Raw genomic sequence first — 72,089 nt, forward strand, 5'->3', positions numbered from 1 at the left:
AATATAAGAATTAGAGAACTCAGTGACTCATTAAAAAGGGATGACATCCAAATTATGGAAGTCCCAGAAGATGAAGAGACAGAAAATGGGTAGAAGTTTTAAGTGAGCAAATCATAGTGGAAAACTTCCTAACGTGGGTAAAGACACAGACATCAAAATCCAGGAAGCACAGAGAACTCCCATTAGATTCAACAAAAACAACCACCAACAAGGCATATCATAGTCAAATTCACAAAATACCCAGACAAGAAAAGAATTATGAAAGCAGCAAGAGAAAAAAAAGTCCTTAACCTACAGGAGAATACAGATTAGGCTCACAGCAGACCTATCCACAGAAACTTGGCAGGCCAGAAAGAAATGGCAGGATATATTCAACGTGCTGAATTTGAAAAATATGCAGCCAAGAATTCTTTATCCAGCAAGGCTGTTATTCAAAATAGAAGGAGAGATAAAGAGTTTCCCAGAAAAACAAAAACTAGAAGAGTTTGTGACCACTAAACCAGCCCTGCAAGAAATTTTAAGGGGGACTCTCAGGGCAGAAAAGATGAAACAAAACAAAAAAAAAGACCAAAAACAAATACTAGAAAGGACCAGAGAGCACCACCAGAAACTCCAACTGTACAGGCAACACAATAGCACTAAACTCAGATCTTTCAGAACTCACTCTAAATCTCAGTGGACTCAATGCTCCAATCAAAATACAGAGGATAACAGAATGGTTAAGAAAACAAGATCCATCTATGTGCTATTTACAAGAAACTCATTTCAGACTAAAGTCACCTTCAGAATGAAAGTAAGGGGATGGAGAGCCATCTGTCATGCTAAAGGTTGCCAAAGTAAGCCAGAGTAGCCATACTTATATCAGACAATCTAGATTTTAAAATAAATATAACAAGAGATGAAGAAGGGCATGATATTATAATTAAGGGGTCTATCCACCAAGATCCAATAATTGTAAACATTTATGCCCCCAACATGTATACATCCAAATATATTAATCTGTTAATCACACACATAAAGACACTCATTGATAATAATACCATAATAGTAGGGGACTTCAACACCCCACTTAAAGCAATGGACAGATCATCTAAGCAGAAAATCAACAAGGAAACAATGACTTTGAATGACACACTGGACTGGATGGACTTAACAGATCTATTCAGAACATTTCATTCTAAAGCAGCAGAATACACATTCTTCTCAAATGCACATGGAACATTCTCCAGAATAGATCATATACTGGGACACAAATCAGCCCTCAACAAGCACAAAAAGACTGAGATCATACGTGCATATTTTTAGAACACAATGCTATGAAAATCAAAATCAACCACAAGAAAAAATTTAGAAAGACAATGAATACTTGGAGATTAATGAACATCTTACCAAAGAATGAATTGGTTAACCAAAAGTTAAAGAGGAAATTAAAAAGTACATGGAAGCCAATGGAAATGATAACACCATAGCCCAAAACTTCTGGGATGCAGCAAAGGCGGCCATAAGAGAGAAGTAGATAGCAAAGTAGGCCTTCCTAAAGAAGGAAGAAAGGTCTCAGATATACCAGCTAACATTACACCTCAAAGAGCTAGGAAAAGAAGAGCAAATAAAACCAAAACTAGCAGAAGATAGGAAATAAAAAAGACTAGTGCAGTAATCAATGCTGTCGAAATAAAAAACAAAACAACACAGTAGAACAGACCAATGAAACCAGGAGCTGGTTCTTTGAAAGAATTAACAAAATTGATAAACCCCTAGCCAATCTGAGCAAAAAGGAAAAGGAAAGGACCCAAATAAATAAAATCACGAATGAGAAAGAATGAAATCTTGCCATTTGCAACAACGTGGATGGAACTGGAGGGTATTATGCTAAGTGAAATAAGTCAGTCAGAGAAAGACAGATAACATACGTTTTCACTCATATGTGGAATTTGAGAAACTTAACAGAAGATCATAGGGGAAGGGAAGGGGAAAAAATAGTTTCAAACAGGGAGGCAAACCATAAGAGACTCTTAAATACAGAAAACAAACTAAGTGTTGATGGGGGTGTGGGGAGGGGAAAATAGGCATTGGGCATTGAGATGGGCACTTGTTGGGATGAGCACTGGGTATTGTATATAAGTGATGAATGATGGGAAACTACTCAAGAAGCCAAGAGCATACTTTATACACTGTATTTTAGCTAACTTGACAATAAATTATATTAAAAGAAGAAAAGAAAAGAAAAAGGAAAGGATCCAAATAAATAAAATCAAGAATGAAAGAAGAGAGATCACAACCAACACTGCAGGAATACAAACAGTAATCAGAGAATATTATGAGCAATTATATGCCAATAAATTGGGCAATCTGGAAGAAATAAATAAATTCCCAGAAATATATAAACTACCAAAATTGAAACAGAATGAAATAGAAAATTTTAACAGACCCATAACCAGTAAAGAAATTGAATTAGTAATCAAAAATCTCCCAAAAAACAAGAGTCCAGGGCCTGATGGCTTTCTGGGGGAATTCTACCAAACATTTAAAGAAGAGTTAACACCTATTCTTTTGAAACTGTTCCAGAGAACAGAAATGGAAGGAAAGCTTCCAAACTCATTCATGAGACCAGCATTATCTTCATTCCAAAACCAGACAAAGACCCCACTAAAAAGGAGAACTACAGACCAATTTCCCTAATGTACATGGATGCAAAAATCAGCCAAACAGATCCAACAATACATTAAAGGAATTATTCACCACGATCAAGTGAGACTTATTCCTGGGATGCAGGGCAGGTTCAATATTCACAAATCAATCAATGTGATACAACACATTAATAAAAGAAAGAATAGGAACCACACGATCCTCTCAATAGATACAGAGATAGAAATTGACAAAATACAGCATCCATTCTTGATAAAAACCCTCAATAAAATAGGGATAGAAGGATCATACCTCAAGATCATAAAAGCCATATACAAAAGACCCACCACTAATATCATCCTCAGTGGGGAAAAACTAAGAACTTTCCCCCTAAGGTCAGGAACACGACAAGGATGTCCACTCTCACCACTGTTATTCAACATAATGTTGGAAGTGCTAGCCTCAGCAATCAGACAACACAAAGAAATAAAATGTAACCAAACTGGCAAGGAGGAAGTCAAACTTTGACTCTTTGCAGATGACATGATACTCTATGTGGAAAATCCAAAAGATTCCACCAAAAAACTGATAGAACTGATTCATGAGTTAAGCACAGTCACAGGATATAAAATCAATGCACAGAAATTTGTTGCATTTCTATACACCAATGATGAAGCAGCAGAAAGAGAATTCAAGGAATCAATGCCATTTACACTTGTACCAAACCCATAAAATACCTAGGAATAAGTCTAACCAAAGAGGTGAAAAATCTATACACTGAAAATTATAGAAAGCTTATGAAAGAAATTGAAGAAGATGCAAAAAAATGGAAAAATGTTCCATGCTCATGGATTGGAGAAACAAATATTGTTAAAATGTCTATACTACCCAAATCTACATATTCAATGCAATCCTTATCAAAATAGCACCAGCATTCTTCACAGAGCTAGAACAAACAATCCTAAAATTTGTATGGAACCACAAAAGACCCCAAATAGCCAAAGCAATCCTGAAAAAGAAAACCAAAGCTGGAGGCATCACAATTCCAGACTCCAAGATGTATTACAAAGCTGTAATCATCAAGACAGTATGGTACTTTTTCAGCAAATGGTATTGGGAAAATTGGACAGCGACGTGCAGAAGAATGAATCGGACCACTTTCCTCCACCATACACAAAAATAAACTCAAAATGGATGAAAGGCCTAAATGTAAGACAGGAGGCTATCAAAATCCTAGAAGACAAAGCAGGCAAAAACCTCTTTGACCTCAGCCACAGCAACTTCTTACTCAACATGTATCTGGAGAGAACTATTAGGAACTCATCAAAACTAAAAGGCAACTGATGGAATGGGAGAAGATATTTTCAAGTGACATATCAGATAAAGGGTTCGTATCTAAAATCTATAAAGAACTTATCAAATTCAACACCCAGAAAACAATTAATCCAGTGAAGAAATGGGTGAAAGACATGAATGGACAGTTTTCCAAAGAAGACATTCAGATGGCCAACAGACTCATGAAAAAATGCTCTACATCACTCATCCTCGGGGAACAAATCAAAACGACAATGAGATACCACCTCACACCTGACAGAATGGCTAAAATGAACAACTCAGGCAACAACAGACGTTGGCGAGGATGTGGGGAAAGAGGAACCCTTTTGCACTGCTAGTGGGAATGCACACTGGTGCAGCCACTCTGGAAAACAATATGGAGGTTCCTCAAAAATAAAAATAGAACTACCCTACTACCCAGCAATTGCACTAGTAGGTATTTATCCAAGGGTTACAAGAGCAACGTTTCAAAGGGGCACATGCACTACTGACAATAGCAGTGCTGCTGACAATAGCCAAAGTATGGAAAGAGCCCAAATGTCCATTGACAGATGAATGGATAAGGACATTACACACACACACACACACACACACACACACACACACACACACAATGGAGTATTACTCAGCAATCAAAAAGAATGAAATCTTGCCACTTACAACTATGTGGATGGAACTAGAGGGTATCACACTAAACGAAATTAGTCAGAGAGAGAGAAATATCATATGACTTCACTCATATGTGGAATTTAAGATATAAAACAGATGAACATAAGGGAAGGGAAGCAAAAAATAATATAAAAACAGGTAGGGTCACAAAACATAAGAGACTCTTAAAAATAGAGAACAAAATGATGGTTGGTAGAGGGGTTGTGGGTGGGGGCATGGACCACATGGGCAAGGTGCATTAAGGAAAACACTTGGGATGAGTTGAGCAGTGGGTGTTATATGTAGGGGATAAATCACTGAATTCTATTCCTGAAATCATTATTGCACTATATGCTAAGTAACTTGGGTATAAATAGAAAAACAAAACAAAACAAAACAAAAAACCCACAACTGATTATTTCGACTTTTAAAATCCCTTCAAGTTTCTCTAGTTTTTTATATGGTCATTTTGGATCTTTTATAAAATGCAATTCCATCCAAAGGGAAAGACAAAAAGATTAGATGAAGAGTTTTTAATAACTACTTTAAAAATAACTAATTATCAATGATTTCTGAAAAATGACAAAACAGCCAGCAAATAATGGTATCAGTGTATAATAGGCAATATGAAATTTATTATATGCACAAAAAACACCATGTATAAGGAACTTTATATTTCCCAAAGAATCATAATAGGTTTCATCAAAAAATATAACTATGTTGAATTGCCCCATACTTGTCTTATGATATAGTATTGATTTTAATCACCAGAATACAAACATAATAAGAACAAGTAATATTATTTTACTATTTGTCTCCAGCACCTAGAACAATCCCTGAGCAGATGTTCAAAATCAGTTTTGAATGAATAAATGAATTGTATCTGGAGATGATGCACTATAATCTTTTTAATGTTTGGGATACCTAAATGGTTGTAAGTCAGCTCCAGTTACCAAAATACACCATGCTATATTTCAAATATCAATAAAAAAGAATTTGAAAAGTTTCTCCTTTTCATTCACAAAATTAATGGCGTTATGTAGGCGAAAAATAATTCTGTTTTCCATGGCCACTGTTCAATAATATTTCCATCTTTGTTCTTTTTAAAATTAAGTATTAGCCCATATAGAAGCAGAAGCCAGAAAGACATAAATTTCATATGTTCATTCTTGTTATGGATCAGAGCATGAGTGCCTTTGAGGAAAAGAAATTAAGTTACAAGGTGGTGTAGTAGTGGATTGTGGGAAGAGTGGAGAAGGACAAAGAAGCAGATTTTTAATCACAGGCTTTAATTTAAATCAGAAATTTCTGCTGAGAATTCCTTTGATAATTGCTTCTAATTTCTCTATCATTTGTCTTCTATGTTTTTAGCTATGTTCATTATGGGGAAGATTTTAAATTTAAAATAATTGTGCATACTGAATTCTCTATTGCCTCAATTTCCATTTCATTACATTCCTTTAATATTATAACGAACAATGTATTCTCATGCATCCAGTTATTAAGGAACATTTGACTAGTCAAATACAACTTTAGAAACCTTACATTCTATTATTTTGGTATTCTATTTTAATGCATTCTTATAGCTTTTATTGTTTTTATTATACCAGTTTTCAGATCTAATTAATTCTGCCAGCACAATACCTTGTTAAAATGCTTTGAGACAGTAAACAGTGGAGATGTATGCTGTGTGTGTGTGTGTGTGTGTGTGTGTGTATACACAAACAGTTCGATTATTTTAAGTGAAGTGATTGGATGTTGATACCTTAAAATGAGTAAATTCATTCAAAACAGTTAAATCTGCTGTGTGCATTAAAAAAACTACAAGATCAAAATAAAAATATTGGGAGCTCCATGCAACACTACTTTTTCCTAATAATATTCAAAAACAAGAAGTACATTTTATTTTGTACTCAGGAAGATTGTAATCCAGCTTCTAGTTACAAGGAATCACCCCTTATGTCTAGATAGTATGTTAATATTGGCAATCTATTGTATTAATATGTAAGTTCAGCCTAGATTAAAACTAGCTTACAAGGCAGACGTAAGTATCTAGGCTGATACATTAGATCTTCTCTTTAAAGTGACCAGCTGTCTAGGTTCCTTCTTTCTTGTGTTTACCACCCATCAAATATTATACTTTCCCTTTAAAGTGTAAACTGGAAGTTGCACACATGACTTCCACTCACATCCAAGTCAAAGACCTTTATCAATGACTATATCTAGCTGCAAAGGAGTCTGTTAAGCAGTGTTTATTCTAAGCAACTCTGGCCCATTGAAAACTTGAGAGAAGAAGCAGCAATCTCTGCCATAAAAGCTCACAAATTCATAAAATTAGTTTACATTTAAAACTTCTGGGGGGGGGGGTGTGCCTGGGTGGCTCAGTTAGTAAAGTGTAAAACTCTTGATATCCACTCAGGTGGTGATCTCATGGTTGTGAGATCAAGCCCCATGTCAGACTTTGAGCTGAGCACAGAGCCTGCTTGGGATTCTCTCTCTCCCTCTGTCACTGTCCTTACCCTGATGTCTCTCTCTCTCTCTCTCTCTCTCTCTCTCTCTCTCTCTCTCTCTCCCTCTCTCTCTCTCTCTCTCTCTCTCTCTCTCTCTCTCTCTCTCATTCTCTAAATAAATAAATAAATAAATAAATAAATAAATAAATAAATATTTTAAAAAAGAATTCTAGGGGTGCCTAGGTGGCTCAGTTAAGCATCGGACTCTTGATTTCAGCTCAGGTCATGATTGATCCCAGGGTCATGGGATCAAGACCCACAATGGCTTTATGCTGAGCGTGGAGCCTATTTAAGATTCTCTGTCCCTCTCTCTGCCTCTTCCCCACTTTCACACATGCTTATGTACTAAATAAATAAATAAATAAATAAATAAATATTCCAGTTTGCAGCTGTATAATTCAGAATCTAGAGTCTCCATGTTAAGTGATCATAACTGAATTTCGAAAAGGAAGTAAGAATTAGGAAACGGGAATTTTTTTCAACACGGTTTTAAATCTTGCTCGAAGTAATATTAATCTAGTGGAGTCAGACTTTATTAAAATGTGCTATCCAAAAATATTTATCATTATGTTACATTGCTTTCCTGTGTTGGACATGGATGATCACCCAGCATCCTCTCTTCCTTTCTCCTCTTTCCTCATTTATCCCAGTTTAATTCATGTATTCACAGAGAAATCCTCTGTGTGTGTGTGTCACATACACACACACATGACAAGAACAAAACACATAGCAGTTACCTCACAATCATAAAGAAAATCAACCAGTGTGTAAAGCTGATGTTGTAGGCAGCAGAGTGGAGAAGCTCAAAGAACTTGGATCCTTGATGAGAAGACTGAGCTGTTGAAGCAGTCCACCTCGATGCCATCCCTGACAAAAAATAAATTTTCTTATTTTAAACGAGCTTAAGCCAATTTTTCAATCACTTGCTCCACAAAGCATCCTAACTGATTTATATTCCTAAACAATGCTCTTCACTACTTACAAAAGCAATGAGCAATATGATTTCTAGAATAAACACAATTCAGAAAGACAAAATTTTAACCAAAAATTGTCAAACTTCCATGGAACAGTTTCATCTATATTCTGAGTGAATTTGGATAAGACTAAAATGATACAACTTAAGTTTTAGATGATCAAATCAAAATATTGCAATTTTTCAAAGCATTTGATTTTAATAAGAATACACTAGAATCTGTATAATTTTTCATCTAACCATGTATCAATATGACCCCGTGAAATTCAGTTGAGTACAGAAACACAGCCGTTAAATCAAACACACATGCCTATTTGTCCAGCACCAAAAAATTGTTTTCCTGCTAAGATATGTCTACCAATGTACTTTTTTAAGGCGTTTTTTTGGTTTTGGTTTTGTTTTTTCATGTGGCTTATATTTCCACAAAAAGAATCCTGGAAGCTTATCTATTTTCACAGGCTGGAAGTGCTGCATTATTTAAACGCAACTACAAATGTTCTCACTTTGCAACAGGAATTGTTCTTAAAGGGTCTTATAATAGTTAGATTCTATTGCAAACAAGCATTTATTTCCCTGACTAAAGGAAGGAACTATTGCACACTATCTGACTGGGGTTTTTTCTCAGCCTTCTTTCTTTTCTGTGTCTACTATTCGTGACTTATTTACAATTTATGCTTTGTATCACAAGATACATCATTATAATTGTCAGTCCCATTTAAGGTTTTGAAAGAGAGTGAAAGAGATAGATGTTTGAGACTTCTGAATAAGAAGTGAAGTAATATTAACATGTGATTGATTGAATGTCGGCTGCTTAACTAAAACAGATGATCTATGATTTCTAGAGGGAACACACTCTGGGCTGAGATGATGTTAACATAACTAAATAAGGCCTCCTAAAGAATAAAAAGAGACATATATGGGCTACTTATAACTTCACAGAGAACATAGTTCTCGGTTCAGCAATTCATCAGAAATTGGTTCCCTACCTATTAAAAGCAAGAGATAAAAAAAAAGCATTGATATATCCTAGCATCCTATATATGCTAGCAAATCATATAACCGAATGATGGTCTCATATTAAAACAAAAGAAAAAGTTGATAGTACAGCTTCTTAGTTTTACAAAGGATAAAAAAACAGAAATTGTAAATGTGGATAAAGGAGAAAACGATGCACTTTTTTGAACACATGGAAAGGTCAATTTTATCGTTAGTAAACTTGTAAATAAATGATGTAATGCATTTCACATGATTTAGTAATTCTTTCAGAAATTGTCATGACAAAAAACCAATATTACAGTTGGTTAAGAGCATAAAACCAGAATACTGGGGTTTAAATCTTGGCCCTACCACTTATGATTGTGTGCCTTTAGACAAATTAATGAACATCTCTGATCCTCAATTTCCTCACCTGCAAGATGGGGATAATGATAATAATTGTAAAGACCTTACAGGGTTGTTAAAAGGATTAAAGAGCAAATATAGGTAATTATTTAGAGCAGTACATGTATTAAAAATGTAAACTATTATCAGTAATTCATACACATGAAAGTTGTCAATTCATTCTATACATGTAAGACACGTTAACTAAAAGCATACTTTTCTGTTTTTCTATTTCAAATTTTAATGGTCATACAAATACATGACACGTGATTCTATTAGATAGTCTTATTGACAAATTTAAACCTGCAGTCTGTTTTCTTATGTAAATATTGATTTCGTCCAGTATATATTTTTAAATAATGAATATACTGGTTGTATTCACAAAGTATAAACACCTCAGATATCTTAAACATTTTCTTTTAAATATATTCATTACATTTAACATATTCCAACCACTTATTTGGCACCTTATCAAAGATAAAAATAAATAATGTTATTTAACATATTTACATTTAACATATTCCAACCACTAGTTGAAAAATATTTTAAACTAGCATACTGAGTATTTTATTTTCCCTTAGTTTACATTATTTTTAAAAAACAACTATTTCTCTTTGACCTAAGTAAACAAAGTATTCATACATTTTAATCACATTGCTCCCAAATTAATCTGCTCCCAAAATAATATGTATTGAAGACACCATGGTATTTCCATATAGCATGTGTTTCTCCACATACATAAGTCAAACAATGTTCATAAACATCAAATATTTATTACATACCAGCCAGATTGAGGGCATCACTTGGACTCCAGGTAATTAGCCAAAGAACTTTAGAACTGAAAGGACCTCAGAATATGTTGGACAGCACCCTCTTTTCACTGATGAAGAAACTGATTCCCATAAAATGACACAAGAACAGAGAGAAGCCAAAGGCCACTGGCTTTGGCCAGGCAGAAATTTCAGATTCCTGTTCACTACATTCCACTGTTTAATATTTGCAGGGTCCCTGTCCTCAGGTTATGGCCAAGTTACTAAAAAACTTGCTTTTCTATAGAACAGCAAATGGATTTGATTTGAAAGGCATTGTTATGGCCTTTTATAAAGTTGTATTGAGACCTACAGAAGGTCCTGTCTTCAATTCTACTAAAGATACAATGCTATTAATAGACCAGAAAAAAAAATTGGTGATATCCATAGTCCTATCTAAAGTTTGTGATAGAATCATTATGTTATCCTGATTAAAGAAATTGCTCTCCTTTGGTCAATCTGCCCCAGCTATTATCTGAGAACATGTAATCAAAAAGTGCTGGATAACATGTTCTAACAAGAAAAGATGTAGTTGTGCGTTATTAGAAGATGGTGGCTGAAAAAAAAAACAGTCAGAAAAAAATAAACTGCAATAAGATATTCTTGAATCCTCACATATTTCTTGGAAGGCTCACAGTTTTAATCTTTTGGTCAATCAGAATATTTGCATTATCTATCTTCATTTTACTTCACATACAGTGACAATTAGGGAACAATCTTTTCTGAAGAGTAAAGAAAAGGGTTCAGCATCTACCTAATCAATCTTTTCTGTATAAAGACCAAACTGTAGAATTTGGTAGGAAATTTCACTTATTTTTCAACTGCTATTTTTAAGCTGAGCATTCTGATTAATTGCCTTAATATCCAATTATCTTTGTTAATATAAATTCAACCACAGAAAGGCCAATAATTAAAGAACACTTAAAATGGGGAGAATTTCCATACTTCCTTGACTCCAACTTGACAAAATGGTTTTTTGCTATTTTTAAGACCCATTTATATCTCTGTAATTATTGAAAGTAATATGCACACTTATATACAAATTTGGCAGAATATGAACGTTTAAATAATTTTAATATGCACAACTCTTTTGTTACTCTCCTCCTTCTTTGCCATACTAGACATACTGCGCCTTTCTTCATGGAATGTTTTAAACATTATGCTTTCAGTTCAAGGAAAAATAGGTAATATAGTTGTTGGTAATGATTCAGATTCTAGTTTTAATGGTAATCAATGTCAAATATGAAAATATATAGGGAAAGTAGAGCTTACACGAGGAAGTGGATTGGAGATTCCTCTAAATGTGAAATAGGAGAAGTCTGGGGATCCAGAGCAGGGAGGAGACTCACCTGTTAACCCTGGAAAAAGTCTTCAGAGGGAGAGTATGAGACCCAAGAGAGGAATGGCTATGTGGTCCATCTAAGAAGTTTGTACCAAAGGCACAAATCAGTCAACTGAACTGATGCTAGATTGACCAATGTTCTGTGACCTAAGCAAAACATAGAAGTAGCAAATATCTGATAAACCAGCTATTTGCCAGACTATCCATTCTTAATGGTAATCAGTACTAATGGATGCATAATAATTGTAATTCCCTTCCTACCTCCAAACCATAGCACAATCCTTATTGAAGCTTGAGATGGAAAACCTTTGTTTCACCATCCACTGGGTGGTCAGGCTGTGCTTGATAGAGTATAACACGAGTGCAGCCAAGCTTGAAAGGCAAATAAATGACACCCAGGGAAGACACTAGTGCAATATTAAAGGTTGCTGAGAACAGATAATACACACACCAGTCCAAGTGGTACCGTATTTATTTGTAGCAAGAAAAGGAAGAACGTGTACACAAAATCCAATCCTTTGCAATGCACTAGTTCCCCTCGGCCAACAAATCTATTCCATAGCTATCACAGGCAGCGTGACTGCACGCATCCCAATTTTTGCTGCAGTATAAGGACCCCAATCTTTCCCCTAGAGGATATGAAATACAGAAAATTCAAGGTGTGCCTGAGGGTCATTGAAGCGTGTCTTTCAGCAGGAAGACAAACAAAGCAGGAAGACAACAAAGGAGTGCATTGAGTTTGACACAGGGAAAGATATTCCCACACAAAGTAATAAGCCCAGCAAGGTAGTGTGGGTTCCCTATCTCTTGGTAAGGGATGTACTCCAGGCCAGAGGCCCATTCTTCTGGGCCAAGCTGGGACTGAAAGACTGCATGCAAGAGACTGTCTTTCTTAACAAGTTTCAACAAGTATAGCTAGATCATGACATCATCAATTTAAGTGCTTTTTAAACAAATACACATGACATCTCCTGCTGAAATTAAAACCTTCTGAACACACATTCAGAGACAGCTAACAACACCAACAACAAAATGGTTCCCTCCTCCATCTTCTGTATTTGCTCTTACTCCTTTTTCTCTATCACCACGGTTTCCCCAGTTACAATTTAAAAAGCCATCCTAGTCTCCTATGCTTCATCAACCTTCTATCCAGTGTTTGTTCAACGTACATGGCTAAACTCTATTACAACGTGATGACCACTGAGCTCAAGCCCTTCATTGGGTGTGCTTGAGCCCCCACTTCAGGTAGGCCCCACTCTCCCTCTCTTTCCCTCTCTCTCTCTCTGCCCCTCATGGGATTCTCTCTCTCTCCCTCTCTCTCTGCCCCTCGCTCACTTGAGCTCCCTATCTCTCAAAATAAGTAATAATGATAAAAAATAAATAAAACACTGATTAGCTTTAAAAAAATAAATATAAATATACTGTGATGACCATCTACCTGTATCTTACTTTCCTCATCATCCTTAACATCCTCACTTCTTCTCATTACTTCCACTTCTCACTACTTCTAGTCACTTCCTCTCACTAAATTCTCATTACTTCTTGACATCTTACAGTCTGCTTCAGTGGATAAGTGGATAGTGAAAAACAATAACTAAAAACTACAAGTTTCCCCCACTCTCTGAAAGTAGAGTCCTCCTATGAAATCTGTCATAAGCTGAAATGGCATAAAACGAAGAAGCAATCACCATTGCGTAAAAGTGAAAATTCTCTCTGGCTTTCTTTTGGGTTAGTGAAAGCAGATATTAATGTAGGTCTTTCACAGACACGAACTCTAGGAAAGCAAGGGAAACCTGTACTTGCGTTTGTGCAAAAATTCCATTGATTATGTATGTCCCCATATTCTAATAATGTTTTACTTAATATCAGTGACTCTTTTGGATCGTCTCTTTTTCTTATTCTTTCTTCTTCATCCTGTTCTAATTTTCTAACTTTCCAAACGTACCCATGCACACAGAGCTGTGTAGCTACACAAACATACGTGCACACAAACACATACATACACAAACACACAGAACTGGTTCATCCACTCTTAGTGATTTACAACGACTATTTTTATGCACAAAGAAATAAGACTATTATAAATAATAATAGTGTCTTTAAATACATAATATAGGTTCACCATTTTGCATAATTATATAGCCAGACAGGACAGATCGCTTACTTGACTAAATTCAGAAAATAAATGGTTAAAATGCTGGTAGTTTAAAAATAGTTGTTTGCTATTTTATTGTAGGCTATTATAATTATTTGGAGAAACTACTCAAGCTGGTGGCAGTTACTAGTTATCAATAATTAATCCCCTGTGGGCTCTAAGGGATTAACCACTTCTTAACTTCCTCTTAACGGTTTATCTTGAGCTCTTTCGTTCTACATTTCCTTCACACACATGAGTCCTCTTTCTATCAAAGAGCAATATTAATCATACAAGAATAGAAAATATTCTCATTAAAGCCCTGAAGCTCATTAGGGAAGTTTAAGTTATTCTAACACTTCCCTGATATTGTTGGATCCATGTAGTGAAGAGTGCGGACTCTCCTGCCAGTTAATTTTCTTACATGAGCTGACCTAAAGACTGAAATGCATTTTCTGTGCTGAGTAGAAGATGGAGAGTTGTAGCTATTTTTACTAAAACAACTAATTAAAATTTTCTCTGCCAAAACACTATTTTTCCTTTAGTGCTATTACATTAGCACATGCTTGTAAGCATATTATAGATATGCTTCATTTTATACAACTGATGCATTTCTGAAAAGTCAACGATATTTGGTACCTGTCTGAGGTGCAGAGAAGATTTCAGGCTAAAGGAAGCCTATGCAAAATAATTTGTTAAATAAAATATTCTGAGCTATACAGCTATCCTCAATGGATAAATTTTCTTCTAAAGTCATTGTGGGACACAAAAATAATATTCTGTAAAGCTGAAAGAGCCTTGGCAAGACAAAGACTGCATTGTAAAAAAAAGGTAAGGAAAAAGGCAAAGAGTCAAAAGAAATACGACAGATTTGGCAACGTATGAATGCGGGCAGTGAAAGGAGAAGGTCTCACCTTCAGAATCAACTCACCTAACACTGATTGTCAAGGAATTTCAGAAGTCATCTGAAGTAATAGTGAACAATTAGGGAAGCTGTTTAAGAAAGAGAAAAAAGACGCTTATGTAGTCTACCCAAGTGGAAAGTATACCCATAAAAGATTCCCTCTCTCACTGAGTCAATGCAGTAGAAAAGGCATTCATGAAATTAACTAAAGTGAATACCAATTTTAAAGTTCTAAGTCTTTCAAACTAAAGAATAAATAGCATGATAAATGTGAACTTTTTTTAAGTTGCAGGGCAACCACTGGGTTAAACAAGCTAAACAAGTATAAATTCCCTGCAAGCCTTTACTCCTCAGAATATAAGTATTTTAGAATATATGGTAAATCTTCAACAGAAAGGGTTTTTTCCAAATTTAAGTCACAGAAATTTTTGCTGAAAGTTTTTCTGGGATTAAAGATTAGAGCACCATAAATTATCATAAAGTTGTACTAAGATACAAATAAAAATTATATTAAAAATGACATTAGCAAAGTTCTGGTTGGTGTGCCAACCAAAAAAAAAAAAAACAGCAACAACAACAATTAGCTTTACTAATGCTAAAGCATTAAAAATTTAAAGCATTAAAAAATGTATGGATAGTGTCTTCTTCCTGACTGGCCTTGGTGCATTCTGTCTCAGCTGCTGATGACAAGATATCTTCAGGAAAGGCCAAAATTGGGCATCCTGCCTCCAACTTCAAAGCCATGGCTGTTATGCCAGATGGCCAGTTTAAAGACATCAGGGGAGGCACCTCAGTGGCTCAGTGGGTTAAGCATCCGGTTCCTGATTTCGGCTCAGGTCATGATCTCACCGTTCCAGGTTCCAGAGATCGAGTACCGCTGACAGCACAGAGGCTGCTTGGGATTTTCTCTGTGTCTCTCTCCCAGCTCCTTCCCTGCTCGCACTCTTTCTCTCTCAAAATAAATAAACTTAGAAAAAGACATCAGCCTATCTGACCACAAAGGAAAATACGTTGTGTTCTTTTACACTCTTGGCTTCACCTTTGTGTGTCCTGCAGAGATCATTGCTTTCAGTTACAGGGCAGGAGAATTTAAGAAACTCAGCTGCTAAATGATTGGTGCATCTGTGGCTCTCATTTCTATTGCCTGGCGTGGATCATCACACCCAAGAAACAAAGAGAACTGGGACCCAGGAACATTCCCTTGGTATCAGAAGCCAAGCATGCCAGTGTCCAGTGTCCAGGACAATGGAATCTTTTTTTTTTTTTGCTTTTCTTTTCATGTTTTTATTTAGATTCTAGTTTGTTAGCATACAAGGTAAGATTGGTTTAAGGTGAAGAATCTAGTTTAATTTAGTAAAATTGGTTTCAGGTGAAGAATTTACTGGATCATTACTTACATACAACACCCAGTGCTCATCACAAGTGCCTTCCATTTAGCCCATCCCCTGCCAGTACTTGTTCTCTATAGTTAAGAGTCTCTATGGTTTGCTTCCCTCTCTTTTTTTTCCATTCCCTTATGTTCATCTGTTTTGTTTGTTAAATTCCACATATGAGTGAAATCATATGGTATTTGTCTTTCTCTGACTCTTGTTTCACTTAGCATAATACATTCTAGCTCCATCCACATCGTTGCAAATGCCAAAGTTTCATTTTTTTAATGACTGAGTAATATTCCATTGTGTGTATGTGTATATATACATATATACATATACATATATATACATGTACGTATACATATACATATACATATACATATACATATACATATACATATACATATACATATACATATACATACATATATATCCCCTCTTCTTTATCCATTCATTGGTCAATGGACATTTGGGATCTTTCTGTAGTTTGGCTATTCTTGATAATGCCGCTATAAACCCTGGGGTGCATATGCCCCTTCAAATCTGTAATTTGTATCCCTTAGGTAAATACCTAGTAATGCAATTGCTGATTTGTAGGGCGGCTCTATTTTTAATGTTTTGAGGAACCTCCATACTGTTTTTCAGAATGGCTGCACAGTTTGCATTCCCACCAAATCATAAGAGGGTTCCTCTTTTCCCACATCCTTGTCAACATCTCATTTTGTGTGTTGTTAATTTTAGCCATTCTGACAGGTGTGAGGTGGAATCTCATTGCATTTTTGATTTGTTTTTCCCGGATGATGAGTAATATTGAGCATCTTTTCCTGTGTCTGTTGGCCATCTGAATGTCTTCTTTGGAAAAACGTCTATTCATGTCTTCTGCCCATTTCTTAACTGGATTGTTTGGCTGTTGCCTGTTGGGTTTGATAAGACCTTTATAGACTTGAATACTAACCCTTTTTCAGATATGTCATTTGCAAATACCTTCTCCATTCTGTAGGCTGCTTTTTGGTTTTGTTGTTTCCTTAGCTGTGCTACATTTTCTTTATCCATTTATCCATCAGTGGATATTTAGGTTGATTCTATGTCTTGGCACTCGTAAATAATGCTGCAAAGAACAGAGGGGTGCATATATCTTTTTGAATTAGTGTTTCATTTTCTTTGGACACATACCAGAAGGGGAATTGCTGGATGGTATGGAATTTCTATTTTCAATTTTTCGAGAAACTTCCATACTGTTGTCATAGTAGCTACATGAATTTACATTCCTATCAACAGTACACAAGGGTTCTCTTTTTTTCCACATCCTTGCCAAAACCTGCCATTATCTTTTTAGTAATAGCCATTCTGACAAGTATGAGGTGATATCTCATTTTGCTTTTGTTTTGCATTTCTCTGATATTCATCAGATATCGATATCAGATGATGCTTAGTTCCTTTGCATCTGTCTGTTGGCCATTTGTATGTCTTCTTTGGAAAAATGTCTGTTCATGTCTTCCGTCCATTTCTTCTGCGCAGAAGCTTTTTATCTTGATGAAGTCCCAACAGTTCATTTTGCTTCTGTTTCCCTTGCCTCTGGAAATGTGTCTAGTCAGAAGTTACTGCAGTTAAGGTCAAAGAGGTTGCTTCCTGTGTTCTTTCCTAGGATTTTGATGCTTTCCTGTCTCATAATTAGGTCTCTCATTCATTTTGAATTTATTTTTGTGTATGGTGTAAGAAAGTGGTCGAGTTTCATTCTTCTGTATGTTGTCACCCAGTTTTCCCAACACCATTTGTTGAAGAGACTATCTTTTTTTTTCTACTGGATATTCTTTCCTGCTTTGTTGAAGATTAGTTGACCATATAGTTATGAGTCCATTTCTGGATTTTCTATTCTGTTCCATTGATCTATGTGTCTATTTTCGTGCCAGTACCATACTGTCTTGATGACTATAACTTTGTAATATAATTGAAGTCCAGAATCATGATGCCTCCAGCTTTGCTTTGCTTTTTCAGGATTGCTTTGGCTATTCAGGGTCATTTGTGGCTCCATACAAATTTTAGGATGTGTAGCTCTGTCAAAACTGCTGGTGGTATTTTTATAGGGAATGCATTAAATGTGTAGGCTGCTTTGGGTAGCATAGACATTTTAACAATATTTTTTCCATCCAATCCATGAGCATGGAATGTTTTTCCATTTCTTTGTGTTCTCTTCAGTTTCTTTCATAAGTGTTCTATAGTTTTCAGAGTACACATCTTTTACCTCTTTGGTAAGGTTTATTTTTAGGTATCTTATTATTTGTGATCCAATTGTAAATGGGATTGATTCCTTGACTTCTTTTTCTGTTGCTTCATTATTGGTGTATAGAAATGCAACAGATTTCTTTACATTGATTTTATATCCTGTGACTTTGCTGAATTCATGTATTAGTTCTAGCAATTTTGTGGTAGAGACATCATGTGGTAGAGTATCATGTCATCTGCAGATAGTGAAAGTTTGACTTCTTCCTTGCTGACTTGGATGTCTTTTATTTCTTTTTTGTTGTCTGATTGCTGAGGCTAGGACTTCCAGTACTATGTTATATAACAATGTGAGAATGGACATTCCTATCTTGTTCCTGACCCTACAGGCAAAGTTCTGTTTTTCCCCACTGAGGGTGATACTGGCTGTGGGTCTTTTGTATATGGCCTTTAGGACTATGGAATGTTAAAGCTGATGAATGTAACTTGTTCAGGGCCTCTCTATCATTGATGATAAAGGCATCCTTTGGCAGATTACTGTGAATGACTTCCTTCTGGAACACTCTATCGATAAGATTCTGAGACTAATTCAGGCCTTCAAGTTTACTGACACGCATGGGGAATTGTGCCCAAGGCTGCAAGACTGGCAGTGATATCATCAAGCCTGATGTCCAGAAGAGCAAAGAATATTTCTCCAAGCAGAAGTGAGTGCTGGACCATTTTAGGGCCAGGCTGCAGTGGGTAACCATGAAGACAAGATTTCATTTGTACAATTGTCATGCTTAAAACATAAGACTTTAGGTTCAGTGTGGATGTGGTGTGGAACAGAACAGGCCTTTCCTGCAGGGGTTGGGAAGGCTGCCCTTTCTTCCTCTAGAGAGAGTGGCCTGAGCTGTGCTATGGGGCAGGACAACTGATGTGTATAGTAGTGGGGCATCACTTTAGATTATTTGTTGTTTCTATTAAACTTGAACTGAGGGGAAAAAAAGAAATATATAGACAAATGAATTCTATACGGCTATTTGACATCCTTCAGATTAAAATTTGGATGAATGTATATAGTCACAAGCTTCTGTAGGCTTGAGCATGAAAAAGAAACAATAGAAAAGGTCTACATCCCAAGTATCTTTGTAGCTTCCTTAGCATATTCAAAATATCAGATACTTTGGACAGTGTTCTTTACTATTTATATACATTGCTGCTTCATACAACATAGAAATTCCTATATCATAGTACGTGAACTACAGTATAAAAGCTTCAAACTTTGCAATTACCACCTACAGACAGGATCCTATTTTAATAAACATATATAACCAATATGAATTGTGGTCTTAGGCCAGATTTTTTCCTTAAAACTCAGATTTTGACGTAAACACCTGAGTGGGTGATGAACAATGGAAATTTGAGGAGAAAGGATGAGGAGCTGATGAGTTCAGTTTTGCCACATGGTACATTTAGGTGAAGATTTTCAGTAAGCAACTGAACTTTCACGTCTGACATTCAAAAATAAGTTGAACTAAAGGTAAAGATTTGGGATTAACAAATGATAGAAACTGAAGCCAACAAAGTAGTGAAGATCATTCAGATGGACAATATGTAGTAATATGAGAAAACATCTAAGGGGAAAAAAACACCTTAAAGAAAAAAAACTCACGGGGCGCCTGAATGGCTTAGTTGGTTGAGTGTCCAACTTCAGCTCAGGTCATGATCTCATGGCTTGTGAGTTCCAGCCCTGTGGCAGGCTCTGTACTGAGCTGGGAGCCTGGAACCTGCTTTGGATTCTGAGTCTCCCTCTCTCTCTCTCTCTCTCTCTCTCTCTCTCTCTCTTGTGCTCTCTACTTGTGCTCTTTCTTTCTCTCTCTCTCAAAAATAAATAAACTTTAAAATAATTTTTTTAAAAATTCATTATTTAATGCTTAGGCAGACAAAAACAAGAATTCCTTATAGAAGGACAATTTAACAAAGACTATTTTATATGAAAGTGCATCACATTATTGCCTTTCATCTTGAGTTTATTTTCTCAATATTTGCAAATCACACACACACACACACACACACACACACACATGCAGATTTCATAATTGTGGTTATGGTGCAGTAATACCATAATAGAAAAAAATGTTTATGAAATATTTACTCTGTGCCAGACACTGTGCTAAGTGTTTTATATACATTAAATCACTTAATCTTCATAATAGCCTGTTCTAGTTATTTGTTGCCATTAATAAACTAACCAAAACTTGGTGTTTTAAAACAGCCATTTATTATATTTCATGATGAATGAAATCCGTTTTAAAAATCACATATGGTTAGAATTGGTGATACTGTTACTCCACAATGAGTCAGCTGATGTCACTATATGTTATTCAGCTGGTGGATGGGCTGTTCAGAAGAGTCCCAGAGGTTTAACACACATGTCAGGTGCCTTGGCTGGAATGGCTGGAAAGCTGAGTTCAGCTAGTATTGGTAACCCAAGCACCTACACGTGGTGTCTCCAGCATGGTTGTCTAAGGGTAGTCAAATTTCTTATATGATTGGCTAAGGACTCTGAGAGACAGTTTTTCAAGAGCAAGAATTCAAAAAGGGATGAGCAAACACTGCAGAGCTTCAGATCTCACTCCAAAAGTCCCAGAATCCCACTCCCATTGCAATCGATTCATTAAGGGCATCACAAAGGCCAACTTAGACTCAAAGAGATGAAAATTGAACATCACCCTCAAAGAGAAGGGTAGCAAAGTATTTATAGACATCTTTAATCTATCACAGAGCTCTATACGATAAATATGATTATCATTCCCTTTCATAGATGACAAAACTGAGTCCTCTGTGGTTGATAAATTGCCAGGATACCATTGTTGGTAAGTAGTTAAACCAGTAATTAAAACATGGCAGTCCTAACTCCAGTGCCTTAGCCCTTAGCTGCTGTTCTAGAAATGGTTGATTATGTATCACATTTGAGGAGCTATTTTGGCTGTCAATCAGTAGATCTAACATAAATAATAACACTGTAAAATCTTTGGTAATTTGAAAGGTGCCAAGTAAATTTTTAAAATATTTTTACATACAGAGCGTTCATAGATGTAGCAGAGGATACAAAATGTACCAACCTATAACCCATAAAAAGTTTACGTTTTAGTGGAGAGAATGAGGATAACAACCTTGGTACAAAGTTGTTACTACATATTGTGAAGTGATCCCTGTAGAATAGTTATAGCCATTCAGAGGTAGCAAATAGGCTGATTTGCACTGATTCTTTATATAGAATATGCTCTCTGCCATGACTGTCCTTCCAATCCACTGTGCAGGTGCATGACCACCTTTAAGTTCAAACTTGAATGTCACATCCTCCTGAAGACAATCCTCAATCTTCAAACTCTGTGCAAGCTGTCTGCCCTTTGAACCTCTATTATACATTGTTTACATTTATCTCAGGATACTCAGGTCACCCTACTTTATATTAGTTATGTTTGCACTTGTCTAGGCTCTCCTCTGTTAACCAGACCATTTGTTCTACTCATGTTTGTCCCTTCTTTAGTACACTGAATTTTAAAAATGAATCAATAATTACTTGTAAATTATGTTAAATGTAAATCTAGTAAGGATGTATTGAATAGCCATTTAATATTTACAGATGTTTAGTATATGCCAGAAACTAGGTACAGAAAGGTTAATAAAACATGGCCAATGCCGAGGATGCAGAGAAAGGGGAACTCTTTTGCACTATTGGTGGGAATGCAAACTGGTACGGTCACTCTGGAAAACAGTATGGAGGTTCTTCAAAAAGTTAAAAATAGAATTACCCAATTACCCAACAATTGCACTACTGGGCATTGACTGAAGGATACAAACATACAGATTGAAAGGGGTACATGGAACCCAATATTTATGGCAGCATTATCAATAATAGCCTAATTGTGGAAAGAGCCCAAATGTCCATCAACTGATGAATGGATAAAGAAGTGGTACACACACACACACACACACACACACACACACACACACACACACATATAACGGAATATTACTCAACCATCTAAAAATGAAATCCATACTTGCAGTTACATGGATGGAGCTAGAGTGTATTATGCTAAGCAAAATAAGTCAGTCCGAGAAAGACAAATACCACATGATTTCACTCATATGTGGAATTAAACAAAACAAATGAACATAGGAGAGGGGTAAAAAAAAGAGAGAGAGAAAGAGAGGGGGGAGGCAAACCATAAGAGACTCCTAACTATAGAAAACAAACAGGGTTGATGGAGGTGGGTGGGGCATGGGCTAAATGGGTTATGAGCATTAAGGAGGGCACTTGTTGTGATGAGCACTGGGTGTTATATATAAGTGATGAATCACTAAATTCTTCACCTGACACCAATTTTACCATATATGCTAACTAGAATTTAAATAAAAACTTGAAATAAAAAAAAGAATTGTAAAAACAAACAAAGAACAAAACAGGGCCGATGCACTTACAAGAGTTGACAATGTAGTTATCTGTTAAATCTAAATCTAAAACTTAGAGTTCAAGGATTCACATGAGTACAGTTATTGGCAACCACAACAATGTCTTGAATTCAATTTAAACTGAGAGATTTACCTAACACAAATTTTAAACTTTAATTTTTTTACAATTTACAAAGGCCTAAACATTAAGATAATATTAAAACAGACAGTACATATTTTTTGTCCAATTAGGGGAAAAGCTCTTCCTCATCACCAAGCCATGTTATCTGCAATTTTTTTAAAGCTCGAGGCTGAAAATAAATGCTAACATTGTACTAATATCTTTATAATATCGACAATAGATCACTACCTTTATTAACAAAAGTATGTTACTTAAATCCTATTTCACCAATCCTTTGGATTTATCACCAATACATTTTATCATTAAGGTACTATATAAATTTTAAAATACCTTCATCAAAACTTTTAGCATGATTAATGAAAATGAAATCGTGGTGTTTTCAATTAACTATGATTTTGCAAATGAGGCTTTTTTTTATTCTTTTTTCATTAAATCTCCAATGGTAATTTTCTAACTTAAAAATGAATACCAAAAGTTCAGGGAATGTTGCATACCTTTTGCACATAAAAAAATTCTTTCAGTGGACACGATCAACTCTAATTTATCCTCTTTAAATCAGTTAGAATTGAAAGCGACCCTCCATGAAGAACAGTTCCACAAATCAACCTCATCTTTCAAGCAAAAAAATATTTTTGTGTCCATTTCCCTCATCAGTGGACCTGTTTGTTCACCGCTACTTCAAGCAACTTGCTTGCTCCTATCAAAATGAAACCTCAGGAAACTCAAGAACAAATTCAGCCAAATAGAATATAATGATTATAAAGTTTAAAGAGTCAGTTTCCAAGAGGTAGTTGAGCTTCAAAAAGGCAAGTCCTTACACCAAAACAAATAATTTGTAATTGAGAAATTGAGACATATGCTAGTAAATAGGGATGATAATATGTGATAAGGAACTTCTTGGGTCTTGTTACACACACAGAAATCATGTTACATCACTAATATATTTGGTCAGAATATAAAACTAGAGAATAATTACTACCCTACACAAATGGACACCATTCTCTTTTCTGTCTAACTGTAAGGTATCTAATATTCAATCCCAGTTGAAGAATGAGTTATTAACCATAAAGAAAGCCTTTACAGTAAACCTCCCCTTAAAGGTTACCTGTACTCTAGATCATCTTAAAAGAGGACACATTAGAAAATATCTACTAAGCAATGCTTAAATTAAGCACTGATTCAGGAAGAAAGGAGATTAAAACGTTTTGATCTGCTAAGAAGTATGTTTTTCATTGCAGCATTGGTAGTAGAAGCTGGTTTTTTCCCCTCTCAATAAAAGGAACTAGGAACAAATTCACAAGACATAGGCAAATCACAATTTTTAATATTGCTTCCTATCCTTCTGAGATCAAATCAGTTTTTTAAAAAGAGTAGGGAGGATCTTATTCAAAGAAAGATTATAATTTCTCACCATTATAGTCACAGTGTAATACTGCACACAGTCTGCAGAAAAATAAAAGTCATTATTATTTCTCCAGTTTAAGGGTCCATACAGAAATTATACCAATTCTTACCCTTTTCAGAAAAAAAAACTGTATATAATCAGGAAGCCTTACCATGATCAATAGAAACAGCACACACCATAAGGCAGTCTGTTAGTTTGTCTACCAAATGTATTTTCCCTTTATTCCTAGACACAAAACTAAATGGAATTTTCTAGCCTCCTTTTTATAATGAAGTCATGTGACTGTTTTTCTCCATAGAAGATAATGTGATATATGCCCGTTACGGACCTGAGTCTTGGGACCATGACTATACACCCACCATATTGTCCTTCTCCTTATTATCAGCTGGGATTTACAGAGACTTGGTCTATGCCATGCAGAGGATGACAGCTCTAGGGGATGACAGGGCAACCAGTGGGGAAAGAACCTGTATCTCTGAATAACCGCATAGAGCAGAGTTGAAGCACTCAGTTTGAACTTTTATGTAAAGGAGAAATCATCTAATCTCATTTAACTTACTGAAACATTGTTCTCTTTAGTATAGCATCCTACTCTAACCCTAACTAATAGAGACCAGTATTTCCTATCCACAGAAGCTATTCAAGAATTACCAGCATGAGTACTTTTCCTTGTTATTTTTTTAAAGTAATCTCAACACCCAAATTGGGGCTCAAACTCATGACCTCAAGATCTTCTTCTTTTTTCTTTTAAATATTTATTGTTGAGAGAGAGAGCGAGCACAAGATGGGGAGGGGCAGAGAGAGAGAGAAGGAGACACAGAACCCAAGCAAGTTCCAAGGCTCTGAGCTGTCAGCACAGAGCTCGACACGGGGCTTGAATTCACAAACTATGAGATCATGACCTAAGCCAAAGTCAGACATTTAACCAACTGAGGCACCCACGTGCCCTCCAATTATTCTTGATCAATATAAGCCTGACTAATTGAGAGTGGCAAGGCATTCATATATCTAAGTACAAGCAAAAAGGCAACCCCACCAATATAATCCAAATATAGTAATAATACCTAAATTCAGCTGTATATAACCATGTTTCATGATTTGACTTTATATAAAAACTTGGAACTTCTGCATTACTTTAGGGCACAGTCTGGAGACCAATAAAGAAAAGACATATTACAAAGTGATGTTTGATTTTTTTTTATCATTTAAATAATTTTCAACAACTGCTTGAAAAGTTAATAACCAGTTTAGTCTTCTGTTTTATTTTAGGGTTTATTTGATATACAGGTAAATTATTTCCAACTTAATTTATTATATTTCAGGAAATCCTGAAAAGATCACTTCCCAACTTCCCAAAGTATGCCTTGCTTACTCAAAAATGCCCAGATTTCCTTTAATAGAGTGAAATGTCTAATAAAGGGAAGATAAGATTTGAGATAATCTTCTGAGGAGAAGGTAAAACAAATTGAATTTACATCCAGGTATCAATGATTGACTTCAGACGTTCTTCTAAAAATAGTTTTTATTGAGGTGTCTGGCTGGCTTGTTTGGTAAAATGAATGACTCTTGATCTCAGGCTTGTAAGTTCAAGCCCCATCTTGGGTGTAGAGATTACTTCAAAATAAAATCTTAAAAAAAAAAAATTAAAAAGAAAAAGAAAAAAAAGAAAAATAGTTTTTATTGAAAGATAGGGTACATGAAAAGTAGAAAGGAAAGAGGTACGTCTTCAGGTGAAAAGATATAACTCATCTACTTTTCAGTTCCATCTAGAATTGATTGACTCTACTGCAAATAAAGTGATAGTAAAAAGAAAAGAAATCAACAGACGGACCAAATAATCATCCATAGATGGCAGGGACACAGCATTGTTAACAGGAGATGTGCTATATCCACAGGTATGAATCAGTTTTATGTGTCAGCAGTTAACCACCTATTGTGTTTTTTTCTATGATTCATATAAGGAAATCAGTCTCCTCCCTGAAATTCACCCCACTTTCTCACTGATAAAAGAAATCATTTTGTTAAATTGACAGTGATCTAGGATCCTTCACATCTCTAAGCCAGCTTCCTCATCTGTAAAATAACAAAATAATACTATGTTATAGACTCATTTTAAGGTTAAAGAAAATTATATCTGTGGAGTGCCAACACAATTCGTACCATTCAGTGGGAATTCAATAATTTTTTGTTTTCTGTTTTCACTCTTTCATTATTATATAAAATGTGAAGTTCCTCAGGTACTTCCTTTGCCTGAGCCAAATACCAGAATCCGGCAAAAAATATTACACAATTACTATGAATGTACTAACCTTACTTTGCCAACTTTTCATTATAATAACAGTTAACATGTGAAGAATGCTTATGATTTTATGCCACAATCTTCAAAAGGTTTTATAGATGCAGAAACTAAAATTCAGATGGGTTAGGAAACTTCTGAAGGTTACACAGCTAATAATTTGAAAAGATGGCATTTTCACTTGGGAAATTGCCTTCTCAAGCCCATACCTTTAATCACTATGTTGTACTGCCTCTCACTTTTGTTTTCATAATACCTGCCTGGACATAACATCGCATAGTCTTATTTTCATATTTACTGTCTAACCGTTCTTGAAAATACCCACTCTGACCTGTCTCTTTATAAACGCTCTATTGTACATGGCCTTCTTATAATTTTCATTTCATTTATATTATTGACCTTAATATGTTTTACAAATATTGCCATAGTTAATCTGAGTCAAGTTTCTTTTAAGTATAATGAAAAAGAGATTTAGAAATTATTAAACATTAGAGCCCAAGGGAAATTTTATTTTTTTAAGTTTTTTTAAATTTATTTATTTTCAGAGAGAGACAGAGAGAACGGGTGGGGAGGGGCAGAGAGAGGGAGAGGGAGAATCCCTTCATGGAAAGCAGGCTCCATGCTTTCAGCACAGAGCCCAATGTAGGGTTTAAACCCACAAACCATGAGATCATGACCTGAGCCAAAACCAAGAGTCAGATGCTTAACCGAGCCACCCAGGTGCCCCTGAAGGGAATTTTTAAAAAGCTAAGTCTTGCTTCTAGATTGTGTAGGACCTGTAACCATTCAGAACATATTAAATGGTGAGTGTTTAAATCTCTTAGTGGTTCTACCTAGCCCATTGTCTTCCAAAATTAATTATGTAAATTACACTTTTTTATGGTGATCTCCAAATCTCCTGAATTTAAGTCAGTGTTTTTTCCAGAAAAATATTGTCTTAATGAACAGTGGCGTTCCTTATCACATAGCAAATCACACAAAAGTAGAAATAGACTAGACTTCAATTATAACCTATGACTCACCTTATTTTATTTTAGCATTTTAAAGATTATCACTCCATTATCCTCTGGCGTCCACTGTATTTTTTTAGAAAAAGAATAGCTAATACCCTTATCTTGCCTTTATTAGCTCCTTGCAAAGTAATACATCTTTTTTTTTTCTAGCTGCTTTTTCTTTTTATCTGTAGTGTTCAGAAGTTTTATCCTCATTTGCCAGTTTTGTTTGGTTTTGCATTTATCCTATTTGGGCTCTTAGCATTTCTTGCTTTGATATTTTAATCAATGTTGGAAATTTCTGCTGCACCATCTCTTTATTACTTCCTTCCCATCTTCACTCTGATCATTTCCCTTTAGATCAGATCTTCATTATCAATATGGACTCTTTCAACAGCTTTCTAAATTTGCTCCCTGCCTCTAGTCTTTAAATATACCTCCCTCACATAATCATACTACTTTCACAATTAAAACACTCAGTTCCCATAAGATAATGTCTAAAGTCCTCAGTAAATGTATCTGTAAGGTCCTCATGATATGATGCCTAGCAATATTTCAGTCATGTGTCCTGCTGTTTAACACTTCAACCTTAAACAACCTGTGACTGTAGTTTCCTATAAACTCATACTAGGTCTCAGTGATACATCTCTATTTTTCAACTCCCCTGAGACTCTTCTAAAATAAAAACAAAAATCCATAAAAATAGAATTAATATGTAACCAAGAAGAAGGTAAGAGAAATATGAGCAAATGAGAGAGAGCAACAAATTTCTAGAGGCTGGAAAGTGCAGAATAGAAATTTAACTAAGTGCAATTAAAGGTAAGGCCTAGAAAACAAAGTCTTTAAAACAGAAAAGTCAATTGCTAACTGAAAGCATAGGAGGCTTACCTTTTTTTAAAACAAGAAAGAAAAGTCAATTTCTAACCAAAAGTACAGTAGGGCAGAGGGAAGTAAAGTTGTGTAAAAAGTCATGATTCCAATGTGGAAAATATACATCTTTGGCATGATTTTAAGTAAGTGATAGTTAAGAAAAGAGAATCCATTTCATCAGAGCACAGTACATGACCCAGCATAGTCATAAAAACATAAATGTACACAGTCTATTAATGCAGAAAAAGTGAAAAACTTGTTTGCTGTTTCCTATCAAGTCACAATGATAACAATCTCAACAAAATAAAAATAATAGGGTAGCTGATAAGTGGTGGAGAATGACAAAAGTAAAAAGATGGAGGAAACAGCAGAAGTGATAGTATCATCTCTTAACAATGTGTTGGGTCATTATTTATGAACACAAAAGTAACCTGTAGAAGTAATAAAATGATAAGTAACTCTAAAAGACACCAAGGAGGTCTAATCATATAATTTAGTGATATGGAGAAATCACCAAAAGAAATGCAAGCAAAAATATTTAAAAGAGCTTACCCCTAGGAAACCAATTAGCCACTGAATAGAAATGGTTCTGTTTCTTTGATTACAAGATCTTCTAAATCATTTTATTATTGTTACATGTTCTTATGTTCCATTTATAATTTTTTTCTAAATGTTTTGAAGAGAGAGCTTAGGTGGCATTAGGCTTTCCAGAAAGCCTTCCCTCAATCTGAAGATCCAAGTGGCTTTCCTGTGTGTTTCCATAGTACCCAACACATACCTCCAACGTGGCACTAATTTTAACATACACCTATGACTATGTGCTCATCTTTTCCACTAGAATCTGAGTTCTTTTGGAGGAGGAATTAAATTTTATTCATCACTCTACCCTCATCACCTCATACATTATCTGGTACAGGGTAAGTCATAATTACATGTTCACTTAGTGAATAAACCATCAACTGTGATGGGTAATCAATTTTTTTAAGGAGGCTCTATACCCAACATGGGACTTGAACACACAAACCCAAGTTCAAGACTCCCATGCTCTACTGACTGAGCCAGCTAGGTGCCCCATATTGGGTAATCTATATTAAAGTCAATATTTCAATTCATTTATGGGAATTAATATAGACACTCATGAGATATTTAATCCTTTCCTTACCTCACTGCATATTTTAACTTTGTAATGACAATGAATGTAATAGAGATGTAAAGCCACATGTTTCCAAACCATCAGTATTTATCAGACACTGCAAGAAAACTTTAATCACAATATAATATTCAAAATTCTCACACCTACAATTTAAAATAAATCAAAAGTTGATTCTAAGTCTAACTGGTTTTAAATCAACTTACCAAGTTCAAAAATGTTAATATCTCTCACTAACTCACAGCATGCTACTATCAGCCTTAATTTTGTATTATTTCATAGAAATGTTGCAATTACAATTTAGTCCACATTGATCAGCAAAAGTTAAAGGGCAAAATTAATTAACGGAAATAGTAAAGGGCAAAAGATTAATATGATGACACATCTAAAATGCTTACAGTAAGAGAGGCACTGTTATTTTGAGATTATCCACATTGATCTGCAAAAGAACAGAAGGAGAAATCTGTGAATAAAGCTGAATTTCAACAAACTAAATTCTATGTTAGCATTTTAAAAATAATTACTAAAAATGACAACCACATTATAGATTTGAAACTTCTGACTAATAGACCCAACAATGACTAATGTATTACAAATAAGCTATGAAGAAAACTCCAAGTTGATGTGTGGATTTATATCAGAACGTCATATAAAACATATGACTAATTTTTTACTACAATGCATGAAAAGTTTTAGACACCATATAAAGCACGTAATCTATTTTAAGTTGTCGGGATTTTCTGGTGATAGTTATTTTGAAAACTTAAGGAACAGTATAATATCCAAACAATTAATTCAGCATACTTGTAGAATATATGAGGACTTTAGATCAATCAGAGGTAAGTAGTTGATAACAATGAATATTCTTATCTTTTGGGGGGTTTGTGTGACTTAACATAAATCAAATCCAGAAATAAAATCAGAGCACTGCCTTTGCTATTCATATACTTCCATCACTTACATCTCCCTTGCTCTGGGGAATAAATTTCTGAGTTCAGGTGTTTTGAACACCTGAATTTCTGAGTTCAGGTGTTTTGAACTCCATTTCAGATAAAAGGAACATGAAAGAGATTAGAATGAGAAGCCCTACCTCACACAATTATTAAGTAACAGAATGGATGCTAGGATTTGAATCTTCTGGTATTCAATGGTCTTTCCACTAAATGCTGGTTTCCAGTCCTTGTTCGCTACTAAAACATACGTATACTATCAGGACTCAATTAAGAGCCATTTTGGAAAATACTGAAACCTGTGATGAGCCATTTTCAACCTAAGTAATTTTTTTATTTATTTGTGTGTGTGTGTGTGTGTGTGTGTGTGTGTGTGTGCAAAAACGTGATTTTATTAAAGCACAGGGATAGGACCAGTGGGCAGAAAGAGCTGCCCTAAGTGATTTTTAAAGCCTCTCCCACTCCCCTATCCCAAGAAATGGCTGTGAGTAAATGGGAGAAATGATAGAAGCCTCATATAACACCTACGGCAATAATCTACACCTGCCCAATAAAGCAGTTAGGAGGGATGGTGAGTTCTAATAGGTTATGAAAGGAGTTTAAGAAACACATTTTTATAAGCTTTTTTTAGAAGGCTACCTACAATATCTTTATGTTTAAAATGATCTTTTTGATCAATTTGAAGAAGCACAAATGAAACTCTATGTGTTATTTTAAAATTTAGCAAGTGTGTGTATGTGTGTGTATCTTTTGTTTGTATTTACTTGGTTACAGTTATATCTCCTTGAAATAATATATTTTACTTTTACCTAGAACGTTTTTTCTAACTACATTCTAGGAATATTAGAAAAAAAAATTAGTATTTTGAACTAACTGTAAGCTATCTAGCGTCTTTGATTCAAGCCATTTAGGTACCTTAAGATCCACATAACCCATGCCATCAAGCAGGCAAACATCTACACTATGTTTTCTCACACTGTGGACTTTAATATTAATACCTCAGATCCATCAAGGCATTCCAAAATCATAAACACGTAACCCTCATATGGGGAACAGTAAAACCAGACGCTCTTCTGTATTCAGAGAATGGTTGATAATAGAAAAACAGGAACCAGTACAGGGAAAGTGTTCTTGTTTCCCAGAATAAAGGTAGCAATTTGATTAAAAAAAAAAAAAAAGACTTCTGACCCCAAACAATGAAATTTCCTATTGGAAATAAATAGCCCCTTCATTCATGTCAGAAGACAGTTTCAAAAGAACAAGCTATGTAATAATTAAAAAGCAGACAACATGACTCCCTCAGTAGTCAGTACAGACACTACAGTGTCAGTGACAGCGTGAGTTCCACGGTGGAAGAGAAGCAACTATGGAAAGTCAGTGGTTGCTCAAGGTTTAGAGGAGGAAGCAGATCAGGAAAACAAATGTGATAGAAAGGCAGCCGGCACACAAAGAAAATCAACACAAAGAAAATCAAAAAACTACATTGTAAATATGGAGTTCACAGAGAAGTGGGGGGAATAGAGTGAGCATCAAGATTTAATAGTAATCAAATCTTATCCCAGTCCTACAGTACAGAGATCTGGATTTAACACCTATCTCCACCACCCATGCATGCTCTCAAATTAGTTACACAGCCTCAGTTTTCTCACCTGTAGTTTAAGGTGAAAAATAATCAAAGAAATAATAAAAACATTTACTTTATGGGTGCCATAAGTTTAAAAAGAGATAACAGCCCAAAGGCAGCTATTAGCATTATTAATATAGCCAAAAATCATTGAGTCCCTTGTAGCATAATGAGAAATATGATACAAGAAACCCAAAGCAGACAAAACATTGACTTAGCCACCCCTAAGTAGTGGTCGTAGCCATATGGTAGTGGTTGAGAGCATGGACTTAGGAACCAAACTGCCTGACGCTCTTACTTACCAGGGAACCTATGGCAAATTCCTTAATCTCTGTGCCTGTTTCCTTATCTGTAGACTAAGAACTATAAAACAACAACAACAACAAAATGGAATTATCATGGGGGACTTCTAAAAGTCACTAGTCTTTTAGAATAGTGACTGGCATTTATTGTCTTGAACAAATAAGTAAAGCATATCAATGCCTTCAAGAAGAGAAATTGGTGATCAAAATTAATGAATATGTTCTTAGTTGTTATCCTTATTTAGCATACTCCATGAATTTATTTTTAAAGATTCGACACAGTGTGATTTATTTATTTTTAGTATCTTTGCCATTATTTTTGGTAGAACTAAGACCATAATCTATTTCTCCTAAGTATACCAGTATATTTCACTAGCATATAACATAAAATCTTTTTTAAAAAAAAAATTAAATAAGTAAGTAATTTAAGCAATCTCTACACTCAGCATGGGACCTGAACTCACAACCCTGAGATCAAGAATTGCATGTTCTTCCAGTGGACCCAGCCAGACACCCCGACCTCTTTTTTATTTTTTATTTTTTGAATTACTACAAATAATTTAAGACAAACCAATAGGTCTTTCATTTTCAAACTGTGCTCTGCTGGAACCTGCCTTAAATCTCCTCCACGATTATAACTGGCCTGCATTATAAATATCAAAATTCCTCTTACTGTCAAACTGCACTCTGTCAACCCATTGGTGGTTGGTACATCACTTAGAGGGTCCCAACCAGTAAGTTTTTAAATTGAATACAATAACAGAAAGCATCAGAGCGCATCACAAGTAGTAGGGGCATGAGTTCATAAATCTTTTCAGCTGCATAGGGGTGTTTATGTAGATACATGTATTTGTGATCTGGTTCATGATGTAAACTGTGTTTTTTACTATACTGGCCTCATAAAATGAATTTGGAAGTTTTCCTTCCTCTTCTATTTTTTTTGAAAAAGTTTGAGAATAGGAATTAATCTTTCCTTAAGTATTTGGTATAATTCATCTGTGAAGCCATCTAGTTCTGGACTTTTCTTTATTGGGGAGTTTTTTGATCACTGATTCTATTTCATTGCTGGTAATCAGTCCATTTAAATCTTCTATTTCTTCCAAAACTGGTAAGTTATATGTTTCCAGGCATTTATACATTTTTTCCAAGTTGTAGTATATATGTGGTTCTTACTATGGGAATAGCATTCTTTCTAAGAGAGAGAATAATATTGAAAACTTAACCAAACTGGAATTAGTTAACCAAAGTGGTTAATGTATGACTCAGTAGGAATGAACCCTTCATGTGCAGTTTTTAACAAAGGAAACCTGAGAGAAGAGGAAATTATGAAGCATGGGTGTTCCCCGTGAAATTGGGAGGGAGACTGATTGGGCAACATGGAACAACCATATGGCAGCACGGGGTGCTGAGCTGAATTGAGGAAGCCAATGGTCCCAAAGAGAAATACTGACTGGAGGGAATAATAAATTTCAACTTTGTTTTACAACTTTGTCCAGGGATCCTTTCTCCATGCCTACCTGTATACATCTAGATATAAAGCAAAGATATTAATTCTTGCCCTTTCCTCCCTCATTCGTGTGCCAGTAGATACAGCAACTACGGATATATTCTGAAATCAAAATAAATCACTGTGATGAGTTACCTTCAACCCACCAGGAGCCAGAGATTATGACCACTTGACCTCCCCCTAACACTTTATATGATACAACATTGAGATCATTGCCAAGCCGGTTTTAAAGAAAGACTAGTAATCTACTAATCTATTCTAAGAATTTACCACAGTACATAGCAGGTCATCAATGTGTGCTTTTCACTTTTCTCTCCTCCATCATATACTCCTTTCCCTTCTTACCAGCTTAAATTCCATGACCCATCATTACAATCACTTTTTCTTTATTCTATATACACTTTTCTGGAACCTCTGCAACTAACATGACTGGAAAAAAAGCACACAGAATATAAACTAGTCTTATTATATTAAGTCATGAACATGAATCTCAAGTAGGTTCATAGTGCTGCCTAACAATCACGTTACATGTGCCTAGTCAGTTTGCTCTCCGGCTCACCTGCAGAAGGATTTCATACCTTATCCTTCCTCCTCACACTTCATGCACTTACGTTATTGTCCTCAGTCTTAGCTGACCTTGCTTCTTAGTTCATTGAGAGAATTGAAGCAATCAAAGGAGAACATCCACAACTTTCTGTACCCATGCTACCCCTCCCATCTTGGGCTCTTGGTCCCATCTCATTTCCCCATTCAAAACCATGCCTTGAGCAAAGCCTTTCCTTTTTCTCCTGTATCATCAAATTCTCTCTCTCTACTGGACCACTTCTATAAACAATTAAACATATTTTGTCTCCCTTTAGAAAAACAAACAAACTAAAAACTCTCTCTTGGATCCATGTTCTCCTAACTAATGCCTCTTCTGTTTCTCTTTTAGCAAAACTGCTCAATAAATTGTCTACAGTCTCTCGAATTCTTCTCTATCCATTTATATTTTTAATGTTTATTTATTTATTTTTGAGAGAGAGAGAGCAAGAAGGGTAATGACAGAGAGAGAGAGAGAGAGAGAGAGAGAGAGAGAGAGAGAGAAGACAGAAAATCCCAAGCAGGCCCCACAATGTCAGTGCAGAGCCCGATGCAGGTCTCGAAGTCATGAACTACAAGATCATAATGACCTGAGCCAAAATCAAGAGTCAGAGGTTTAACCAACTGAAACACCCAGGCATCCCTTCATTCATTTTTAATCATCACTCAAGAGACTTTCATCTCTACCATTGTAATGAATCTGTTCCCCTCATGGCCACCATTGACCTCCATTTTGCTAAGTCAAACTAATTTTCTGTCTTTATCTTACTGGGCCCACCAGCAGTGTTAATACAGTTGACCACACACACTCCTTTCCTTGGCTTTCAAGTCACTATGTACTCTTGATTTTTGTCTAACCTCAGCTACTGCTTTTTCTCACTCTCTTGTTCATTCCTTTTCTTCTTCCCAACCTCTTAATATTAGAGTCTGCTGAACTCAGTCCTTGGTCTTCTCTATATACTCCTTTTTTCATATTAAATATAATTTATTGTCAAATTGGTTTCCATAAAACACCCAGTGCTCATCCCAACAGGTGCCCTCCTCAATGCCCATCACCCACTTTCCCCTCTCCCACACCCCCCATCAACCGTCAGCTTGTTCTCAGTATTTAAGAGTCTCTTATGGTTTGCTTCCCTCCCTTTCTGTAACTTTATTTCCCCCTTCCCCTAACTCATGGTCTTCTGTTAAGTTTCTCAGGATCCACATAAGAGTGAAACCATATGGTATCTGTCTTTCTCTGTATGACCTCTTTCACTTAGCATAATACCCTCCAGTTCCATCCATGTTGCTACAAATGGCCAGATTTCATTCTTTCTCATTGTCAAGTAATATTCCATTGTATATATAAACCACATCTTCTTTATCCATTTGTCAGTTGATGGACATTTAGGCCCTTTCCATAATTTGGCTATTGTTGAAAGTGCTGCTATAAACACTGGGGTACAGGTTCCCCTATGCATCAGCACTCCTGCATCCTTTGGGTAAACTCATAGCAGTGCTATTGCTGGGTCATAGGGTAGATCTATTTTTTAATTTTTTGAGGAGCCTCCATACTGTTTTCCAGAGTGGCTGCACCAGTTTGCATTCCCACCAACAGTGCAAGAGGGTTCCCATTTCTCCACATCCTTTCCAGCATCTAGTCTCCTGATTTGTTCATTTTAGCCAATATGACCGGCATGAGGTGGTTTTGATTTGTATTTCCCTGATGAGGAGCGACATTAAGCATCTTTTCATGTGTCTGTTGGCCATCTGAATGTCTTCTTTAGAAAAGTGTCTCTCATCCAGACTTACTGGCTTTAAAAATCTCCTATTCATGCTAAAAACTCACAATTTGTATTTCCATTCCAGACCTGATTCTGAACCTAATTCTGAAGACTCACATATTCAACCTTCATTTGACATTTCCATTTGGATGTCAACTACACATCTTAAACTTAACATAACCAAAAGCAATAATCTGATGTCATGTCCAAACCTGACGTCCCCAAAGCTTCCCCATTCTCAGTAAACAGAAACTCTAGCTTTCCCATTGTTCAAGACAAAAGTTTTCTAATCAATGTTGGTGCCTATCTTTCTTTCACATCTCACGTTTATCCCATCAGGCAAATCTATAGGCTCTACCTGCAAAATATCTACAAAATTCAATCTTTTTTTATCACCTTCACTGCTACTGACTTAGTCCAAGAACCCCATGACTCTCACCTGAATTTTTTCAATATCTTCTAACTTGTCCACTGTTTCCCACACTGACCCTCCATAGTTTATTCTCAGTAGGGTAGCAGGAGGAATTATTTTAAAGCGTTAGACTATATTATTCATCTGCTGAAAACCCTCCACCATGGTCTATCCATGCATCAATTTTACTCATATTAAAGTTGAAGTCCTTACAATAACCTACAACAGTCTACATAATACCATGACTTCCGTTGTCTCCCATCCATTCAGTGTTGCTTTTTAGCTACACAGACCCTACCTTCAATCTTGCTGTTATTTAAACATATCACATGCTTTAATTTCATGGTCTTGCAAGGGGTATTCTTTCTGCCTAGAATATACTTTTCCCAGTTACCCACATGGCTCACTCTCTAAATCCCTTGATATTTGTCCAAACATCACTTTTTATATGGTAGGCAAGATTCTAAGAAGTCCCCAAGACTTCTGCCCCCTGGAATATACACACTATATAACTCACTTCCCTTGAGTGTGGGTGGATTTGTGAATATAAAGGAATATCACTCATGATTAAGTTTTTAAGCAGTTGACTGCCAGTTAATCAAGAGTTGTTATTCAGATTATGATATGTGGGCCTGTCCTAACAAGCCTTTTAAAGAAATTGAAGTGTCAAATAGACACTCTAGCTGGCCTCAAGGAAGACACAAACCACTGTGTTGTGAATAATTGTCCATCAGGGTCACATGCCTATAAAATGCAGGTGGCTTCAAGTAGTTGAGAGTGAATTCAGTCACAAGCTAGCAAGAAAACAGGAACTTCAGTCCTACAACCACCAGGAACTGAATTCTCCCAACAACCTGAATAACTTCGGAAGAAGACCCTGAGTTGTAGATGAGGACCATGAGAATGAGAACACAGTCAAAACATTGATTTCAACCTTGTGAGGCTATGAGCCAAGGACCCAGGTATCTTGTGCCTGAATTCTTGACCTGACCCACAGAAAATACAAAGTAATAAACTTGTGAAGTTTTAAGACACTAAGTTTGTAGTAATTTTTGACAGCAATAGAAACCTAATACAATCAGTGGTTTCTCCTGGCTAATCTACTGAAAATTCTAACCACTCTCTTTTACATTCCTTATGCCCTCTATTCTCCATTACATTTTTCATGACACCGATTTATTTTGTTTATTGCCTCTCCAAATGGAATGTAAGCTCCACAAAAGCAAAGTTGTTTAACTGTCTTATTTACCATTTGTTCAACTACAGTTCCTGGCACATAGTAGAAGATATGTGTTGAAAGAATGAATAAAATTGTTATATACATGAACAAAAAGACATAATAGTATTTCCCCCAGAATAATCAAATTAATCATTCATTTAGTTTATGAGACTATGTATCCCAAACTTTAGCTAAATTTGTTAATACAACATGTTAGTATTCAACTTACCTCTGGATGTGTATGTTATTTTTTATTATTAAGAACAATGAAAAAATCCTTAAATTCATAAAGTTAACTACTAAAAGCAATAATGCAAATGGCAAATGTTTATTTTGGTCTTACTATTTCCCTATTACTTGTATAAGTATCTACTCTATGAATTTAAAATATTTTATCCTCATAAAAACATCATGAGATAGTTATCATTATTATTCTCATTTTACACTTAGTGAAACTAAAGCACGGAAAGGTTTAATCATTCATTCAAGGTCACATACCTAGAAAGTGATGGAATCAGACTCAAAGTATGGCAGTGTAACTTTAGAGCTTGAGTTTTTCAGCCACCATGCATTTAAACTTTGAGGTTTAAACTTCATTACGTTTTGAGCATCTGAATATACATAACATTTATATTTTTCTGTGGCCAAAAGCATAAATAAATTGAAAAGACCAATTAAAAATTGCAAAACATATTTGAGCCAGATGACAAAGGGTTAATAGACTTTCATAGAAAAGCCTTATAAGTTAATAACAAAGGCACTATATTGCAATAAAAAAGACAAAACAGCATAAAAACAGACAAAAGACATAAAGATAACCCATAGAAGAAGCAAAAAAAACAATGTGAATAATACTTGAAAAAAATTATTCAACCTTGATGGGAGATTTTAAAAAAACACATTAAAACAAGTTTTAAATATTATTCTTTTTCCTCTTAAACTGGCAAAAGTTCACATTTAAAAATGGTTCAATAAGATAGATACTTTCATAGATTGCCAGTGTGAGATACATTAGTGGAACCCTAATGAAGTATAATTGAATAATATGTGGCACTGTCTTTTAAAAACTCATACTGTGAGGGTTGATGGAGGGTGAGGGAGAGGGGAAAGTGGATGATGGGCATTGAGGAGGGCACTTGTTGGGATGAGCACTGGGTGTTGTATGGAAACCATACAATAAATGTGACAATAAATTATATTTAAAAAAAAAACTCATACTGTGAGATCCAAAAAATTTATCCCCTAAAAAAAACTCTATTAAAAGGAAATAATCAGAGTTGTAGAGACATCTCAAGTCACTTTAATGATGAAAATTAGAAACAACCTAAATGTGAATCAATGGTTATACTATTCATTGTCAATCCATAAATTATATAAACATGTTAGTCTATAAGTTAATAGTGGTTTTCAAAAATAAAATAGTGATGAGGAAATGCCCATGGTAAAACACTGAATGAAAAAAGTCAGAACACAAAGCATCCTCACAGGATGTTCCAAATTATTTAAATTGTACCATATAGTATTGGACCTTTATACACAGGAGAAGTCCTGGTTTTTAAAAATTATGTAAAATGATAACTGAAGTCACCACTGGGTTTGTTTCAATAGGTAATTTATACTGATTTTCTTCTTTATAATACACTGCGAAATTTTGTATAGCGAGTCTGTGTTAAGCTAAAATCAGAAGGAAGCAAAACTTGTAAATTTTATAAAATAATTTATTTAAAAATATACATTTCTAACTCACATACGAGGACAGAAGAGACTTTAGATTCTTATAAGCTGCCCGAGTCCACAAGTTGCAGATAATGGCATGTCTGCCTAGTAGAAGACCATATCATAAGACTACACCATAATAACAAGACTAGAAAGTTCAACTCAGAAAAATCTTCCGAGGGAAGGATAAAACTTCTTGCACAACAACCCAGAATCAGTTTTATATTATGAAGCTTTTTTCCAAAACGTGGACTATTTTTTTTCTTTTCATACAAACATATTACTTAGAAACCCTGAGATTTCTCACAATTCCTATTAAAAATTAAAGATTTGGGGGGCACCTGGGTGGCTCAGTGGGTTAAGCGCCCGACTCTTGATTTCGACTCAGGTCATGATCTTACAGCTTGTGGGATCGGCCCCCGTCAAGCTCCATGCTCACAGCTTGGGATTCTCTCTCCCTCTCTCTCTACCCCTCACCCAGCTCATGCTCACTCTTTCCCTCTCTCAAAATAAATAAGTTTTTAAAAAAGAAGAGTTCAAGATTTTCCAGCAATTATTTTTAGATGTCTGAGAACATGCTGAAATCTATAATCGTCATATTACAAAGATTTTTTGATATCATAGTTTTTGGTTCTTTACAATGCTGTAGTCAGTATGCATTTTTACTAGATGTATCTTCCCAAGAAGCTATACCGTCACTATACCTGAATCCATCTCAAAGCAGATAAAGAAGTACCACACTGCATGCAATTATGAGATGTAAACATTTTAATAGCAATGAAGTATGGATGCATCTCACAATTTATGGCATGTCACAAATAATTTGCAGCACTTGTTTTTCTGTCTTTATGATCTATGAAACAATGGTGCACATTACAATGGACAATGTATTCAATTCAATTAAACAAACTAACCCTTCACTTCTTCCATTCAATCACTTCAAATTAATAATGTAAAGCCCTGATTATCTAAACACCAAACTGCCAAACTGTCTAAAATTTAAGAACATCTTCTAAGTTCAGAGCTCTTCTCACAAAGATAATAAACTACTTAACTTGACCAAAAAGAATCGGTTTGTAGTGCAAAGAACAAGAAGGACACATACCAGTTTCATAGAGTCTGGGCAAGGAAAGTACCTATGCAGCTATATAGACATGTTACGTGACCTTTACAAGTTGGCCATGAATGATATAGAAAGGCTATTGATGTCTATGGCCAAAATATTTTGCATGTGTCAGGGCCAGCTCTGGCTTAGACTGCAACTGAACAGCTAAGCTCCATAAGAAATATAAGAGTATGAAACCAACTAAACTTCCTATTCAATTAAGAGAGCTACAAGCTGCTTTCCTGACAACGAGTTTATACATCTCTGGCAGACGGCTCAGACCTGGCAGACCTGGGTGAGGTCTATGGCATTATTCCTGAGGAAGGACAGGCAACTTGTCGCAACCCTGGGTTCCTGAAAACGCACTCAGAAGCACTCTTCAACCAACACAGCTTTCTTAAAAATTATATTTGTAATTAGGGGTGCCTGGGTGGCTCAGTTGGTTCAGTGTCCAACTTTGGCTCAGGTCATGACCTCGCAGTTCGCAAGTTCAAGCCCTGCCTCGGGACCTCTGCTGTCAGAATGGAGCCCACTTCAGATCCTCTGTCCCCTGTCTCTCTGCCCCTCCCCTACTTGTGCTCTCTCTCTGTCTCAAAGATAAATATTTAAAAAATTCTATGTGTAATTAATGCCAATCCTACTTTTTTTATTTTGTTTTTGTTCTGTTTTGGTTCCAAACAAACTGTGTTTCACCTGGGACAAACACTTACTTCAAGCAGACTGGTAGAGAAGAGAAGGCCAGGGGATTATACTTGCTTCATTGTGATTGATAGTTCTGCCGTATAGGAAAGGACAAACGTATTCCATTTGTCCAGTTGTATCTTTTAGAGCTAGTCTGTGGGAAAAAAGTAAAAGACATAGAAAGAAAACGTAATAAAAACAAAGGGAAAAAGAAAGACTGTAACAGAGCCCATCATCAAGGCCAGCAATAGCAGGGACTTCCGAGACAGCTATTACAGGGGGTGACAAGGTGACAATCACCAGACATTTTAACAGGAGAGAAGACTGTAATGGAATCAAAAGATGAAACATCTTTGCAGCTGAGAGATCCAAACAGTGATCTGCATCAATTATTTTCATAGGCCCATACTATACTCATAGTAAATTTATGAATAAGTGAAAGAAAAACACTGAATATTTGTAGCCTACACAGACCCTATCTAACCTCTGATTATGCCTCTCTTAATCTTAATGCCAGCATTCTTAAATACATGAGATCATTACAGTGTGTTTATGGTAGGAAAGAGATATGGTAATACTATATTTCTTTAAAGAGCATTTTGCTTATTAATTAATTTGTTTTAATGTTTAACTTTCCCAACTAAGAAGTGAGCTCAAGAAAGGCAGAGCATTGTTTTGTGATTTTCAGAGGTTTTTTTGTCTCCTTTTTTCAATGCTGTATTCTCAGCACCAACAATAGTGCCTGGCATATATCATAATATACATAGTGGCTGATAGATGTTTGTGGAATAAATGAAAAGGGTACATATTATTTAGGAGCTTCATAAAATTAATCGTATCTTGATAACATTAAAAATAAAATATTTCATTTTCCGTAAGACTGAGTAATACAGCAAGTTCAGAAATTTACGGCCTAGTCTTCTGTCAGCTGAAGGGTATTTCAGCTTGATAATTAAAGAGAAGGTTTATACTTTCAAGAAGCCCTTCCAAATCCGCCAGCACAAATACTTAAATAAAGTCAGATATACTCCTTCACAGCCCATCAGCAAACTCGTAGGACGTGAGGGCATGGACTATAAGTAGACACGGAGGGTCTTGGGTTCTATTCGTCAGGGCTACAAAGGCCGTCTATAGGGTGGTTAATAAAGTTTCCATACCTCCTTTGAAGCCAGGGATGGGATGCACTGAGTTAGCCCCGACGCAGAAGGCTAGCTAGCTCTTGTGGCTGAGTGCCAGTGGAGGGCAGCAGAGAGCTACTTGAGTGAAAATACCTTCAAGAGGAAGATTTAACAGCTCCCAGCTGAGAATAAGGTCCTTGGCCAGATCTACAACGCACTACTGACGAGGCAGCCCGCTTGGAAAACCTGACCACAGGGTAGCCAGCAAAAATGGAGTTCCCAAATACGTTAACATATGAAGCCAAGAAGCAAAGGAGATGGGCAGGAAACAACGCCAGGATACTGAGGATAATCTGGACTCCAGCTAAGCACAACTCATTGGAGCCATTGATTCAGATAGCGATCTCTCTCCAGAGCTGCTGAAACAGATGATGTCTCGCATTCATTCCAACTCCAAAATCTTACATCCCCAAGATCGTTAACGAGCATGTTTTAAGTACAATATTTTTGCAAAGAAGACCTCTCCTGTAGGAAATAGAAATAATATATTAAGAATATAACATTGTTAGCATTAAGAGGATAAAATCATACGTGAAGGAAGATTAGCAAGCACAGAGTCTCTCTTGTTACAAGCGGTCCCTAGAATCCTCCAAAAGTTGAAACTTCTCACATATGTGTGGCGGAAACTTTGTTGAGGCCTAACAAACAGTAGCAGGTTCAATCAGTTACCCGGGTCTCACCGTGAGGGCCCCCACCCTAAGGACAACCAGGAGTAACATGCACCCCCTCCAAGGCCAGGATTCATGCTCCTTTTCTGTGTCTTCCTAGTGATGTGAGTTTAGGTCACCTAGGTGACCTCTCTAGGTCAGTTTCCTCACTTCTATTTTATTTTTTAGTTTGAGAGAGAGAGAACACGCGAACGAGGTGGGGGGGAAGAGAGAGAGAGAGAGAGAGAGAAAGAGAGAGAATCTAAAACAGGCTCCATGCTTAGCAGGAGCCTGACACGGAGCTCGATCCTTGACCCTGGGATCATGACCTGAGCTGAAACCAAGAGTTGCCGCTCAACCGACTGAGCCACCCAGGAGCCCCAGTTTCCTCACCTCTAAAATAAAAAAGAATATCTATCTCTATTGGGTCTAAAGGAATTCACAGAAGAAAGCAAGCAAGCCTTGTTAATTTTATACAAATATGCAGTATTTTTATCGTCAGTCTGAGTAGTAGGAAAAACAGGAAGATAACCTAGAGAACAACAGAAAAGCATCTAAAAACTAAACCTTTGGCAGATTCAGAATTTTCTTTGTAATGAACCTTGTTCTTTCTATGAATCCAGGTCAGGAGAGTTCCTCCTCACTGGAACTCATGTTAAATGATGAGTGTATTTGCATTATGGAGTAATATTTGCCTCCTGTTCACAGTCTTCTCCTTGCTAAATGTGTATAATGATGTTCCAAGCCAGATACAAGTGGGAGATATTTTACTGCCGCCTCCTGAAGGAATTTATTCATAGGGTCACAGAAGCCGGGAGGAAATGTGGGCTGTTTGCCACCAGAATACTTTGGCTCTGGTCCCCCTTCCCCCAAAATTAATAGCAATAATAATCATTACTCTAAGGATATGGGAACGTGTTAGAGAAACTCAAATACAGCTGCCTCAGCTTTGTGTTAGTTTAGTCCCATTCCTATGCTGTGATTTTTCTGGATGGACAGCAAGAGAGAGCTGAGTGCATACCAACGCCTGAATGAACATTAACTGGAAAATCTATGAGTTTTGTCGTTTATTTTAATTTTTTTAAGTTTATTTATTTGGAAAGAGAGAGAGAGAGAGCAGGGGAGGAACACAGAGAGGGAGAGAGAGAATCTCGAGCAGGATCCGTGCCGTCAGCACAGAGCCTGCTGAGAGGCTCTAACTCACAAACCATGAGATCATGCCCTGAGCTGAAGCCAAGAGTCAGATGCTTAACCGACCGAGCCATCCAGGTGCCCCAATTTGTGTCATACTTTTAAATCAAACAAAGGAGAAGATGGGAGGGACATGACGAAGAAGATTTCATCAGTTCTTTTAATTCTTACTTCTGATGAGATGCCTAACTGGAAAATTCAGAACTGACACTGAAGGGTCACAAATGACAACAGGGGCAAAAACAGAGAGTCTTCCCAAATGAGGGTTCCTGGTTTATTGACTTATAGCTCTTTCCAGCTATAAGGGACAACAGAGAGTTCAACCTTCTCATTTCTATAGGAGGAAACTAAGGCCAAGAGAAGTTGGGTGACCAGTTCAGATTCTCCAAAGTATTAACAACAAGTCCAGTTATCTTATTAGTTTAAAATACTACATAGCTAAATAGCTAGCATGCCACTCGATGACCAAACCCCATAGTAAAGGCACAGAAATTGTTCAAAAATAAAATGGAATTAAAAAATTGGCCCCCGTTAAAGTTACAAAACATGGATATCTATATTCCAGTAGTCATCAGCTGCTTTGCTAATACGAAATTAAACACACTTATGCTTCAGTGAGTACGTGCACAAACTACACCCACACACATGGCCAATTTATAAAGTCATAGGGAATGAGATGAATTCTTCTGTTACCTCTGTTTAAATTGTTAAATGCCAAGCAAATGCTGAAATTGTTATTCTGAAAATCCTGGGCCATTGCTAAGTCTCTGCCATTGTTAAGACTTCACCAGTGCCCAGATATTCCATTTAAGGAGATGGCGTCCATCTGGGAATGGGAATCCCATTTCTTCGAACTTTAAAACATCTTGAGCAAATATGATATAGGCAGAGAATATATGTGGTAACTTAAAGGAGGGGTTATCTTTAATATGTTTCCTGATATTGACTAAACAGCAATCTCGAATCAACTAAATGGTTGGTCCAGACCAAAGGAAATCTCAGGAATTTCGTCCTTTTCCAATTTTACTAAGTATTTATGTATTAATACATTTGATTATAATTTGGAAAATTGGTTCAATAAAGTACACTGCACAAAAGTATTTTTTTAGAACGTCTCCTGACATGGAATTTAAAACATTTTGAAGAATCTTCTTGCAATTGCCCTGGGTGCAGACACCCGAGGTAAACGTCTTTTCCTCTCTCTATATTACTACCATAATATAAACTCAGTAAAACATCCTTTGATGTCAAGAGAGTACTGTTTTCCAGACAATCAAGATTAATTAGAAAAACCACAGGTCTCTCTCCTGTGAAAATCCATTCCTCAGTAAACTATCCCACACCTTCATCACTGCTATTGAGCGTTATGGTCACTAGATGTCGCTGCTGTCGTTTGAATCAGATTTTCTTCCAGCTTTCCAGAAAAAAAAAAATCTTATGGTTTTGGGAATTGTTTTTATTGTTGTTGATATTTTGGTAAGTGGATGCTATTTTATATATTAATGAATGCAGATCACTTATGTCTTAGATGAAGAGAGAAAGGACCGGAAAGCTGAAGTAACTTGCCTAAGGACCCATAGGAAGAGACTGGTAGAACCAGAGGTGTAAAACTCTGCTCTCATGTCTATATAGGTTTTTAAAAAGAAAAAATGTTCCCGATGGGAGCCATGAAGACAATAATCTTTTTAAACCAAAACCCAGTGAGTAATACTTACTACATATAAAGTTAGTTTTGCTTTATTTTCTCCCCGATGGCCTTCTCCTTGGAAACTTGATACATGGGAATCATGAGAACACATGATTTTCCCAGGCCAGACTTTAAAAGAGTAAGAGAATATGACAAAAGCCATCATCTAGGTTCAGGTGATTCCTTCCTTCAGACAGTCTCCTCCATAAAGTTATTAAAACTAGACAAACGTCCACGACACGTAAACAATCCTATACAGAGAGCATCTCCAACCCAGCTTTCCAGCCATCAGAAAAGAAAACTAGTAGAGTTTTCTTCAGAAGGCTAGGGCTAAGAAGGATACAGAGGCAGCTGTGAATGCAGTCCTGAGCTGCTTTCACAGACTGAAGTGAGGAGGCAGAAAGGCAAGATGAAGGCAAGTTAACTGACGGAGGCAACCCAGTGCCGTGGCTGAAGCATCCATTTATTCCTCCTCCTGAGGGAAAACCAAAAATGTACAACCCCTTGGGTGGGTTGACAGGCAGGAGATAGAGGACAGGGCTCTCACACTCTGGCTGAAACTTGTTGGACCCCCTTGTTGAGCCCCCAGAGGGGGAGGGAGGAATGGACGTGCCCTGAAAAGAAAAGAAAAAGGAGCCAGCATCGCGACCAGCCTTGGGAAAATCTCCACAGATGAGCATTTTTGTGCGTTAAGTGGCCCGCATTAGCAGCCTAAACACGTAGGGGAAGGCTAACATCGCCTGTTAATATGATGCGGGAGAGCAACGCTAGACCTGGCATTTGAGAGTGGAAGCGCCACTTTTCACCAAAAACCAAATGAAACATTTCTGAGGGTTTCAGTTCTTGGGGATTGGGTGGAGTGAGTTTTAGGGCGAGCCTCGTTCCCTGGGGCCAGGCATGTACCGGGTGACCAGTTTTAGAGGCTGGTTGTTTTATATAGTGTACACACTTGTTTCAACTATCTTTAAAGAATAATAATGATGATGATAAAGCGTCTTAGTCCGAGGTTCTGAGGTCGCCTCTGGGAGAGGGGAAAGGAAGAGTCCTCCCTGGGATGTCTCCTTTAAGCTCCAGCGTTGGGACTGAGAACAGACGAGGCGGTTCTGAAACTCTGCATAAAAATGGTCACCTCCACCCCTTTCGAGCCGCCTCTTTTCTCTGACACCCAGAGAGACTGGGATAGGGATAACGACAGGAATAGGGATAGGGAGAAGGGGTGGGGTGGGGGGGCGGGGAGAAGGCGGAAGGCAAAGGTGAGAGAAATCGACGAAGAAAAAAAAAAGGAGAAGAAAAGGAGGGAAGGGGAAACTGATGAAATTAAACCCAATTGAATTCCAATTATTTATGAGTTTTCTTTTTCCCCCCCCAAACGAATTAACCTTGCTTGTTCCTTCCCTGCCTTTCTAGCAAACTTTCAGCTTGAACAGTGTTCTGGATACCTTAAAACAAAGCAAAACAAAACTTTGGACGGGTTGGGGGTTAGAAATGCCTGCAAGCCGGCGCTCCGATATCCACAGTTCGCTTGCTCGGGGATCAACCAGCCGCGGAGCGCACGGATCACCCTCGTTACTTTTCTTTCCCTAACCCCTTCGCCCTCCCTTAGCATCTCCTTTCTCCAAGACAGGAGTCGGAAGCAGCCAGGCAAGGACCGGGAGTGAGGTTGGCTTTTTCTGCCCAAGAAGCCGATAGGATCCACCGAAACTAAAATGCGGAAAGGCCCCTAGTCCCTGCGGGCCCAGCCTCAAATTTCCCCGCACACTGTGGAAGTTTCTCGAAACTCCGGGACTCGGTGTCAAGGCCTGGGGTTTCTCCCGGGGTGCTCCCCCCAGGCCACAGGGGTCACCCATCCAAACCTAGTCTCCCCTCTAATGCCTTTACCTCAGCACCTCAAGCAACCCGTTTGGAAAATCAAAGGACCCGTTGGGCTCGAAGAACTGATTAGAGAGAACCAGGATCTCAGATCTTCGTGTTTGGGGGTGCAGGGGAGCGTGGACTGAGGACAAGTCGGGAAAAACCCCGCGGTAAGCAACTGGCCGAGAGGGGAATCCGGGCTGGTCTCTCCGAGAAAGCCCTAAAAAAGCATTGGCATGTGGTGGTGCCGGCATCAGGCGTTGTTTTAGGAGCCCCGAATTCGGGCTGCTCTAGACGAATTTTGGATAAAAAAATGGATTATCGCTCCAGACCCAAATATTCCCTGACCTGTTTCCCAACGCGCTCTGGCGCTTTGCTGGGAGAGCACCGCGCCGCCGGAGACTTGGCGCTTCTGTCAATTGCACGGAGCAATTACTAAGAAAATATTGTGACGATGTTGTAGGGCGGAAGGGGATGTGAGGGGGTGTGGGAGGGGGAGGTAGTTTGGAGAGCGATTTGCAAAGGAATATTAAGTTTGATTCCCGAGGTCACCACGGGAAAACGGGTTGGCGTTGGGTGAGCTGCAGACCTCTTCCTCTAGGTGGCGGATGTTGGTGCGCAACCACAGGCGGGTGCTGACTCCAAACACAGGATTAAGCTTCTTGCTGGCTTTAAAAAATAATAATAGTAATAATATAGAGGTGTGGGGCTGTTTTTCCCCCTTTTGGGTATTTATTTATTGTAGGGAAAAGTCATTGATTTTCCTAGGCAAACTGTGTTTCTCCTTCACTTGGTGGAAAATAAAAACTGTTTGAATAAATAAGTTATTTCTGAACATTTTGTTGTCAAAGTGTTAAATGTTCCCGTCATTTTTATTCAAACACTAACATGATTACAGCCAATTATATATTCACCAGTGTTCTTTATTTTAGAGTAATTGTACTTGTCACTAATAAAACAGAGGCATAATGGATCGCTACTGTTCTGGATTTTCAAGCAATTTTGTGTAATTTGATTGAATTATACATCTTATCTGCTACTTTTTTATTTTTATATTTGGGGATCCTATTTTCTTGAAAATTGCAGCTCTATGCTTGTTTTGTTGTTTCTCCAGTAACGTACACTTCGGTAACACTGATAAATAGAAAGAGTCCCTTTGAAATGTCAAAAATCAGCTGTTTCTTTCCCCACCCCTATCCCCACCCCCTCCCTGCACTTCAGCGCGGGGAAGACCTGAACTCTGGCTGCCAGGCAGTCTGAGCCAGTGGGTTCGCTTACCCGAAAAGTCCAACGCCAAGGCAAATTCCCCATTCACCCCAAAGGCAGCCGTCTCCCTGCCTGGAGTCTTTGGGGTTTTGTCTCTTTCCTGTAATGATACTGTTGGGTGTCTGGAGCTTTAAACATGCCAAGACAAGCCGACCATGGGTTCAGTTTATGTGGAATATGTATCAAGGGAAAGAGGAGGCACAGCACAGCCAAAAGATAAACTGTATACATTACTCCAATTACACAACCCCCAAATGTCCAATCTACCCAACCACCACCACCCGGCAACCCCGACCCAGCCGTAATTGCAATTATCTGTCTACTGGCCTACGTTCTCCTTCGTTTCAGATACACCTAGAGAACTGGGATCGATAGTTTCTTCCTCCTTTTTTTAAAGACAATTTTAATTAAAAAAAAAAATACATTTAAAAGACACAAGCATCCACCCAGTGTTGACATATCTGAACAAACCAAGAAACAAACGTGACAGCAGGCAGACAGGACATAGGATTTTAAGAGACCATCTCTGCAAGTGAAGGAGCAGAGAATGTGCAATTCTTCTCCCAATAAATCCCTCCAGTTCCTAGGACACGACTCAAACGCCCCGCTAGGAGCTGCAGCTGCGAGAATGAGCCAAAGGCTCTGACAAGTGCCTTGTGTATGACCCAATATTTATCAATAACAACAACAACAACAAAATCAAGTGAAACCAAGGCTGGGGATTTTGAACTGCTTCTGAAGCCCTGGCGTGGATACGCACGTGGGCGAAAAACATCGCGGGAGATGAGTTGGCTCCATTTGTCCGCCCTGGGGAGCAATCTTGGGGCAAAATCCAGTGCTAATTGATCCCAACCAGCCACACTATCAGCTGAAAATGTTCAAGGAGACAAAGAATGGAGAGTGTGTGCTAAAGATACCTAAGCATTCTTCGAGTAAATCGCGGTGTGTGATCAATTGCGTGCGCGTGCATATAAACAGGCAAAGGGAACTACTTCTAATTCATGAGAAAAATAACGTTTCGTGTGTGACTCCGGACTTGTTTCAAATCTAGTGTCTCCCATCCTTTGCTTTGTGGTCGGGCTTGCAACTTCCTCCGGGAAAACCCGCGGGCCCAGTTTAGTGTTCCGAGCTGGAGAGCAGACGCTCAGCCCAATTAGGGGCCGTTTCTCTCATCTCCTGGGCTGTTTACTCCAAGGCCAAAGGGTAGGCCGCTTGGGCAGCGATCCCAGCGCAGCGTTGGGTGTCGCCGGCGGCCGCCGCGGCAGGAGTTGGGACAGCTTCGGAGCGAGTGCGGCGTCGCTCCGCTCCTAGACAGCGCACGGCCGCCGCCTGCCAGCTTCACAGGCTGCTCTCCAAAGGAGCTGGGGCTTTTGCAGCGTTTCCGCTGCTTCGTGGCCTCCTCTGTCTTATCGAACAAGTTCGTGCCCCAAGGAGAAAAGAAAAGAGTGAGAGGAAAAAAAAAAAGAAAGAAAGAAAGAAAAAGGAAAAGAAAGAAAGAAACCTCTTCGCCGTGGCGATTCGTAGTTCACACGCTCACGAGGCAAACTTGCCGGCTGGGCTTTTTTCATGAACAGTACTTGATCTCCTTCGTGCCTTAGGACAAACCCAGGAGGAAGATACTGAAATTGGTAAACAAGAATCTAGGATTGTTTTTAAAAGAAAAGTGACCCCCCCCCCCGCACTACCTTTGTTGTAGATTCTGAAACGGGGGGTCTGGTGGGTTTGTTCCCCCTGCTAACGGGAACTTGCTCCTGACGCCATTCTGCGTCTAGCTTACCCTGGCCGCTCCTCTCCTCCCTGCGCGCGGCTTCTTCCGAAGGGCAGGAGACAAATAGGGGTACAACTGCCCTCCCCGACAGGGTTCAACATCCCGTACACGTAAGTGAATATGCGAATTAACTTCGCCTACACGAACCCTAGTCTTTTAAGTCGGATCTGTGCTTTATACAAATAATAGGCTTAAAACCATCAACTGGTCTCTCGCTCTCTCTCTTTTTTTTTTTTTTTTCCGCGTTCACCGTAGCAGATGACCTCTTAGCCCAAAAATACTGATCTGTGTGTGTGCTTCCGGTATGATGTGCAAACACGAGACATCTCGTCTGGAAAGGTAACTGTAAGGGGGGAAAATCCGGAAATGAAACCTAAAAGCAGGTCCTCTAAGCTTGACTGCGCTCGGCAGGCTCCAGCGACAAAGGAGCGCGGGGCAGGCGCGCGGGTGTGCGCTGGGAGGAGCGGTGCGCGGGCCCGGGAGCCGGGACTCGGCGACCGTCCTCTCCGGGAACTGCCAGGGTAGTACAGCCTCTAGGGGCGTGAGCGGGGGAGGGGGAAGATCCGGACCTTTGGGGAAACGCAGCTCCAATAGATTCTCCACCGCTGTTAGGAGGGGGGAGGAGGAAGATCTTCGGGAACCGCAGTTCGAGAGCGAGGAGGCAGGTGGGTATGAGGTAGGCAGGAAGTCAAAACGGGCTCATTGGTTTGTCCATTTGGGGTTTCAGAAAGGGAGGTGATGTATTGGATTAGCAAATAGTTTGCTTTCTCCCATTTGACTTTCCCCAGGAGAAGAGGGACTTTGTGGTGGGAGGGCTCTCTGCGTGCCTCCTGGCCTGCCCACCTCAGCGCTTGCAGTTTTTTCTCTGCCCCCATTCCTTCACAGACTGTTAGTAGGTACGAGTGTGTTTTCTGAAACACACTCATCACTCTCCAATACGGACTTTGGGCTGTTCAGTGCTCCTCGTGTACCTTTGAGAGTTGACCACCTAAAACCCGAGACTGAGTAACAAACACCCATCCGTCTTCCCTCACAACGACTGGAGTATGGAGGGCCTTTAGAAGGGTGCTTCAAAATAGAGCAGAGTGGATGCACCACATTCTCGGAAGACTCTAGAACACTTCCCAAAGTAGATTATTCAGGCTTCTACGGGTAATCAAACTGAAGCTCCAACTAATTAAGGAGAACAGTGACAGGATAGTTAGGAACTCAGCATTTTGAGGCCTGGAAGTTCTTCTTTCAGCCTGATATATATTTATGAAATCTTTCTTTTTCTCCCTCTTTTGGTGTCCCACTGATGGAAAATCCATTATCTTGTGTGCTGACTTTTGCCCAATCTCAATTCCCCCCTTTTCAGATAGACTCCAGAGTGAAAGCTAAAGACCTCCATCATAGTCGCGTACCATCCCCCCTCCAACTCTTTGTCTTTCTCTTTAGCGTTTCCTGACCCCTTTGAAGGATGAGCTGTGCCATTTCCTAGGGCAACTAGAGGAGAAAAGGGACCTCTCAGCGGGTTTGCCCAAAAAGGTGTGGGATCATTTCTCCCAGTTGGATCAGGTCAAGAAATGGAACATGCTTGCCCTCACCTCACACTACCAGGGACTCAACTCCTGAGAAGTGTCTACCCTCGAAGGTCTTGACCAGGCTGGCAAATAATGGGAAACAAGTAAGGGGTAGTGGGCATTTCATATTTATGAAAAATGTGTAGAATATTTGAAAGGTTCAGAGAGACTTTCTAAAAGTCCTTCGACCCTAGGGTGACACTATTGCATTGTCGATCTCTGTGTCTCGCTCTCCACAGGGTGATATTAGGAAGAAGCTACTCCCGAAGTGTATTTTGTCGCAGATCTCCTGCAGTTCCTTTGGATGAATATGCACTTGCCTTCAGAGAGCCTGAAACCTCTGACGGGGCAAAAAAACAAAAACAAAAACAAAACCTGCCTGGGGAGTCCCAGGGGTCTCTGTTCAGGCCTTCTTCTTCTTCCTTTACCTTGGACTTTCTCACTTCCAAAGCTTCGATAGCTTATGCCAGTTTAACATTTCGACTCTCAAATATGAGGCTCTCCCATAGTTTTTTTTTTTTTTTTCTCGAGGTTCTCAAGCAAAATTGCCTGTGCCACAATGTTATGATGGAAGGATGCTGAAATGACAGGCCTAGTAGACGCTTGTCTTAATCATCGGCTTCTTAATTTAGTTTTAGTGCAGTGTGTGTGTGCGCGCGCGCGCGTGTGTGTGCGCGCGCGCACGCACACACACAGGCTCGCACACATGTGCGCGCCCCCGGAGGTATTGGGGGTGCGCGCGTGCGTGCTGACAGCAGCCGCTTGACAACCGGCAGCTCCCTAATGAGTGACGAGGCAGGGCTGCTGCAGAAAAGTAACACTTCCCTGGTGTGAAGACCTCTTACTGAGAAGTTTAGTTCACTACTGTTCTCGCAAACCTAATCGTGTAACCTGTAACCAAAACCCACAGAACAAGGATACAAGACGCTAAAGAGTAACTTATAATCACTAAATGTTAGCACCATTACCTGCTGTTAGGAAGCGATTGCAGACCTCGCTCGTCAGTCTCTGGAAATACCTGGATGCCTCTGCACGAGTTCCACTTGTTCCCAAACGTCACGGGGTCAGGGACTCCCTATGCATCTGCAGGAAGAGAGCTTTAGCCAGAGCTTGGTGCCACTCCAAGGACATTCTGTCCAGGGAGCCAAAAGCAAAGTGGATTTTAGGTAAAAATGGCCCTCCCTCCTTTAGCCAGCAGATACTAAGGGGAAAAAAAAGAAGTGAAAAAAAACGACAGAAAGCGGGGGGAAAGCCCTTAAAGAAGACTTAATGTAACACCGCCAAATGGAAAAACTAAATGTGCTGCTCCCTACTCAGATGCAATAGGCTGTGGTGCCTTGGTTATTAATTAAAAGTAGACATGAAATCATCTAGTTCATATCCCAAGCAAGTCTTCTGTTGGGACTGCTCACTCTTTATGAGGCCTGTCCTCGTTTCGGGGGACGTGGTGGGGTAGGGACTGCAGACAGAGAAAGAAAGATATTTACCCCTGTATATACCAGAAAATTACATTTGCTCTGACTTCTCTTTGATTCATCAACAGTGCACATTTATAGATGTTTGTGTGTGAGAGATCAAGATTAAGCTAATGATGAGAAACTAGTAGAATGATACAGAATTTGTTTTAGATCTCAGACCACTGGATGCCCTCTGTCTTCTGAAAGTAATCACAGAGACTGAGGTGGAAATACAGAATTGGGGCTTCATGTGTTTAGGACCGAGGTCCCGAGGTGGACTTGGGCAGCCCTTCAAATCCAATTTGCACCCAAATTGACCAGTAGGATTTACAAAGCTCCATCCAGGGACTTTCAACTTGCACAATGCTCTGCCCAAGAACCCCCTCCCCCTCCATTTCATCTAGTAGCAGTTCTAAAAAGAAGCCATTGCTGAGACAAATGTGGGCTGCTGAGTAAATACTGCATGTTTTGTTGAACAAGCCTACCCCCACACCTATATATTATACAGTACTCTATCTCACCATAAAGGCCAATTAAAATTATTAAAAGAATCATAAAAATCACTTCCCCCCAAATTGCAAATGACCTCTGTCATTAGGGAGACTAGATCTTTAGAGTGATTATATTAAACTGTAATCTATTCCTACACAAATATCCTATTTTGAAACTTGCATCCATGCAACCCTTAAAATAATATAACACATTCTTAATTTGCATGCACAATATTTTCCCAGTCAATATCAGCTCATGGCACATAAGACCAGAGTACTACAGCTCTCATTAGCAGACCCCAGTTTTTGCTTTTTGAAAGTAAACAAAAGAAAAACTTATTTTCACCTGCTAAATTTTTATGCAAGATTACAAAACAATGCACACTCAGCTTTGACCTAAGAAACACCTTAAAACATTAAAAATTCATCAGTCAGTGCTGGTGTTGTATTCAAGGAATGCCCCTCCAGTTTGCTGCTGAGCTCAGATTTGAATAAAATGTCCAATGTTAACAAACAATACCCACGTTTGGCACTTTGTGTATTAAATTGATCAAACAGATTTTAGGAGGCACAATGCACAATTTGTACAGACCTGATTGAGTTAATATAATATCAGCAAATTTTACATCGAAATGATTCTGTTTCTTTTCTTTGTGTTTAAAACCAGCACAGATTACAAATTTTAATGATCTGAAAATGTTTGGTATACAAAATCATGCTTATTTCAGTATTAGCAAAAACACAAGAAATTTTTCAACACAAACACCCAGCTGTGTCTATTTTAAAAGCAGTTCAATGACAGCTTGCACTTATGAGCATGCAATCAGCTAATTTCGCTTTTTTTTCTTCTGTGTTAATCAACACTTTCCTTCCTGCATATCAGAGTACAAATAGTATAGTTACTCCACATCAGTAAATGTTTACGTAACCTGTCCTTTCCCAAGAATCCGGTTACACCGAATCATTTCACGCTAGACCGACTACGAAAACGTACCGGGCCGTCCACCTCAGAGGGAGCCCTTGTGTGCCATTATAAGTGGTGATGCGAAGGGGGGTTGTGGGGGGAGAAACGGGGAGGAGTAGGTGGAGGAATGGAGTGAGGGAGAGGAATAGATGGAGGAGGAGGGGGGGTGCGAGCAGCAGGAGGGAGGAAGAGGGGAGGAGGGAGGAAAGTGAGTTGAGGAAAAGTAGGAATAACAGGCCTGAGGAGGGGAGTGAAAGGAGGAAAGCAGGCAGAAGGAGGAAGGCTCACAGAGCTCTCCAAACGGTCCACAAAGCCCATTAGCTCACCCGGCTCTAAGAAATTGGAGCTTAGAAGTCAATGTTTGGGGCCATGCCACTACCAACGTTGATAGCTGGGACCCTTGAACTTTCCCACATGTAAATAGAGCTTAAGGAAGGAAATATGTAGAAATAGGGGTGGGATACATATAGTAGAAGGGTAGATGAGGTTAATCCAATGTTCCAGGTTTCTTTTTGGTATTCGTAATAGATATTTTAAAAATCACTAGCTATTTGTAATGGTCTGTTCTTCTCTTCAGAGTTTATTCTCTCTGTCTCTTCCTCGGGATTTCAAGGTAGGGAGTGGGGTGGGGAGAGTGGAATAACTCCACATTAACCTGAGCATTCTTGTTTTCATCAATTGCATTCTTCGTTTTAGAACTGAACTTTAACAACACAACGTAGGCATCGTTTTTTCTTCCTTCCTTTTCTTAAATACTAAACCTGCCAGTTTGAGAGTTTATCAAAGTGAGTAAATGTTTGTATTTTATGATTATTTATTTTACAGAGGAGGGGGAAAAGTGCGTCTCATTTATGCTTCTCCTCCACCTCCCTCTTCTGTAGGGCTACATCCTCCGTAAAATGTGGTATGTTTCGTACCCATGTGGGATGAAACAGCCTTTGATCAGTGTGCTCCGCACCAAATTCCAATCCCTGGGAAATGCTGGGCCTTAGCCCTGCCCCTGGCCACGGGATCCTTTTAAAGCCCCCGAATCACAATCTCCCCACTCACTTCAGCCCTCAACCGAACCTTCCCAGTTCTAAAGCCCAAGAAGCTGGGAGTGTGGGACCCACGCACCCAAGGCTCCTAGTTGCCTTCCATCTGCATTCAGGGTGGGAAAGGGCTGGCTTCAGCATGCGGTTATTTCAGCATTGAGGCCCGCACAAATCAAAAGCATTTGAGAAACGGAAAGAAAAAAAGAAAAGAGGGGAGTGAAAACAGGAAGGCTTTAAAAAAAAAAAAACAACGGAAAGAAATAGCCGCCCACCCTTATTTTCCCTCCAATGTCAACAAGCAAAATGAAACATTTCCAGGGTGATCGCTCGCGGCTACTCGCTTCCAATTCGGATTAGAAGCTGAGGAGACGCTGGAGCGGCGGCAAGGAGAAAACGACACCGAGTCACCCAGCGTGTGAGCGACGATCTGGAGCAGGAGAGAAGGGGAAGGAAGAGGCACATAGACATAGCATGTGTTACCTGGTTTATTTCGAGATTGTTTGGTATTGTTTTCTCTCTGAGCACCCCTCATTTCGGAAGGCTATCATAGGCGCCCACCACTGAGCCGCCCCCGCCCGCCGCCGCCGCCGCCGCCGCAGCGCCAGGAGCCCCAGGCCCGGCTTCCCGGCGGCGCCCGAGCTCCGAGCTCGCCGCCGCCCGGCCGCAGGAACCGAGTAAGTAACCCCTGTTTGGCCCCGCGCTCGCCAGCGCACTTCCTCCTCCTCAGCCCTCCGTTCCCAAACCTCCTCCAGACCCTCCTCCCCCAAGGTGTAGGGCACCCCCCCTCCCCACGCCAGGGGTGGGCCTTCCCTCCCCAGCCATCCCGAGCCTCGCTGCAGTGTTACCTACAAGGGGCACAGTTTTCCTACGGACTCAGAAATGCCGGAGCCGGGCCTGCAGGGCCGACTCGGGAAAGTGGCGCCTCGCCGCCTCCTCCTCCTCCATTTCCTGCCCTCTCCTTGCATCCTCTCCCCGCACTCCCACTCTTCCCTCCACCACCGCTGCCGCCGCCGCCCCCCGCTTTTAAAAATAACATTGAATACAAACTTTAATCAATAACGACCCATATTGACGCTCAAACGAAAACGACCCAATACAGTGAGAAGGCAGCCGGAAACGGGAGCTATTTGCCCTAAGACGGGGGGGATTTCGGCTGAGCCGACCCGCGGGGTGGAGCGGGTGGAGGGGGCGCAGCGAAGGGCCGCGGCGCAGCGTGCTCCCGGCGGCGTATCCCTACGCGGCTTCGCGCGGCCGCGAGGCCCAGGCCCGCGGCGAGGGGGAGGCGAGCGCCGAGGGGGCGGGAGCCTGCGGGCGGGGCGGGGGTGGGTGGGCCCGGGTCCGCCGATTGGTCGACGGCAGGAGAGACGCTCCCGCACGCCGCCGGCTCTGATTGGCCCAGCGGTAGGAAAGGTTAAACCAAAAATTTTTTTACAGCCCTAGTGTGCGCCTGTAGCTCGGAAAATTAATTGTGGCTATAGCCGCCTCGATCGCTGTCTCCCCAGCCTCGCCGCGGCCGCTCCGGGACGCGCCCGCCCGCCGCCCGGCTCTCCCCCCCTTTGGGCTGCTGCTGCTGCTGCTGTGACTGCTGCTGCGAGAGGAGGAGGAGGAGGAAGCAGCAGAAGGGGGGGGGAGCGGGGGGTGGGGGGGAGACCAAGAAGTAGAGTTGGGAGCGAGGGAGCTTCACCCCCGGGGCGGTGGTTGTTTCTTTTTTTTTTTTTTCCTCTTTCTTTCTTTTTTTCTTTTCCTTTTTTTTTTTTTTTTTTTTTTTTTCTTCTAATTCCTGAGGGGTGGTTGCTGCTTTTGCTACATGACTTGCCAGCGCCGGAGCCTGCGGTCCAACTGCGCTGCTGCCGGAGCGCTCAGTGCCACCGCCGCCGCCCGCGCCGCCCGCGCCCCGCTCGGCACCCACCGGTCGCAGCCGCCCGCCGCGCCGCTGTCCCGCTCCCGCTCCCGCGCCGCCGCCGCCGCCGTTTCCCCCCCGACGACTGGGTGATGCTGGACATGGGAGATAGGAAAGAGGTGAAAATGATCCCCAAGTCCTCGTTCAGCATCAACAGCCTGGTGCCAGAGGCGGTCCAGAACGACAACCACCACGCGAGCCACGGCCACCACAACAGCCACCACCCCCAGCACCACCACCATCACCACCATCACCACCACCACCCGCCGCCGCCCGCCCCGCAACCGCCGCCGCCGCAGCAGCAGCCGCCGCCGCCGCCGCCGCCGCCCCAGGCACCGCAGCCCCCCCAGGCGCGGGGCGCCCCGGCAGCCGACGACGACAAGGGCCCCCAGCAGCTGCTGCTCCCGCCGCCGCCGCCGCCGCCGCCGCCGGCCGCCGCCCTGGACGGGGCCAAAGCGGACGGGCTGGGCGGCAAGGGCGAGCCGGGCGGCGGGCCCGGGGAGCTGGCGCCCGTCGGGCCGGACGAGAAGGAGAAGGGCGCCGGCGCCGGGGGGGAGGAGAAGAAGGGGGCGGGCGAGGGCGGCAAGGACGGGGAGGGGGGCAAGGAGGGCGAGAAGAAGAACGGCAAGTACGAGAAGCCGCCGTTCAGCTACAACGCGCTCATCATGATGGCCATCCGGCAGAGCCCGGAGAAGCGGCTCACGCTCAACGGCATCTACGAGTTCATCATGAAGAACTTCCCCTACTACCGCGAGAACAAGCAGGGCTGGCAGAACTCCATCCGCCACAACCTGTCCCTCAACAAGTGCTTCGTGAAGGTGCCCCGCCACTACGACGACCCGGGCAAGGGCAACTACTGGATGCTGGACCCGTCGAGCGACGACGTGTTCATCGGCGGCACCACGGGCAAGCTGCGGCGCCGCTCCACCACGTCGCGGGCCAAGCTGGCCTTCAAGCGCGGGGCGCGCCTCACCTCCACCGGCCTCACCTTCATGGACCGCGCCGGCTCCCTCTACTGGCCCATGTCGCCCTTCCTGTCCCTGCACCACCCCCGCGCCAGCAGCACTTTGAGTTACAATGGCACCACGTCGGCCTACCCCAGCCACCCCATGCCCTACAGCTCCGTGTTGACTCAGAACTCGCTGGGCAACAACCACTCGTTCTCCACGGCCAACGGCCTGAGCGTGGACCGGCTGGTCAACGGGGAGATCCCGTACGCCACGCACCACCTCACGGCCGCCGCCCTCGCTGCCTCGGTGCCCTGCGGCCTGTCGGTGCCCTGCTCCGGGACCTACTCCCTCAACCCTTGCTCCGTCAACCTGCTCGCGGGCCAGACCAGTTACTTTTTCCCCCACGTCCCGCACCCGTCAATGACTTCGCAGAGCAGCACGTCCATGAGCGCCCGGGCCGCGTCGTCCTCCACATCTCCGCAGGCCCCCTCGACCCTGCCCTGTGAGTCTTTAAGACCCTCTTTGCCAAGTTTCACGACGGGACTGTCCGGGGGACTGTCTGATTATTTCACACATCAAAATCAGGGGTCTTCTTCCAACCCTTTAATACATTAACATCCCTGGGACCAGACTGTAAGTGAACGTTTTACACACATTTGCATTGTAAATGATAATTAAAAAATAAGTCCAGGTATTTTTTATTAAGCCCCCACCCCCCCCCCCCATTTCTGTACGTTTGTTCAGTCTTTAGGATTGTTTATTATTCTAACAAGGTGTGGAGTGTCAGCGAGGTGCAATGTGGGGAGAATACATTGTAGAATATAAGGTTTGGAAGTCAAAATTATAGTAGAATGTGTATCTAAATAGTGACTGCTTTGCCATTTCATTCAAACCTGACAAGTCTATCTCTAAGAGCCGCCAGATTTCCATGTGTGCAGTATTATAAGTTATCATGGATCTTTATGGTGGACGCAGACCTTGAGAACAACCTAAATTATGGGGAGAGTTTTAAAATGTTAAACTGTAATTTGTATTTAAGAAGCATTCGTAGTAAAGGTGCCCAAGAAATTATTTTGGCCATTTATTGTTTTGTCCTTTTCTTTAAAAAACTGTTTTTTTTTCTTTTGTTTACTTTTAGACCAAAGATTGGGTTCTAAAATGCACTTGGTATGCTAAGTATTAAAAAACAAAGCAAAAAAAAAAAACAAAAAAAACAAAAAAAAAAAGGAAAGTTGTTTCAGTTGGCAGCACTGCCCATTCAAATGAATCGGAAGGGGACAAAATTAATGATTGCCTTCAGTTTGTGTTGTGTATATTTTGATGTATGTGGTCACTAACAGGTCACTTTTATTTTTTCTAAATGTAGTGAAATGTTAATACCTATTGTACTTATAGGTAAAACCTTGCAAATATGTAACCTGTGTTGCGCAAATGCCGCATCAATTTGAGTGATTGTTAATGTTGTCTTAAAATTTCTTGATTGTGATACTGTGGTCATATGCCCGTGTTTGTCACTTACAAAAATGTTTACTATGAACACACAGAAATAAAAAATAGGCTAAATTCATATATATCTTGATACTTTTGTCTCTTTTATTAAGTAGAGCTAATTTTTAAAAGACCATTAAAGTTCTAGGGAATTCAAAAGGCTTTTTCAGCCACCTAAAATTTAACTGCTCCTTTCATTTGAACCGAGACTTTAAAAATGAAAATAGTATTTTTTCCCATTGTGGAATCAAATTTTACAAGGAGCAGGCCTATTTAATAAACACTAGCTTTAAAGAAAGTATAGGCTTTGCAGCTGATAATCTTCAAGTTTCTGTAGATATACAGCAAAAAAAAGAAAAAACAACCAATGATTTACTTTTATGTGCATAGCTATTTACCTTGTGTTTATTTTCAAATCAGTTGATAGAATGCTTACTTTTTATATATTTTGTTTCAGGTATCTTGTTTATAGCATTTGGCAAATTATAAGTAAATATATGTATATGGCTAGATAGAAGTAAATATAATGCACACATATGTAATATATATATAGACACACAGAGCCCTTCAGTTCAGGTACAATTTGCGCTATGAATGCTGCAAATATTTTTGTTTAAATATTTGTATTTATACTTTCTAAGTCAGCATTTATTTTTGTGGCTGTTTACCCACAATGAAAGAGTTCTAATAAAGATGTGCTGAAGTTGCAATATAGATTTGCTGAAGTGATCACCTGTTGTAATGACTTGCAGATCAATGTTTATATTTTATTTTTAATTATAACAACTTAAAATTCTAGATGTTCAGAAGACGTAAAATGCCTCTCTCTCCTTTTCTTTCATTTTTACAACATAGAGGTATTTATTTGATTCCCTTTTAAATATGTCTGTATAATTTAATCTAGAGATTTGTTCCTTTTGCTTGCAGTCATAATTTTGTTTTAACTTACAATATACATATGCATGCATATATGCATATATATCAATCTGAAACAAAAATGAAAACATTTTTTGAATTGTTTCAGTATCCCAATTGCTATGACTCCAGAAAATAATTAGAAAACCTAAGTAAAAGATTTAGTAACTAATTGGATCCTGTGGAGAGTCTGTGGAGGACAAGTTGTTCATTTGTTACAATTGTATAGTCTGAAATGTGTTCTGCAGTAATGCAATAAGCTGGCTACTTCTTACAATGGGCCCAATGAAAAATAATCTGTCCCCAAGATGTTATCGGCAAACACTTAGAGAGTTGCTCAGGGAAAAAGAAGAAGAAGGAAAAAAAAAAAAAAAAAGCCTAGGAGAGAAGCAAGCTGACTCAAATAGATTGAAATAGGAATGCAGAATAGTTAATATTAGGGCATAGGGATGGGTGGGTTGTGGAAGGGAGAGACAGAGGGAGAGAAAGAAGAAAGGGAAAGAGGATCTTTAGTGGGGGCAGGAGCATCTCCCACTACCAAAAAGAAAGGAGAAAGAAATGCTATTTAAGAAAGAAAGTTAAAGTCCAGGAAAATTAAAAGATCTGGAACCAAATATACACAAATGGGAAATCGACTAAAATAGACCAAGACAGCTAGTTTAATTATCTCCTTAAAGCAGACTGGACATGATTTTATTTTCTTAGTTATGAGAGCAGTTTCACCAGAGGTCCAACTTTCTTGAAATGTAACATTTCTTCAGAATGAAGCATGAAAGAAAATTCCACAAATAAATTGTTTTAGAAACCAAATTTGTGGCTGATATCAAAAATAGTAGTAGAGTCCAAGTGAATGAGGTTAGGCAAGGGAAATCCCCCTTACATATTTGTGAACCAAAACAGCTCAAAGAAAAGCATGTGTTTAGACTGAAAAAGGTGATGATGTATTGTTTGCTTTTACCATGGATTTTATTTGTGGAAGTGAGAATGTACTGGCACAGAAGAAATAGTCTTTGGCCTATCAAAAGTTAAAAAGAAAGTTGAATTCTTCTATTGAGGCAAAGGGACATAGACATAGAAAAGTTCCTCCACGAGAGTTTTTGTTTTTTTTTTCTTCTGGCCATATTAAATAAGTATACTTATTTGTGATAAATGTTCATTTGCATGATTGAGAAATAGAATTTCAATGGCAAACTTTTCATTTTGAGGTCAAGCATAAAATTGACTTCTTTGAACTCATAGGAGCTAAGGACTGGAGTGGAAGTTCTATTCGGATACATCTCCAAGTTACATATATAATGGATGTGACTAGAAGAATAGCTTGTTGAATACGTTTACAAGATAGGGAGGGGGATATACAGAGAGAGAAATTTGTGAAGGCCTCCTGAAGCCCAGTATGAACATTTCATTTATCTCCGTCTGTCCTATCATCTCTCAATTTATCTTTTTCAAAAGCATACAGTATTCTAGCATGTCATTTAATAGATTTTTTTTTTTGCAAAAAGTTGGTTGTAATATTGTGTTGATATTTGTTGTCACCAACCTTTGCCAGTTAAAATTGGCTTATGCCAGAAAAACACTTCAAAACTTTTTGAAGCTTTTCTTCTTTAGACTTACAATTATTTTTAATGAGATGAAGGTTGCTCCTTTTGAGATTTTGGAACTGAAAATGATCATAACTTAAAACTCGAAACCCCAAATTGCAGTTTATCTCCAAGTTTCAGATATTTTGCTTGAATTTGTCTGGTATAAAGTTAATACAAATCATTAATACATAAAGCATTGAGAAAAGGATTTAAAATAGAGCAGGGAGAGAATTCTTCCAAATATGTTTCTTCAGCTTGTTACAAAATTGGGAATCAAGTGAACATGAAGTCCAGAACCAGCAAGATTGAGCACAAGTATCTTTTATGGCCATGGAAGATTTCGTGTGGTTTATATGACTTGCATAAAATCAAGTGTAGAGAGACAAAAAGAAAATGAGTCATGTAGCATATTGGTATAGTTGTATATATTTAAGTTGGTGGATATTTCACCCAAATAGGTGGATAAATCAAATATATTTAGAGCGCTAAATATATAAATGTGGTTTTTAAAAACTGTGTTTCCTCCAACATTGTTGAGGAATTTGTGTTGAAATAATTTTGTTTTTGAGAAACTAATTTTATAAATAGCTGAAGTGGCTAGTTGTGTTTGGAAGTAAACGCCTGTTGGAGAAATAGGCTAACAAAGGGTGAAGGTGAAGATCATTAGAGGTTTTAGAGCTGGCTGAGACGGGTTGCTGGGGTTGTGTAACTGTGCCTGGAGGGCGGGGTTCCTGTACATTCCTACTTCACCAGATAACCTGCCCCCAACACCACTGCAGCTTCTGCCAGACAGATGGAACTCTCCAGCGTGAAAATCTGCGCAGCCATTCCACCAAGCAGGGTAGGTGAAACTTGAATTAAGATTTTCCCCTCTTTTTTTTTTTTTTTTTTTTCTCTCGCTACTTGAAGCCAATTGAGGCCAGATCCTGGAGATATGGAAAGAATAGGGGTCATCTAGATTTTCCTTTCGCGCGTACACACGTCTGCACTCTCCCTAAGAACTACCTACCTGTAAGAGTTCAAAGGCGCTTTCATTCTAGATTTTCTGTTCCGTGTTTTTGTTTTGCGTGTTCTCATTCCAATCATCCCCCTTTCCCTTCCCTCCCTCTAGGGCCTCCCCTCCCCCCAACCACCAGCAGTTGAAATAATCCACCTCTTAGTTTTTGGCCCCCAAACCGACCTTTTCCCCACTCCAGCGGTCAGTTCGCCCAGACCTTGTCCTGAGGATGTAGGCCAAGGTGGTTCCGGGGAATATATGATGTATTGCTATGTTTGAGTCTCTTTTCTCCCTTCCGATTTCTATTTTTTTTTTTCCCCCTTAACCTAAGACTGCCTGGTGTTGGCCGAAGGATGCTGAAGAAAAAGATTTAAGGACTGGGACGCTCTTACCCCAAGATTGGTAAGTGCAAGTGCTTTTCGGAGGGAGGAGAGCTATGCCAGACTGCTTTTGACTAACGCTTAAACCGCGACTTTGAGGTCGGGGGCTAAAGTGCTCCTCCTCTTTTCTTGTAAAAGATTTCCTTAGCGGGCGCGCTATCAACAGAAGTAGCTGAGAGAATGCATGGTTTTTCCACGTCGGCAGAAAGTCACCAAGGATCCCTAAGTAAAGAGGATGAAGACGTGGCAAAGAGGGATGAAGAGAAAACGAGGCGAATTTATAGGGAGGGGAGGGGTAGTGGGAGCCTGAAATCGGTCCCAAAGTGCAGAGTAGTTCAAATCGTGGAGATAGGATTTCTGAGTCTTGCCGCAGCTTCGAGAATACCCTAACGGACCTTTCTTAACGTTCAAACTCCTAGGTTATTTGTTCTCCCTATTTGAGACAAAGCTCTTTGCTCCAAAGCCAAGGACTTGCCTAATTCTAAAGTTCTTTTTTCTTTTCTTCTTCTTCTTCTCCACCCCCTTCCCCTTGTTTTTTTGGTAGATCGCCCCTCCTCCCCCTATTTTCACACTAACTTTGCCAAGCTCTCCCAGATCTGGCCCTCCGCCCCCAGCTCCTTGGCCTGGGTCAGGCGAGGGTCCCCGCGGGATTTAGCGGAGCTGCTTCAGGTACTGAGCGGCGGGCCGGGGGTGGGAGGCGTCCCCTCCGCCCGTTCGAAGGACGAAGGAAAAGAGCACCGTTCTGGGCTTGACTTGGTCCCTGCGGGGAATATCCCAGTTCCCGGCTTTGGGAATCTCAGGCAAATAATTGATTCTTAATGCACACTTAGGAGACGGCCGCGTAGGCTCGAGAGCCCGGCTGTCCCGAGAGTGCCTGCGAGCGCGCCAGACACAGGTTGGCTTCCTTCGCCGCGAATCCGGGGCCCTGGCCGCGGCTTCCTACTTGCCTTCCCCGCGCCTCCGGGACCCCCGGCTGAAGTCGGAGAAGGGCGCGGTGGCGGGAGTAGAAGCAGTCGCGGCAGGGACCCAGCGGCGTGGTCGTCTCGGGCTTCGGAATCGAGAAGCAAAGCGCTCTAGGCTGCTGAGTCCGGGCGGCGCTGGCGGCCGGTAGCCGGGGAGGAGAGGCGCTTCGGGGAGTGGCGGCGGCCGCGATTCCGGCGGAGGGGAAGCCCGACGCTGAGCGGGGAGCAACAAGGTGAGGGCGCTCTTGCCCAGGACAAGGAGAGCTGGGAGTCTGGTAGCTCACACAGGCTGGTGCCAGGGAAATCGACTCCACAGCCTTGGCTGGCGCGCTTCCCCACCTTTTCTCTCTTTATTCTTGTCCCTCCCTCCCCACCCCCTTTCCCCCTCAAAGTTGTTTCTTTTTGTTTACCTGGTGCGGTTTCAGATCTCAGCACGTATCTGCTAGTTGATAAAACTGTTTTCTTTGTAATAGACATCTTTTCTCTTCTCCACTCCCTACTCCTCTTCTATTTCGCTGTCTACCCCATTTTCCCTTCTGTCCAAGCCTGCGGTCCAAGGTGAAGGGTTCTTAAAGGAAAAGAGCTAGCCTGGGGATAGGAGTTCCCGTGACACTAAGGGTGGTCCTGGGTTGGAGAGAGGGAGGCAGGGGTTGGGTGGACAGAGGGCATCCCAAGTGTGCGGAAGATTCTCTGGCGGTGATCTTCAGCCTTGGAAAGAGGACGGGAAGAAAAGGACAGGCAGAATAGAGCTCGTCCACTTCCGACTGCCCCCCAAACCCCATAAGACTCAATTTCGGTGCTTTAACGCCAACCTCACCTGGCCCTCTGTCAAAACTTGAGGTAGGCAGAAATCGCGAAACTGTTGTGATCAGAAAAGGCATTTAAAATAATATCAAATAACTCTCAAAATTATGGCTGTGGGGGTGGGAGGGGAGCTAAAACGTCCCACGACCTTTGGGGGGGTCTGTTGCTTAACACCTATAGTCCTCTCCCCGGTCTTTGGCCTCGCAGGAAAGCTGCACGGGAGGAAAGCACTTTGCACTTTGCGAGATTTGGAGATTTGTATCCGAATGAAAGAAAGTCTTCCGTTGCCAGACGTGTTTGGGTATTCATTTTCGCCTTAGGTTGAATTTTCCTACACGGCTAGCACTCCCTGAATTGGGGTTGTCTTCTTCAGTTTTATTTCCGCCCCCCCCCCCCCCCGCCCCCCGTTCTGCTCCCCTTAGTGTCTCATTCTTTGAATCAGAATAGGTTTAAGGTGCAAACCTATCTTACTCCACCTCCGGTCAGTCCGTCAGTCCGTATGGCAAGACGTTGTTGATTTCATTGATTGGGCAGAAGGACCAAAAACTGTAGTGGAGTTAGAGAGAGTTGTTTCTCAGCCCTTTCATTTTCTCACTGCTCTGAAATTTAATGACCTGATCATTGTTGTTTGAAGTTAAATTATCTGTTAAATTAGCCCTAAACAATAACTGATGATATTTTCCATTTGGGTCTGGTTGCCCCTGGATGGGAAGGAGAGGAGTCAGAGAATCCTTGATCACATAGTAATATAATCAACACCCATATTTTGCTGCTATTATGTAAGAAAAATCACTTTCAAAGAAGCTGAATTTCATAACTAAGAAATTCTTTTAAAGGCCTGTGCTCTAGAAGGGCAACACTAATTCAAGAATGAATGTAAATAAGCATCTTTGTTGATTAAGAGAAAAATATGAACGCCGTATTTTCATTACTCTATAGAACCTAAATACTCAAAATCATCATCATACACTGGTTCTTGCTAATCTAAATGAATTCTGCCCTCCAAGGATAAATAGTCTCAAAAAGGAAATTTAGCGTTAAGCAAAATCTGAGCCATTCTAGATGTGAATTTCTAGAAATCCAAGGCATATTTATTTCTTTGAGTCAGACACTGTTTTGCAATCATTGTATGAAACAATTTTGGAATAACGCAGATGCTTTTTCCCCTTTCTTGTTTCAGATTGCTTATATATACAGGCATAGGTGTGAGAGCCTCCGAGTATATTGAGGAAATTAAATTTTTCTTATTTGTTTTAACAACAGGCCCAAAGAATCTTTAAACCCAAAAGTATCACAGTAGTTGGAAAAATAAGCACTTGTAAAATAATAAGCACTACTGTGTTTTGCCTATTAAAATGTGCGGAATGAATAACAAGAGGCTATTATAAAGGTTGAAAACTGCAGAGCAAGAACAAGGAAGTAATTTTATTATTCGATACTTTTATCATTAATAATGTAGTTTTAAAGTGTGACCGAGCCTTCTTAGAAAAAGTGGAGTACTTCTTCCACACCTTCAGAAATACTCGTACTCTAGATGGAATAAAGTAGAATCTGATAGAACTGGCAGCAGGACTTGTTTATTTATTTATTTTTTTTCCAGGAGTAGTAATAGTAGTAGCAATAGTAAGAGTAGTAGAGTTGAGAATTTTACTTTTAATTATATGTTGCAAGCTCTGATTGCAGGTTGGAAGGCTAAAATCGATCATTCCTACATCGATAGTGTTGTCTATGACTGCATTGATTTGTGTTTATTTATGCAGAGATTTTCAGTTATTTACCTACATATTTCAGCATCTGCCTCTTGATTATTTTTGCAGGTTGGTTTTAATGAAACAGCTTACCTAGGAAACACATTTGACAGATCGATTTTAAGCAAACTTCATAGTGAATTATGGCAACCCAAAGAGTTTACAAAATTTCTTATGCGTACTTGCTTTTTAGCGATGAGAAACCTGTTTCTGATTAAAACCTCACGCTACCAGAACACGTCCATTCTCCTCCCCTCTTCACATATTGCATTGATATCTTTCAGTAAAATGGAAAAACAGATGATTTTATGATGTCAGATATGATAGAGTGAAACCGATGAATGAGCCTCGTCTTTTTTCTGTTGGCACGACTCGGTTTTTCTCATAACAATAAGGTGGCCGCTGGGTTTACTAAGGATGTAGATGAAAAATCAAGGAGCAGCAGGATTTGAATAAAGAAATGGTATTGTTTAAAAATATCTATTAACTTTAAGTTATTGGAGGGGCTTACTCATGATATTCCAGAGTTCTTCGGTATATATTAAATGCATATATACACTCATATATTCTATCATTTAGTGTTATGTGTGATTATACCTTAGGAATATAGGCATTTCTCTTGAACTAATAGCTCACATGTGATTGTTATATATCACGTCTCATTTGAGCAAATGCAGCAACTAAAGATCACGGGTGGGGTGTGTCTTTTGTAGGTACAAGACAATTGTGGGAGATTGAGATGCATTCGTGTTTGTTCTTATTCTCATCAACACAAAATGTTGAAAGATGACTTGGAAATTGGGGGGGGGGGAGTAGCCTTATTTATCCAGGGCTATCTACTCCTCATTTTATAGGATTTTGCTTGCAATTTGGACAACCAATCTTCTTTTCCTAGTAATTTGGAATACACCTACCAAATATGGTTAACAGTCATATTATTCGTTTCTTGCACCCCCCACTCCTGCCACCCCCTCCAGTATTTGAGAGGAAGATAGAGAGTAAAAGTAACCGAGTTCTTTCTTGAGAACGAAAGGGCCTTGGGAGATGGAAAGGGACTTAATCTCTTCACCCTGGCGAATTTTCCTGAAACTACTTATCTGTAGCTTCCGCGATGTGAGAGGTGGAGCCTGGCAGTCCAGCGGCTGCAGGCAGAAGGTGGGCGAGCCTGGGGACCTCAAGCTTTGCAGAAGGTTGAAAGGAGGAGTGGAAAGAGAGATTTGAGTTTGTTTATTTGGTTTATTTTATGTTTCTGTCCTTTGCCAAGCCCTTGAAGTTAACACGGCGACATAGCCTTTTTAAGACCAAGCACTCTTGGCATTCTTTCGAGATTGAGATTCCAGAGCATCGGATGAACAGGACTTATAGCTAAGGCGTGCTCACCCACCCCTCCCTCCGTCTTTTTACGCACGCACCAGCTCGTCCTCACGTGCACGGGGTAGTGGACAGTGTTGACTTGAATTGCTCTCGCTTGCTCCAAGCCTTTCCTGTGAATGAACCCGAAAACACTCGACAGGTCGTGAATAATCGTTTTAATGAGTGTGCAAAGCGTGCGACGGAGTGCACCGAGCTGTCGGGTTAAACAAACAACTTGTACCCTGACCAAATCCGATTGTTAAAGTGCAAAGTGATGTCAGTACCATTTCCACTGCCCTTCGGAAAACCACAGATCTGACACGCGGGAGTCCAATTTTCCCCATTAAAGAAAAATAACAATATTTTCCAACCGTGTATGTGATCTTCTTTAATATTAATCTGAGCCAAAGGAAACCTCATTTGAGAGTCAGAGAAGCAGTCCTGTCATTGCTTCAAAAACAAACCAAAAGGGGAAAGGAAGAAGAAATCAGAACAAATATAAGAAGTCTGAGGGAGGATTTCTTTTTGATAGCTCACGTGTCATTGCTGATCAATACTGTAAAAAACCTTACATATATAAAAAAAACTTTGTAGCTCACTACAAGCATATTTCAAATTAACTGTTATCTAACCAAGTGGGATTGGTAATTTGGTTCTGTACTAAGACTGAATCTCTGAACCTGTGAAAACTTTTTCTATTGAATATTTAACTAAAATATTTGCTGTTTATATATTGGCCTGTGAGAGAATGAAGGGATAAGTAGTTTCCACATTTATGCTCTCAAGGAAAACAGTTTGGAGGAAAGTAATGGGAAAGGAACCCTGATGGGCCACCACCTAAAACAATAACAAAAAGCACAAGTGAGCTCTTGAGGGATCACACACTCTTCCCTTTCTTTGCACCACTGCCCTGGGGAAATATTTTTGTTTCTTTCCCATCCAGTTAAAAGAACTACTTGGAATCAGCCACACGTTCTCCTTTCCTTGTTCATTCTTTTATCTTCTTTCACAATTCCAAACCCCCAATACTACGTGAAGAGTACAAAAGCTAAATCTCAAAAGATGTGAAAGAAATCCCTTTTACATATCCTCTCTAAAAATTTTGTGAAGAGAAATGTGTAAAATGCTTCCCCTGACAGCCCCTGGTATACATCCAGGAGTCAAACAAAATGGCCAAGATGCTTGGAAATCAGTGTATTAGTTCCAAATAACCAGCTTCTTTAACTCGGTAACAATATAGGAAGATTAAGGTTTGTATTTTCATTGGATTAAGTATTATAGCGTATGTATTCTTCCTTATTAAAGACTGCAAATATATCATGTCCTACAGTCTGAAAGGTTATGTGTCCTCAGAATTGTAATCGGCTTGTAGAAATGAAATGTTAGGGATATGGTACGCTTGAGGATGGAAATTCAGCAGCACCCGCTCACTTAACTCCCGCTAGTCACGTTGTCATCTACATATCTACATACCTTCCTTTCTGACCACCTACTTCACATGTGAATATGTTAATATACAACTGACGGCAATTAAATGAAAGAATCAGCCTAAAACATGTACCTGGGGTGTTGGATGGAGTAAGCCATTTCTATAGAAGTTATTGTAGTTTTGTCCATTATAGTTGCTAGTTTTTATATACCTGTGTTAATTTCACACCAGTTGGATAAAATAGAAGGTATTTCCATCATCAAAACTTGGAAAAGACAACCAGTAGTTTAGGACAGTGTTTTTGTTGATTTTGACTGTTATCTAGTGAATGTCTGTTTCCGAAAATCAATTCAGAGTATCCTTTATTTTCTAGGAAATTTGACAAAAAATGACTATCAAAAACTAGGGGCTTGCATTTTTTATTGTTTTAAATATTTCTGGGCACACAACAGACTGTGCAGTTATTACCTAAACAGATTTCTTCTCTGTGGGCTGACTGAGTTGAGGAATTTTAGGAGTCACTGAAAGAGCCACATCCATTTCTGTTTTAAATGCACAAACAGTGAAGCTAGAGGGTGCGTCTGTTTTTGTGTGTATATATGTAGTTAAAGAACTACACTATCAAAACATTAATTATATTTGAAAGAGAGCAGAGAGCTTGTTGTGGAGAGAATTGCATTATTGAATTTATATTCCATGGAATCTGTCTGTGGAGAGGGCTGAAATTGTATACCTGTCTTATATGATGCACCCTCTTCAGTGAGGTGCATAACAAGAGCAAAGAGAGGCAAACTTGGAGGGGAGTGAGCTTAGGCATTTGGATGGTCCTCAGCAAGGAAATCCACGTGCAAATGCAAATCACATGAAGAATAAGCATGGGGTCTTTGTTCTCTGTCAACAAAAGCAAATATAGTATTTTTCCTCTATCAAGCAAATCACAGAATGATCTGAGCTGGATTTGGAGGAGGGGGGAGAGGTTGAGTGACTAAGAATATTTCAATTATCATATTTCTGATCCCCAAGTCCTGTTTATTTCACAGCTGCCAAATTTTATATCCAAAATTTAGCTTCT

The 72,089-nt window shown here is 39.5% G+C and overlaps 1 protein-coding gene and 2 long non-coding RNA genes across 4 annotated transcripts in view; 2 read left to right on the forward strand and 1 right to left on the reverse strand.

The window, feature by feature from the left end:
- Positions 1–7,511: 7,511 nt before the first annotated feature.
- Positions 7,512–43,047, reverse strand: LOC109500784. The gene is made up of 4 exons (XR_002158527.3): positions 42,570–43,047; positions 41,442–41,566; positions 29,950–29,990; positions 7,512–7,985 (listed from the first exon to the last, which is right to left on the reverse strand). It is a non-coding gene; the product is annotated as an uncharacterized LOC109500784 (long non-coding RNA).
- Positions 43,048–50,720: 7,673 nt separating this feature from the next.
- Positions 50,721–53,931, forward strand: LOC123386030. Its single transcript, XR_006599470.1, has 3 exons — positions 50,721–50,860; positions 51,256–51,339; positions 52,802–53,931. It is a non-coding gene; the product is annotated as an uncharacterized LOC123386030 (long non-coding RNA).
- A 4,323-nt stretch (positions 53,932–58,254) lies between these two features.
- Positions 58,255–72,089, forward strand: part of FOXG1 (forkhead box G1) — a 24,539-nt gene continuing 10,704 nt past the window's right edge. For both annotated transcript variants that reach the window (XM_045059751.1, XM_045059752.1), the window contains exons 1-2: positions 58,255–64,185; positions 64,673–64,743. In XM_045059751.1, coding sequence (XP_044915686.1) covers positions 58,501–59,973 — 1,473 coding nt within the window. In that variant the 5' untranslated portion in view covers positions 58,255–58,500 and the 3' untranslated portion in view covers positions 59,974–64,185; positions 64,673–64,743. The remainder of the gene's footprint in view (positions 64,186–64,672; positions 64,744–72,089) is intronic.

This window comes from Felis catus, chromosome B3 (genome assembly GCF_018350175.1).
Source record: "Felis catus isolate Fca126 chromosome B3, F.catus_Fca126_mat1.0, whole genome shotgun sequence".
NCBI lineage: Eukaryota > Metazoa > Chordata > Mammalia > Carnivora > Felidae > Felis > Felis catus.